At 36.9% G+C, this 72,089-nt stretch overlaps 2 protein-coding genes and 1 long non-coding RNA gene across 3 annotated transcripts; 1 reads left to right on the top strand and 2 right to left on the bottom strand.

Annotated features, from left to right (window-relative positions):
• Window positions 1–31,814: 31,814 nt before the first annotated feature.
• On the bottom strand, window positions 31,815–40,076 carry LOC117297078 (sodium/calcium exchanger 3-like). The gene is made up of 2 exons (XM_033780212.1): window positions 39,945–40,076; window positions 31,815–33,954 (listed from the first exon to the last, which is right to left on the bottom strand). The coding sequence occupies exon 2, from the start codon at window positions 33,618–33,620 to the stop codon at window positions 31,830–31,832; it is 1,791 nt and encodes a 596-aa protein (XP_033636103.1). The 5' UTR covers window positions 33,621–33,954; window positions 39,945–40,076; the 3' UTR covers window positions 31,815–31,829.
• Window positions 40,077–48,839: 8,763 nt separating this feature from the next.
• On the bottom strand, window positions 48,840–59,496 carry LOC117297086. Its single transcript, XR_004519854.1, has 3 exons — window positions 59,361–59,496; window positions 49,470–49,512; window positions 48,840–48,915 (listed from the first exon to the last, which is right to left on the bottom strand). It is a non-coding gene; the product is annotated as an uncharacterized LOC117297086 (long non-coding RNA).
• Window positions 59,497–63,844: 4,348 nt separating this feature from the next.
• Window positions 63,845–64,894, top strand: LOC117297601 (5-hydroxytryptamine receptor 4-like). Its single transcript, XM_033780718.1, has one exon. It carries the CDS (start codon window positions 63,845–63,847, stop codon window positions 64,892–64,894), a length of 1,050 nt encoding a protein of 349 aa, XP_033636609.1.
• Window positions 64,895–72,089: the final 7,195 nt, after the last annotated feature.

The raw sequence follows: 72,089 nt of genomic DNA, 5'->3' as shown, positions 1-72,089 counted from the left end.
TTATTTGAGATGAGAGATATGTAAAACAATCCCACTGTGATAAAGATCTTTCTACTCATAGTCATATCCGTAAAAGATTATTTTAATTGAAGAAGCCAAAAGGCAGAGATGGATAAGGTTTAGAAGAGCTGGTGACAGCTAGACAGTTACACACCTACAATCCAACACCTCTATGTTCCATCGCCTCTATGTCCGACACCCGCAATGCATTTTTCCAATCCTAATTCTAACCCTTATCACGTAGATCACGAGGGGATATTGGGAATATACGGTTGTCAGAACATACTCTCTCTAAATGTAAAAGAGTGAATAACACCACTCTTTACATTTTGAGCTGTCCTCCATACGGCTCTTCAAAAAGAGTGGTGGTTATTTCACTCGTTTAGAGGGGTCTCACTGCAAGACAGAGTGAAAAATCACTCAAAAAGATGCAAACTTCAATCTAAAAGAGTGGAAGACCACTCGAAAAAAGAGTTGTCCTTCATATAGCTCTGCAAAGAATGCTTTTTCACTCTTTTACATTAAGAGAGTAGAACAGTCCAGCAGTCCAAGCCTGGAATCACATGCAGGCCACATGCCCTCTGTTGCCCCTGGTGTTGGCCTTAGTGCCCTTCAAAAGTGTCCCATTAACTTTAAGATTCTCCAATGGAAGTGCCCTTTACAAAATAAAAATGACCTTGCCCTTTCAATATGTTCCAAAAAATGAAATTTCAGGCCTGCAGTCATCGGTGAGACAATGAATGTTGAAATAATTTAACTTTTTCTCTTTGAAAATATAGAATGAATCTGCAATGTAAGTAGCTGAATCGCACGTGTGGACATTTAGCAGCAATCCATTCAGACAGCTTAAGGCTGACACGCTGTATTTCTAGCGAGAGAGGCACGATCAAATTCAATCCCTTCGTTTTGGCACTGACATTAAAGAAGGTGCACAATCGAGCATTGATAAATTGCTATGCTCAATTGCATCCATCCTAAATCATTGGTGTTGCCCGACTCTGAGCAAAGAAACTTGTGCTTCCAAAGCTGTAGTCTTAACATTCAGTGGAATACATCATCCCAGAAGTGAATGACGGATTTCCATCCTGCCCCCCCTATATTGTTATAACACAGGGTTACTAAAGTTGAGTGCAGGGTGCAGCGTACACCATTTACATGTAAATCTCAACAGCCATAGACCACTCATGGCTTTCCTCATAATTAATCAACAGAGATATCGCCTTAACAGAGCTAATAACCAGTTAACAAAGATGTCTGAATTTAAAAAGAGTGGTACGACAGTCAAATCCATTACATTGAAAGCCAGGTGCAGTCTGTCCAACCCAAAATGGAAACTGGTTAAAAAAAAAAAGACAGGTGTACCTGATGAATTTTAGACAACATGTTTTCTGCAATTTTTAACTGGCCTTTCCCCAATTCACCATAATCTTTGTTATACGCCACACAAAGATCTTTGTCATTTGACTGCTTAAACATGCATCATATATGCCTCTACTTGGTTCCTGATTTAGACTATCTTGATACAAGTTTATTATCTACTTACGGACCAATTTCATAGCCACAAATTGTACTAGTGACATGGTAGTTTGGCTAATACCATACTTCAGATGGAGCTTTTTCTCACAATGTTTTATACTATCCCCAACCTCTCCCTATTACTCATTATCGAGTAAGGTTTTATGCTAATAATTTCTTTCTTGAGTAATTACCAATAGTGGACACTATTGGTAATTACTCAAAATAATTATCATCATAAAACCTTTCTTGATTATGATTGGGGAGAGGTTGATAGTATAAAACATTGTGACCCTCTGAATTGACGTAGTTTTTTAGAAAGAAGTAATTTTCCACGAACTTGATTTAGAGACCTCAAGTATAGAATTTGGGGTCTCGAAATCAAGCATCAGAAAGCACACAACTTCGTGTGACAAGGGTGTTTTTTCTTCCATTATCATCTCGCAACTTCGACGACCGATTGAGCTCAATTTTCACAAGTTTGTTATTTTATGCATATGTTGAGATACACCAACTGTGAAGAATAGTCTTTGACAATTACCAATAGTGTCCACTGTCTTTAAAACTCTCAAGATATTTTGGGTAAACCATATTTTGTATTACACATTCTGCTCATTAAAAAACCATCACTTCTGTACCCTCATGACAAGTAGCTGAAAGGTAACTGTTTAGGTCAGTGCAAATTTTCCCATTGAACACGATGGAATTCTAACAAATGGACTTATCTAAATTCATGAATTTCACAAGGATCAATGGATTTTACAGATAAGTGAGACCAGCGTGTTGGAAACGACATTTAAAAATATGGACTTAAATTTGAATAAAATTTCAGGCTTGGCAAGTTTTTCTCAATCCGTGAGAGGAGTTAGAGAAGAGTTACCAGGGGTGAAAATGTTGATAACAAATGCTGAATATTGGATAGCAGTTCCCCCTTGGTTTAAAGATGATTACCATTGAATTTTGTCATGTTATATTTTAGAAGTTCTCTCAGCATTATTTCAAATATTGTGAAAAGGTGGGGGGGGGGCAGAGAGAGGAAAGAGTTATCGGGGCTGAAAATTTTGATAACAAATGCTAATTCTAGGATGACAGTTCCCTCTAGATTTAAAGATGAAGCCCACTGAATTTTAGGATTTTATATTTTAGAAGTTCCAAAAATATTATTTCAAATACCTTGAAATGGGGGGGGGGGGTGGACAAATTTTACCTGGTTTTCCAATATATTTATTATAAACACTATTTTGAGAAATAATGTAAAAATTTGTAAATGGACCTACAGTAGTGTACATGAAAAAGTAAATTCTATAGGTTGAGTCCAAAGTCAACCACAGTCCAAAAGTCATCCCTGTTTCTGGTTGGATATTTGAAAGTTTGGTCATAACACAGAACATCATCTCAGTGAGGGAAATTTGGCCTTTTTACAAGAAAATCTGGGAGATAAGTGCAGAAATCCTCAAATCACGAAAAAAAAAAAATCCAATTTTATACCTTTTAAGTCATTTGTCTTTGCTTTATATGACAAATTCTCAGATGATTATTGTTTTTTTAAAACACTTACCATAGAAAACTGAAAAATATTTTCCATGAATAGTTTAGCCATGCCATTCCAAGCTTTCACAATGAATCCCAAATTGTGATTGGTCAGGAAGTTTCTGATGATTGATTATGATTATTTCTAAGAGACTAAATTATGAATGTCATTGACCTACTCTGTATAATAGGAATATAAATATTTGGAATGATCGATCACAAATACTGATTGGTTGTCATCATTCCATGCAAAGCTTCATTAAATATTTAAAAGGTTTTCACCTTTCAGGTCAATTGGACATTGGTTCACATAATTATGGTAATTTTCTGCTAAGCAAAAATAAGGCAGGGACCAGTCACAAAATAACAAGGGCCAAGTTTCATAAAGCCTGTTTAAAGGGTCTATGTAACTTTTGTAGGACAAAAAACACAATGTTCACAGATTTACACTAAACTGACACAGTTTGAAGATAATGATAATAGAAAGCTTCCCTGAAAATATTATGTGCTGAGGTGCTGTAGTTTTGGGGAAATGAGTAAAACAATGTCATGAAAATAATTTTTCGTCTCATGAGACGAAAATTATTTTAATATTTTACAAACGTATTTTCATGACATTATTTCACTCATTTCTCAAAAACTACAGCACCTCGGTAAGTAATATTTGAAGGGAAGCTTTCCACTATCATTATCTTCAAACCCTGTATGTTTGATGTCAATCTATGGACATTTTGAAAAAGTATCCAAATCCTTTAAGCACAAAAACTTACTAAGCACAGAATAGTATTGCTTAGCAGAAACAGGTTACCAGCCAAAATTACACTAAGTTTGCATTTTTGTGGCTGGTTCCCCGCTCAATTCTTGCTTGTTTAGGCATGAATTTAGGCCAAGATATTTTGGCAAGTGGTTTTTCAAGCATATATTCTCTTTGAAATGTGGCCCTTGCTCAATTTAAGCTGAGCACTTTTCAGCAGAAAATTTTGCTTAACACTTTTTGGCCGAGCAAAAATAAGCAGAATAACAGTCACACATTATACGTGTGATATGGTAGTTTGGATCTTATTCTGATCAGTGTTACAAGCTCAGCTTACTGTTTAGTGCTTACGCATTTCTATGAAATTGGGCCCATGGTCCTGATGGAAACACAGTCTGAATTTTCATCTGAAATCTTCCCAGCATGAAATAATGGATTACATAAATCCACGTGCTCAATTTTTTATCCAGTGTGATCTTGGCATGAGCAAAAACTTACTCTCTCCTACTGTGGACAAGTCTAATATTACAGGTACAATATCCGCCACATTTAAACATTCATTTCAAAAGATCAAGCGCTCAAAAGATATCCTGTTTGTAACGATTTAGAAATTGTGAAAACCACATTCTAGTCCAAGTCACCTTAAAATGTGATTTAACAAACAAAATTTAAATATGGAAGTATAGTTTGTGCCCTCACTTTCTCAGCTGCTGTACCTGCATGAGGTTCAATTTACTGATTGACCGAGTTAAATAAATACAGGGTTAAATTATAATCTGAAAGCTTGTTTGTTTAAAAAAAAAATGCACGGGTACCAATTGTCATGTGATATACTGACCAGCTGCTAAAAGTTCTTTATTTTGTTTCCCTTTTTCTTTTTTCATTTAAATTGGTGTTTAAGGAATTTATATTAATTTTTGCTATTGATGTGTTTAAAAAAAACCAATGTGGATTTGAGTGGTAGAATTTGCTATGAAATTATCTTTCATATATTCCATAATTCTATTTTTATTTGTACGTCTGTGACTGCAGAGACAAAATGATAGCAAATGGTCATAAAACTGAACTGTCAAACTAAACACCACCGCAACAAACTGACCGAGAACTTTAATTTTGTCATTACAAATACAATCTGTGCAGGTGCTTACCCCTAATAACTTTAAAATGACTGAATATTCAACCACTATTATGGGTAATTACCCAAACACCTGATTGTGTCGATCATTCATGAGATATAATCACCTACGAGAAGCACTCATTTATAGAAACACAATCTCAATTGTGTAAAAATGGCAGGGATTGAATACATCAGTACTATAGACTCTCATGAATACCTAATTCAATACGACCAGCTACATATTCCATTCCAGATCTAACTGGAATGCAATGGTGCAATAATTAACGTATATCTTGCCAGGTAAAGAGACATGGCAGTCAAATGAATCAATCTCAATTTGCGTGTAAATTACTCATTACACCAGGACTTAACCAGAATGCGTGTCTTGAATGACATTATTTAGTGGACTGCATGATGTAATGGACGTCATAGTGCCACAAACAGCTATCCTCTGAAAACATCAGGGAACAAACCGAGCAAGCAAATACTGTGACTCAACCCCAGTCTCATTATTCATAAATTCATGTGGACACGGACATTCACAATCTGAATCTATCTCACTAACTTCAGACTCTCTCGCATATTTAAATTTACATTTACCAGCATTTTGTCAGCACCATTTCTTTTGGTTTGGGATTGAACAAAGAAAAAGTTACTAAAGCGGGATTTGAACCATTGACCTCTGGATTAACGTGCCGGCGCTCTACCATCTGAGCTATCTAGCCCTAATGTATGGTGTCTCCCTTGTGGTTTATTGATTGACTTTTGTTGGAATAAAACAAGATTGAGCATTGATTCACATCATGAGTCATTCTCTACTCCAAATATACTTATCTGTGTTGCTGGCCAATCCCTACTGGGACGCAGACTACTTTTCCCACTGAATTCTGTGGTCAAAGATTAGCCTTCTATTCATTGCACCTTCGCTATTAAACGTCTTATCTCTTCATATTCACCAAGCTGGCTCTCTTCAGAAGTTCAAGAATTCATTGTTTGAATATTGTATATCAAACCTTTATAACTTCATTTCAGTGTTGTTTTGTAACGCATACAGGCTAATGCATTATGAGCAATCACATGTATAGTTTTATTATTTATGTTCTACTAAAGAGCTAAGTCACAAAAGAATTGTTGGTCGACATAGTTTTACTTGAGAAATAAAAGTGAAATACTTCATATTTAGACTCTTCTGTCACTGGAAAAGGAGAAACTTTCAGCAACAGATTTAAAGAGAAGTAATGTTTAAAGAGTAACTTAAAAACAAGTACGTTTTTTGTTCACCCAAAAACATTCATCTAAACATGTGATCTGCACGTACACTTATCACATCAGGTGAACATTCATGTGCTGTTATAGAACAGTTAAATATTCAATGAATATGTTCCTCATTTAAAATGTGACATTTCAAATTCACTAATCCCTCGAGACAAGAATAAATGTTTTTAAGTTCTAGCAAGTGGTGTGAGCTGACCTACTAACTGTACATTGATGTGCAGACTGGCATCCCGTCCACCCATTCATCCTTGGGTCTGAGTGATTTTGCGTTCCTATGGGGATGCACGTATCGGCATATCTAACTTAATTATATCATATTCATAGAGAAGCAGTTTAGAGCATCTATAAATAAAAGCGGTTTATTATACTCATCAGTATTTTGCCCATACCTTGGCTGATGGAAATAGAGTTTGATTGGTTCGATCAGAAAGCCTAATACTCTTCTGGACTCTGTAAGGGGTTCTCACCACAAAAAAAGCAAATTGCACTGTTTTGGCAACAACATTCCTGATAATAGTCACTTTCTAAAAACAAAAACATTACATAACAAACTACTCAAGAGAAATTATACAAACACAGCTTAAAAGCTCTTAAAATATTGCATACCTGTTTTTAAGTCAGGTAAAAATATATATTTTTTTAAAAACTAACTATTTTAATTAATTGGCTGGTCTTTAATTTGCAGAACTGCTGCGCTTACTAACGTCATCTGTTAGATTTTTTTTTTTTTTTTTTTTTTTTTCCCTTGTCTTTTTATCGTTTATTTTGTTTATAATTTAATGTAGGCTTTTGCTTTTAAAATTTATTTTAAATATATTTTCACAGTCGTTCATGGTGGTCTGTTTCTGTTCCCTATTTTATTTTACTTAATCTTCAATGTATGCTTTAATTTTCTTTCCTAAGACGATTCTATTTTAATTGTTAACTTTGTACATATCAGATTGTTTTTATATAGGCTATATGAATATTTCTTATTGGTTTTTTTTTGTATCCTTTCCTGTAATTGGCGGCTCGTCCGCTGTTGGTTTGGTCAATAAATATAATAATATAATAATAATAGCCTGACATTATGACACTTTCGAGACAGACTATGCTAGGGTCAATACATCTGGCCGTTAACTCGTTTTTGCATTTAAATCATACCAATAGGTCCTCTTTGGATGGTGAGCATTTTGCAACAACAACATCTGTAAGATTCATAACAATCCATAAAAAGACAGCAAAAAGCATGGACCTTATGCAGCATGTGCAAAAAATAGTCAACTGGCCTGACGTTTAGACCCGAGCAGAATCTTTCTCAAAAGGGTAGTTTAAAAAATCTTCTCTCCAAATAGAATACCTGTATTAGGAATGAGTATATCAGAACAACAAACTATCCACATGTAAAGGAAACTAAATTTGCTTTGATTTGTTTCTAGGGGTTGAACAAAACTAGTGCAGTAGCTGAGATCCCATACACTGACATTTAAAACAAATTCCTGAAATGATGTGCCTTAACATGTGCGGAATTGCTGATTGGTACCTTTCAATAATGGTCAACAACAGTTGACTACCATGATTGCAAATCGACCATAGAACCTTAATATTCCCAAACCGAGATGATCAAAAGTATGTCAATTCTGGTTTATGAAGATAAAAAATATAAAATCGCGCTCCATCTGCTTAATCCGGCTCCCGACGCATCATGTTACGAGAGCTTCCACATAAAATGTCAGCTGTCTTCTTGGCCAATATTTCAGCATGTGTTTGTGAGCGCTGTCTGACTGATATTCCTCCCAGGGTAAATAGCCAAGATGACAGGTGCTATCTTTCATATCAATGCTCCGACGTGTTCCCCACTAGTCCGCCAATAACTTATTAAGTCGTTTCCAATTTTAGTAAGACAATCTGAATTTTGAAACTGGTAATGTTCGGTCTTTATTTCATTCAGGTATGATATTTTTTCGAGCTACTTGTTGATATGGTGCAGAGTTAAATGGACATTTCAGGCTATTTAATCCTAATAATTGGAAAATCAGACTAGCAGACTTAAAGGCAGTGGACACTATTGGTAATTACTCAACATATTTGTTCGCATAAAAACTTACTTGGTAACGAGTAATGGGGAGAGGTTGATAGTATAAAACATTGTGAGAAACAGCTCCCTCTGAAGTAATGTAATTTTCGAGATACAAGTAATTTTCCACGAATTTGATTTTGAGACCTCAGATTTAGAACTTGAGGTCTCAAAATCAAGCATAGAAAGCACACAACTTCTTGTGACAAGGGTGTTTTTTTCCATTATTATCTCGCAACTGCGATGACCGATTGAGCTGAAATGTTCACAGGTTTGTTATCTTATGCAATTACCAAACGTGTTCAGTGTCTTTAAGGTATAGGAAGAATATGAATGCTTGTTGTTTCTTTAACAGCATCAACTCTTTCTCAGAACTCATGATACAGTCAGGCCTTCTTCATGTGCATCAATAGATTTGAGCATCAATCCATCACAACAACACAATAACAAGTTGGATTGTTGGATTTGTCTTGGCCAGCTCAATGAAAAAGAAACAAAAGGGAGATGAAGTTTCAGTTCTTTAATTGAGCTGTCCAAATTTGACTGATGCACAATGAAAGTCATGTCACATATAATATCATCAGTAAATTCAGTGGCGACTGGTTTTGATCATCTTGTTCCCAGATGAATCTCCACTTTGAGAGTTCCCATAGATGAATCTCTGACAAAAGACTAGCTATAACTACTCCAGAGAATTTGCAGAAACCAAATGACTGTCATTTAAAAAAGATCATTTCAAATTGGAACCAATTATTATGTTGTAACTACACTGGTCCTGATATATAGTATAGCAAAGACCAACACAGCATTTTAACTACTCAACATAAGAAATAAAAATTTACTATCTCAGGCTAGATAGTTAATGTCAGTGTGATCGATGAGAGTACATGTGCGTCAATTTCAGGAAAGCATAACCTCCACCTTTCTAGCGCTCAGAAGTGTTTGGCAAAAATAAATAAAGGTACATCATACAAGAGGAGTGATGCAAATATAAAGGACAAGATATTGTGGCCAATTTAAAAAAGCATAACCCTAACACTCCATAGAGCCAAAAGGAGGTGTCAGGCCATCACAAATCCTGAACTTCAAAAGAGAACTGACGCCATAAAATAGCAACAGAATATGGGATGATGGGGAGAGACATTGATTTTTGCCAAGTGGACATTTCATAAGGTTCACATTAGACAGAGATTTATATTAAATTTGGCATACAGAGAAAAGAGAGAAAAAAACAGCACTGAGACAAACAACCTTATACTAGTGTCAGGTCGTGATAAATATTGACAATAGGCAATTGATTTTTAACACGTTGTTTAGTTTGACTAATAACTGGACAAAAACAATTTGTTGTTATTCTAAAGTTTCAAAGCTCACACATCATACAAAGTGGATCATCCTTATGACATTTTGTATGAAATATTGTGTTCTGTTGTCCTCTTTCTTTCAATGAGTGACACGTTGAAAATATACGGTGTTCCCTCTAACGTCATGAAACAAACAAAAATTAATTTATGTCAAATCAAAATTAGCCACCCTTCAAATCCTTATTAAATATTGTTTATGCCCAATTAAAGCAATGCATCTTTAATAATTGCACTGTGGATAACGAACAATGTAAATTTATTTGGTTTTACCCTTGTGCGTAGGAATGAAATTGTTTAGTCTAGTGATTTTTTAAAGGCATAAGAAACTGCTCTAGGATGCGTGGGAGGCAATTGTGCATTCAAATCCCACCTAAGGTGTGGTGCTGGGGGATTTTGTCTCTCGCTTTCTCAGCAGTACTTGGAAACCACTGAGTACAGAGTGCTTATCACACATTCATGTCTAAAATTGGGGAGGGGGGATCCCCAAGACTATACAGTTTTTTTCTTCTTGTAACCTAGCTCGATCCTTTGACAAGAATCCGTAAAAAAAGAACATTTCTTTTTTTATTTATTTTAAGTATGAAGACAATATTTATCTCACTTATTAACCGGTCATATTGTGATTCTTAACGGGCATTTTTTGAAAGATTCTTGACAAATATTTATCAGAATCAAAATGTGAACATCACTTTTTTAGATAATAAAGTTAGTACACAGATGGTACACAGTGAGGTATAATTATTGAACTGAAAAGACTGACTGTAACGTGTTCAGTTGTGAATTTACTAGCCCACTAGTAACATTTCTGGCCCCTCAGGCCTGTGGGAAATCAGACTTGGAAAAAATATCATGCCTGTTTATGAAATATTTATTTATTGACTTTTTCTTTAAAAAAATGAAAAAATACCTAAAGGGTTATTATGGTATGCAAGTGATTGCAAAAACAAACAAATATTATTAATACATAATATAAGTGATTATAAAATTAATACTAAAGATTTTTCGGGCTACAAACATCACAAACACGATGTATCTGTGTACTCTGTGTTCAAATTTTCAATACAGATACAGCCTCACCGCTTAATAATTAGATTTCCTACGCTCAATTTCGAGATGTAACAATGGTTTCAGTTGTCTAGAGATGGCAATTTTGTTTGACAGACTCTGGGGCCTAACAATGTCTAAAAGGGATCTTGAACATCACTAACAATGAAACGGAGATGGGAGATAACAGCTTCTTAGAAAAGTCTGAAAGGAAGTAGTTGATTTATCAAATTTGTGTTCTGGTGCAGGATCACTTTGACTAATTATGCCTTTACGTTCTTCATCTCGACTAGTTGTTCGAGAGACGGGAATAATATGGACAATAAACTCCACTTGCCTAATCACACACACACTATGTCGGATGCAAACTACATGTGTGAAGACTATGGGAATGCTGAATAGTAATCAAGTTATTATGGTTAAATCTTGAGAACAAGCGTTGCTTGAAAATCTTCACCTAAGACCAGAAAATGGGGAATTCTTGTAATTTTATCACATACCATTCTTTTCAGTGAAAATGTCTCAGAAGAAATCCCAGAGAGCAGATATGTTGTGACAAAATATTTATGCGCATAAATAGAATGCTAACATGGCTTCCATGAGACTTGAAAAGTAGAAAAACAACTCTATAACAAACACTTTTTCAAGTCACTGTTTCAAATTATATGAAAAAGATTGACAGCAGCACATGAAAAAGTGTGTGTCAAATGTTGATGACTTTGATTCATCTTCGACTGGTCAACTGAGTTAGGAATTTATCTCATGAATCGTTATAATTAACAGTAAATACCCTTGAACAGACCACAGGGGCCGATTCACTAAGAGCCAAGATTGACCGTAACTGAAAATCAATCGTAATTGCTAAGTAAAGTGTGATGTCACAATACAAATTACTGCGGTAATACTGACAAATTGTCTTACGATGAATTTTATTGCTTTGTGACAAAGAGCTAAGATTGATCTTAGCTTGAAATCAATCGTAGTTGCTTAAAAGTAAAGTGTGATTTCACAATCACTTTGTAAATAGTGACAATTAGTCTTGTAACGAATTTGATTGCTTTCGTGAAATCAGCCCCTGGGCCTGGGACAAATTTCATCATAGAGCTGCTTATAAATGCACAAAAAGTACCCAAGCACATTGTGTTTGGTAAAATAAGTCAGCTCGCCAAAACATCTTTTTTACACAGGCACACAATATTTTCTGCTTTAAATAAAACATCTGTGTGAACCTGGGCCCAGCTTTTCAACTTCCCTGCATTCAAGAGCATAACATCATACTTATTAATTTTACCCCCCAAAAGAGGCCAGAGTGTATTTGCCCATACAGCCTTGGTTTGTTGTTTAGATTGTTTTGACGAGATAGACTGCGCTGGAAGTACCTCATGGACAAGGTCTCTGCTGCTGATGCAAGAAGTCAGATTATTTACTCTGTAAGTTTCCCCCATTTTTTAGGTCAATGCAAAAATAGCCTGCAGCTGATATAGTCCAGCCAGATGGACTCCATGAAGTTTCACAAACTCTATCTATAACTGTATTAACAGTAAATGTAGACCTTTAATTAACAAAATGTATAAATTGCAGTCAACACACACATGTGCTGGGGCGACTACAGTAAAACCCCACAAGGCCAAAAATGACGTACAATCATCTACAGATACAAACTCACTACAACCATGCTACCACACTAGGCTACCAACCTCATAGGATTTCAGTACCAAGACAAGTTTGGATCAATGACAGAATGTAGCACGCCTTGCCCACTGTTATTGTTTCATTTTTATTGTGTGTGAGTGCACTGTTGTTTGTACACGATTGGGTCCAACCACTCTGCTTTATGAAACACTTTTTTTTTCCAAGAGTAGGCCTATTTTATAAAAAATGGATTTATACATGTAGTTATAGCTCAACACACCCCTGTAGGCATTATGTCCCCTTAAAATATTTAATTACTATTTATTACCTTCATAATTACAATTTTTGTTGTATATATTCATTACTATTTATTAGCTTAATAATTACAATTTTTGTTGTATTCATACCATTGTATGAATCAAACAGTCCTCGTTTAATGACCTCATAGATATTGGAAATGATGTGTCTTTTTGGCTGGTATGTGATATGCTGTAGGCAACAGCAGATACAGTTAGTTTGTTTCCCTGTTAAATTAATACAGTCAAGGTATCTTAAATACATTTGTAATTAATATGAGCGAGTTTTTTATGACTGGCACTAAAACCTGCATATGATTATGCAGGCACTATGTTGAGCTGGGTAAGCTTTTTTTCTGCAAAACAGATGTGTTGAAAATGTGTTCCCACATTGAAAGTGAATAACACACCATTAAAGGAACACATTGCCTTGGATCGGTCGAGTTGGTCTTTGAAAAGCTGTTGAAACCGTTTGTTACAAAATGCATATGATTAGAAAGATAACCTTAAAGTAGTATATAATGATCCACACAAACATGCCTCAGAATTCCATGGTTTTCCTTTTACGTTGCGAAGAAACACGGTCGGCCATTTATGGGAGTCAAAAATTTGACTCCCATAAATGGCCGACCGTGTTAGTCGACGAGGTAAAAGGAAAACCACGCAATTTCGAGGCATATTTGTGTAGATCATTGTATTCTACTTTTACATCTTTCTAACCATATGCATTTAATAACAAACGGTTACAAATGCTTTTTATAGACCAACTCGTCCGATCCAAGGCAACGTGTGCCTTTAAGTAACAAGGAAATACTCTCACTAACCAGCCTCTAGGACGTGCACACTCAGTCATGTCAGTTATCAAAATAATGGTCTAGGCCTATAGAACACTTAACTTCATTTCATTAAGCTGTTCAATGGCAACTCCCAAAGAAAAAGATAGGGAATGCATCTACATGGTTTAATACCAGCATCGGGAATTTTTTCTCCAATATAAATGACAACTGATCATATTGTCTATGTTTTTTAATGATTTTTTGGGGTCATGTAGGCCTACCAAGTGCATTCCACAATTTTGTGATACGCTGAGTAAATGCTCTGTTACATCTAACGATACATGTTCTTAATCCGTTTCTCATTAACTGTAGTCATTAGGGACACCAAAGCCAAGACCATTTAAAAATGCCATCACAGTTTTCAAGAGACATACTGAGCTGAGAAAATCTTGTGAAAGAGGTGAAAGAACAACACTTTGCATATATTGCATTTTGTCTCTAAGAGCATGCCTGACTCCGTTTTTTAATTGGCATTATCCGCCATTGAACTTGCCAGCTTGGCAGTAAGATCTGCATTCTGCCTCCACTTAACAAATATAATGGTGACATGGAGAAGAGATAAATTGTGAGTGTGATTTCCATCCTAGCAACCAGTGTTGTTATGGTAACAATGGTCATTAGCTCAAGGAGAAACCGATGGTAGAAAACTGAGCATTTAGTGAGCTCTGCAGTGCTTGTTTGTGCGGTGGTTAACAGCTGCGTGTAATGGTAAAAAAAAAACAATATTTCATCATCGTGCAAACCCTGTTGACAGAATATTATACAGAAACATATTGCACTTTACAGCATGTTGCAACAGAATTTGTTTCTAATAAACTTGTTAACCAACTAGAATAAAAGACTGTCCTGAACTTCATCAAATCCTCTCTACTAACCACCTTTCCCCCTCAAAATAGATAAATAATTAAAATAAAACAAAATAAATAAACATATGAACATACGAGCAAATAGAAATAAAGTACAAAACAACAACTTAAATATATTCTATGAATAAATAATATAAAATAAAATAAAAAACAAATAAAATATAAATAAAATGTTTAATATGTATACATAATATAAACGAACTCAGAGTAGCTTACGTGCCACGCATAAAAAGGAACCTCACCATGTTTCTATTGCACATTTCAACATGCATCGATTTCCTCTCAACCAAAATGGATACATTAATGTATTTATGGATGTAATTTCAAATGGGCCAAAAGTGATTTCTTTGTTCTCATAATTAAAATGTTCAATGGACTATCGTATAATCAGCCGCAGTTTGTACCAATATGCTTCAGTAACCAATAACAAGAAGACAGTATTGTACTAAAGTATAATATTTTATGATTCATGTATAATACAAAGCTATCCACTGTACTCTTCTTTTTATGGATAAGTAAGCAAAAACAGTACAACAAACTAATTGGCCAACAACAAATCACATGCAAACGGCATTATATCAATTCTATTTACATGACTTAAATTTTTCGCACAATTTTGTTTTGCTTCCTGAAATAAGTACACACAACTGGAAACAGTATACCTGTACATCAGTTGCATAACACTTCACAATTGCTAGTGTCAGGTGTATTGATTAGCGAATAGTGTCCAACGTCACGTCATTTACACCCGCTGTGTATAGCACAATAGAGCAGGCGCTACCTTGACATGACAATATTACAATGGCACCCATAATTTTTTGATTATAATAAATTTGCAGTACGGATAAAATCCAAACAAAGAGACCGCGATGTTTGTTTTTGAAGAGCATGGTCTCATGTAGAAGTGATTTCATTTCATTGAATACCTTGATTAATATCTTTGAATGGCTCTCGATGCTGTGTTGTAAAGTGCTGCATGTGTTTTTCTTATGGTTTCATCTTCGTGTGGTTATTGAATTTTGTTCCCGCCTGTGAAAAACTGTACCCTGCAAAGCATTTTATTTACTTATAAATAAAATATTTCTTGGGAATAGCAATCTAATTAAAATCTATACGGATGGAACAACTATTTAATCACAAATCATCAAATTTCTGTAGTATTTTTTTTTTTCGCTCTCCAATAAACAGCTAATTCCATGAACTACAATTAAAACATGTGCTACGGTACGTGATATAAGTATGGAATATGTCACGATTCCATAATTTCCAGACACGCCATCCCAGTGTTTTTTTTTAATCGCCCACACACAACATTAATGTAAACATAATTCTGTAATCTTTTTTTCAGCCCTAGCAGATGTAGAATACTAGAATCATGTTTAGCACAGTACAATACATAGCACTGGATTATGTAGATATCCCTAATTTGTCCTTAAAAAAAAGATTTCAACCCATATTCTCTGAAATTTTTTTGATTGTTTCAAAATGAAAAACCATACAAAAATGTTCACATATGCCTACGGTCAACGCCTCAGGTACATTGTTTGTACACAGCTGATGGACAGGCGATAATATTCAAATCCAGTTTAAATATCAGTTATCATTTACACATCTTTTTTTAATGCAAAACCTTAAATAAAAATGAATAACTTTCTTGAAGTTATCAAAATAGCTTCAGTCTAATCTGCCACAAAATCAGACCTACAATTGTAGCAACTTTGAGTTCAAGCCAAAGGGCAGGTAGGCCTTATAATCATCGCTTTCTTCTGAAGAAAACACGCAATGAGTTGAGACCTTTCCTGACCTGACATTTCCATGTCGCTCCTAAATCAAGGCTAGCTTTGCCAATATACATTCCCCTGACTGCATGGATGACGCATACATTATGCAGGAATACATACGTACAAGAAATGTGAGATATACTCTTAGCATGAAAACTGCTATTATATGACGATCTTCTTTATTTCTAGAGATGAGATTTTACTGATTCCTGAGAAAAATGGTTTACAAGCAGGCCTATGGTTTCCCCAATCAGAACCTCCCATTGTTACAATTCATGAGGTTTACACATATTATGGCCTACAATGTGTGTATCACAAAAAATACAAAAGGTTTGGACACATGGACTATTTCTTTCTCCCATTTGGTGACTGCTGAACACCCAGTTCAGACCAGGGCCTATAATTTCACAAAGCCTGTAAAGTAAGCACAACAAATTGCTTACATTGAAATTAATTTCTTGATAAAAACAGGACTACCAACCAAATTTCTCTTTGTTGCATATTGCTTGATACTAGTATTCAGCTGTTGTTTGCTTATCCTGAAAATCCTGTGGCAATTTGGTTGGTAATCCTGTTTTTGTCAAGGAAGAAGTTTCATGCTAAGCAAATTTGTGTGCTTATAGGCTTTATGCAATTGGGCCCAGGCATTGTGACTAAATTAGGAGTGACTCCAGGTAGACACAAATAAATTTGTGTTTCAGACAGGCAAATGAATGTTAGGTGTAAGTTGGCTGGAGAGAATGTTACAAACAAACGTGGGCTGCTAAACATAGTTTTATTATAATTGAATAAACTTGCTTAGTCGCAAAGGTATTATAGAGTATTCCATCCAATATTGTGCATTTTGTAAACAACAAAATTAACAAGAGACTTCCGTTTTGCCATGTATTATTTTAATTCAAAAGTTTAATCAATTTGGTTTGCGGTAACACCATGTGTGTATTATGTATCTACTTGCCAGGTAGAGTTTGTTCTTAGAGAACTGTCTTTCTTCATTCTACTACAGCGGAGTAGATTTATCGGATGTTCGGGAGACTACTCAGTACTGAAAAAAACTGTCCTGCTTTTTAACAACAACCCGGGCGGAGGGTATAGAAAATTGGCTGGGACTACTACTTTAGCTTCAGAAGGATCGTAATTAACTGCACTAGGACCACAGAGTCAGTTCTTGAATTGCTCTCAACGTTTCGACTAGCTTGCTCTAGTCATCGTCAAGAGTCTCCTCCTGAGTATCACGCATAAAAACAGAAGAGAAATCTCCTCTTGGGTGTTCATTTTTAAAGTAAAACCATTTAGATGATAAAATTGTGTTCTCATTTTGATTTGGGTCTCTTCTCATTTTAACTCTGGTCTTGTAAACATAATTCCGATCCAGTAAAGATTCTGAACTGCGGCCTCCACAAAGTTCAAGACCTGTTTTACAATCTCAATTCTTTTTAGAAAGCAAAACGTGATGCTGGATAGAATATTTATTGAACTGCATTTGAAGGTGTTAAAAATACTGCGGGTAAACTTGTCCGAAATTTCAAGTGTGAATTTTGGATGGCCTTCTGGCATGCCTGACAGCTTCACACGTTAAACTTGCTCATATACTCACAGTGCATGTAATTACAACCATATCACCTTCATACCGTTCAAGGAGTTGGCCGGAAAAAAACAGGTCCCTTCCAGGGCGCCATTCCGACACACTCTTCTTCTTTTTTAATCAATATTTCTGTTTGAAAAATAAGTAAATGTGTCCCAAGGTTTTTTTTTTTGAGGAAGCGGTGAAAGGACACTTTAAACGCTCAAAAAGTAAATTTATCTGTTTAATTAAGAAGAACCTGAAACAAAATTTGAAGATGTCACTATAAGAGATAATTTGATTTTGCTGAAGAAGAAAAAAATTAAAATTGCAAAGAGTAGAGAGACACTTTAAACTATTTCAGAAAAATTAACAGTACTTCATGTTCACTTTTTGGACAAAGTACAGGAACTACACAGTAGTTCATTCTTAAAAGCTTATTGATTATGAAGCAAGATCGATCCAGCACCAATCAATCCTCAAGAGAAATAGTTGGTTTAGAAATACTTTCAAAGCAGAGGGAATACCAGTAGTAGATTCTTCAAATCACTGCTTTAGTTTGATTGTCACAATCAAAACTAGAAAGCACGGTAGCTGTATTTGAGCAAATACGGGTATCTCTGCCCGGCGGGGGGTGGAGCATAATATTCTGCATGATTTATGTTGCACTTGGAGAAATGAAAATTGTGTGTGTTTTGGGGGTGATACAGAACAATCTGTAACATGAAGCTTATAACTCCGGCAGGCACAGCGTGTAACAATAGCAATATATTTATATGAAAGTACACACAACCATCAATAGAATAACTACATGAAAATAAGTCAAGAGTTCGGAAAATAGTAACTTTATTACATGTTTTTTTCAAGTTCACACATTTTCTTGAGATAGATTCTTTGAATTCGAGGTAGGTCCTTGCCACAGATGGATGAAACAAAATCATGTTAATTCTTGTCTTATCAGGGAAAAGTTTTATTTAAAATTGAGATACATATTAAAATATACCAGTATACAATTTTTGGGGTTTGTTTAGTGGGTACATAAGGTATTTGTTATGAGGGCGACGTGTTTTAACAGAGCTAGTTTTTGTCTTCAAATATCGGTTGTGTGTTTAAGTATAAACGTATTGTTGTCAGATAAGGCAGTTTAGGTTTTGAACAAATCATCATGGGGGTATGAGGTGAAGTAAACAGTTTGTTTCTTCAACACTTAGTTGTACATAAATCAAAGAAAAACTCAGATACGACTAGACTCATAAGGGAAATGTACTTGTGAACAAACAGGCAGATACATGTCTGGTTCTGAATAAATGGAGAGTATTTTCTTCTAAAATCTGTTGCTCATAAACTAAGAAAATAAAATACACATGCTTATTGTTAGCAAGGGAGGAAGCTTTTGTTTTCAAAAAATGAATACATGTAAATAAATAAATAAAATAAACATATTCGCATACGTTACTCGCGAATACGAAATCCGACCATACGCAAGCGCATACGTAAGCATGCGCACATATTCCCAAATATTTTCACGACATACATGTACGTATGCCGACAAGTTTACAGTTATGCGATGTGCTTTTGGGCCACCGTACCTTTTTGATTGCATACGTTTGCGATGTCACAAATTTATTCACAAATGTTTGCGCATACGTATGCGGTGTCAAGAAATTATTCGCGAATAAGTATGATGTCGCGATCAGACTGGATGCTAAAAATCCACAGATATATATTAGAAATTTTAATTAAACATATGCGACAAAGTATAATAAAATTTTCGACAACTCAAACATATTCGCATACGTTACTCGCGAATATCTTAACGAAATCCCACCATACGCAAGCGCATACGTAAGCATGCGCACATATTCCCAAATATTTTCACGGCATACGTATGCCGACAAGTTTACAGTTACCGTACCTTTTTGATTAGGTAAAAGTCAGCTGCCTATTATTACATGGACAAGTGATAACACTATTAATATCAAGTGTCCAACTTTTACTAAGAAACACTTAAGTTTGGTACTGTTACCAACAGTATCATGCAGTTGTTTTACAACATATTTCATTGCAAAGACATTTGGCAAGGTAATGAATCTCACATAAATTCCAAAAACATTCAAAACCTTTTCTTAAGATGCACTGTGAAAAGAATAATCTGTAAAAAAAAGCTAATAAGCTAATTTAAAACAATTTTTCTATAAAAATGCTCCGTTATTGAATGACTATTGACTTACGGATTAACGGTGACGATTGCGAAGTTTCCTCACTCAAACTAAAGCTCATGTAACTAACAACCATACACGGTTAGCACGGTTAACATCCGTTGGCTCTCCGGGTTTTCACCGAACCCGTATGCCGTGAATAAGCTCCAGACCACGGCAGAGTGTTTTTAACGTTCACGGTGCAGGTCACACTGCGACCGGAAAATTCCCCATTGCAATAACGTGGGGAAAAGCTTCGGTGGTGATCGTCTCGCAGCGCAGCGTAGAGGATTCACTCATCACGTAAATAAAACAACCTCGTTATATTTTTACGTTGCAATTCTGATCGGCTTACAAGCTTTAGGTACGAGGTTGGAATTTTTGGTTCCGTTTTTTACGAAACCGCGGCTTTAGCTTGGGATGTCACTTGGGCTTCGGCTTGGGCTTCGTCTGCCTGTTTGAAGCCCCGTTAGAAAAGCACATGTTTTCTAAATAACTGACGGAGCCTAAGCCCAAGCCCAATATGTGGCCACGGTTTTGCAAATGCAAGCTGAAGAAGAAGGAGAAGAAGAAGAAGAATATCCACCACAAGGACAACTAGAAAGCACGGTAGCTGTATTTGAGCAAATACGGGTATCTCTGCCCGGCGGGGGGTGGAGCATAATATTCTGCATGGTTTATGTTGCACTTGGAGAAATGAAAATTGTGTGTGTTTTGGGGGTGATACAGAACAATCTGTAACATGAAGCTTATAACTCCGGCAGGCATGGGGGCCCTGAAGGGACATATCGCTAACAGGTGCGCATACAATTGCGATGTCACAAATTTATTTGCAAATGTTTGCGCATACGTATGCGGTGTCGTGAAATTATTCGCGAATAAGTACGATGTCGCGATCAGACTGGATGCTAAAAATCCACAGATATATATTAGAAATTTTATTTAAACGTATGCGACAAAGTATGCAATAAAATTTTCGACAACTCAAACATATTCGCATACGTTACTCGCGAATACGAAATCCGACCATACGAAAGCGCATACGTAAGCATGCGCACATATTCCCAAATATTTTCACGACATACATGTACGTATGCCGACAAGTTTACAGTTATGCGATGTGCTTTTGGGCCACCGTACCTTTTTGATTGCATACGTTTGCGATGTCACAAATTTATTCGCAAATGTTTGCGCATACGTATGCGGTGTCAAGAAATTATTCGCGAATAAGTATGATGTCGCGATCAGACTGGATGCTAAAAATCCACAGATATATATTAGAAATTTTAATTAAACATATGCGACAAAGTATAATAAAATTTTCGACAACTCAAACATATTCGCATACGTTACTCGCGAATATCTTAACGAAATCCCACCATACGCAAGCGCATACGTAAGCATGCGCACATATTCCCAAATATTTTCACGGCATACGTATGCCGACAAGTTTACAGTTATGCGATGTCCTTTTGGGCCACCGTACCTTTTTGATTAGGTAAAAGTCAGCTGCCTATTATTACATGGACAAGTGATAACACTATTAATATCAAGTGTCCAACTTTTACTAAGAAACACTTAAGTTTGGTACTGTTACCAACAGTATCATGCAGTTGTTTTACAACATATTTCATTGCAAAGACATTTGGCAAGGTAATGAATCTCACATAAATTCCAAAAACATTCAAAACCTTTTCTTAAGATGCACTGTGAAAAGAATAATTTGTAAAAGCTAATAAGCTAATTTAAAACAATTTTTCTATAAAAATGCTCCGTTATTGAATGACTATTGACTTATGGATTAACGGTGACGATTGCGAAGTTTCCTCACTCAAACTAAAGCTCATGTAACTAACAACCATACACGGTTAGCACGGTTAACATCCGTTGGCTCTCCGGGTTTTCACCGAACCCGTATGCCGTGAATAAGCTCCAGACCACGGCAGAGTGTTTTTAACGTTCACGGTGCAGGTCACACTGCGACCGGAAAATCCCCCATTGCAATAACGTGGGGAAAAGCTTCGGTGGTGATCGTCTCGCAGCGCAGCGTAGAGGAGTCACTCATCACGTAAATAAAACAACCTCGTTATATTTTTACGTTGCAATTCTGATCGGCTTACAAGCTTTAGGTACGAGGTTGGAATTTTTGGTTCCGTTTTTTACGAAACCGCGGCTTTAGCTTGGGATGTCACTTGGGCTTCGGCTTGGGCTTCGTCTGCCTGTTTGAAGCCCCGTTAGAAAAGCACATGTTTTCTAAATAACTGACGGAGCCTAAGCCCAAGCCCAATATGTGGCCACGGTTTTGCAAATGCAAGCTGAAGAAGAAGGAGAAGGAGAAGAAGAAGAAGAAGAAGAAGAACTAGAAAGCACGGTAGCTGTATTTGAGCAAATACGGGTATCTCTGCCCGGCGGGGGGTGGAGCATAATATTCTGCATGGTTTATGTTGCACTTGGAGAAATGAAAATTGTGTGTGTTTTGGGGGTGATACAGAACAATCTGTAACATGAAGCTTATAACTCCGGCAGGCATGGGGGCCCTGAAGGGACATATCGCTAACAGGTGCGCATACAATTGCGATGTCACAAATTTATTTGCAAATGTTTGCGCATACGTATGCGGTGTCGTGAAATTATTCGCGAATAAGTACGATGTCGCGATCAGACTGGATGCTAAAAATCCACAGATATATATTAGAAATTTTATTTAAACGTATGCGACAAAGTATGCAATAAAATTTTGGACAACTCAAACATATTCGCATACGTTACTCGCGAATACGAAATCCGACCATACGCAAGCGCATACGTAAGCATGCGCACATATTCCCAAATATTTTCACGACATACATGTACGTATGCCGACAAGTTTACAGTTATGCGATGTGCTTTTGGGCCACCGTACCTTTTTGATTGCATACGTTTGCGATGTCACAAATTTATTCGCAAATGTTTGCGCATACGTATGCGGTGTCAAGAAATTATTCGCGAATAAGTATGATGTCGCGATCAGACTGGATGCTAAAAATCCACAGATATATATTAGAAATTTTAATTAAACATATGCGACAAAGTATAATAAAATTTTCGACAACTCAAACATATTCGCATACGTTACTCGCGAATATCTTAACGAAATCCCACCATACGCAAGCGCATACGTAAGCATGCGCACATATTCCCAAATATTTTCACGGCATACGTATGCCGACAAGTTTACAGTTACCGTACCTTTTGATTAGGTAAAAGTCAGCTGCCTATTATTACATGGACAAGTGATAACACTATTAATATCAAGTGTCCAACTTTTACTAAGAAACACTTAAGTTTGGTACTGTTACCAACAGTATCATGCAGTTGTTTTACAACATATTTCATTGCAAAGACATTTGGCAAGGTAATGAATCTCACATAAATTCCAAAAACATTCAAAACCTTTTCTTAAGATGCACTGTGAAAAGAATAATTTGTAAAAGCTAATAAGCTAATTTAAAACAATTTTTCTATAAAAATGCTCCGTTATTGAATGACTATTGACTTATGGATTAACGGTGACGATTGCGAAGTTTCCTCACTCAAACTAAAGCTCATGTAACTAACAACCATACACGGTTAGCACGGTTAACATCCGTTGGCTCTCCGGGTTTTCACCGAACCCGTATGCCGTGAATAAGCTCCAGACCACGGCAGAGTGTTTTTAACGTTCACGGTGCAGGTCACACTGCGACCGGAAAATCCCCCATTGCAATAACGTGGGGAAAAGCTTCGGTGGTGATCGTCTCGCAGCGCAGCGTAGAGGATTCACTCATCACGTAAATAAAACAACCTCGTTATATTTTTACGTTGCAATTCTGATCGGCTTACAAGCTTTAGGTACGAGGTTGGAATTTTTGGTTCCGTTTTTTACGAAACCGCGGCTTTAGCTTGGGATGTCACTTGGGCTTCGACTTGGGCTTCGTCTGCCTGTTTGAAGCCCCGTTAGAAAAGCACATGTTTTCTAAATAACTGACGGAGCCTAAGCCCAAGCCCAATATGTGGCCACGGTTTTGCAAATGCAAGCTGAAGAAGAAGGAGAAGGAGAAGAAGAAGAAGAAGAAGAAGAAGAAGAATATCCACCACAAGGACAATATCTCTGCCGTTGCACGGGCAGAGATAAGAAGAATATCCACCACAAGGACAATATCTCTGCCGTTGCACGGGCAGAGATAATATCTCTGCCGTTGCACGGGCAGAGATAATGTCCCTGGGCCACATTTCATAAAGCCTGTAAGCACAAAAACCTGCTTAGCACAGGAAAATCTTGCTTAGCAAAAACAGGTTACCGGCCAACATTCCATAAGGTTTAAATGTTTGCGATGGTGCCCCACTCCATTTGTGCTTAGCAGAGAAATTTGTCAAGCAGTATTTTCTGCTAAACAGCTTTATGAAATTGGGCCCTGTGCATGTATTACACACATTTCTCTCAAAACAAACTTTCACTTTCACTTAAATATGACGAGTAGTTTTATTAAATTTTCACAGGTCTGTTGGATGTTGTGTTTACTGAATACTAGAGTATTAGATTGAAATACTGTTCCATAAAACAATGTTAAAAGTCCCATTCAAAGTATGCTCTTATATACATTATCATAATACAGGTGTGGCTCTGGGAAATTTCCCCCATACTTTAACCTTTTTAGGTAACACACACAATACGCAGAGACAGGAGAGAAACAAATGTGGCTTGTAAAGCACAGTCAGAGAGATAACAACGTCAACCCGTTACTCCTACAGGCATGTTTTAGTATTATAAGCCCATGGCTTCAGCCCAAAATGTGTGGGACTGTCACCCCTTAGGGAAAACGTTCTACACACCCGTCTGTCTGTGCGACTCCCAAATCGCTTGATTTAATTGCAGATGCTTAAAGCTGCACAAACAAGCTGCTGTGTTGACGCTGTGGTTGCTGGATGTGGCACCATTAGCAGTCATGTGAATGCCCCTGACATATCCAAACCCCCTCCCCTTCTGACCAATCCTCAAAATCAAAAAAGAGAGGGTGGGTGTCCCACGATATGGTAAATTAAATTTGTATTTGTATATGTCCAAAAAGCGCATGTTTTGTACATCATTCAAGTCTCATATTATTTTTGAGCATTTTTTAATCTTTTACTTCAGTTTTAATTGAATCCATTAGCTTCTACAATCTAGACCACGCAGTTAGTGTAAATACTCTAAAATACATGTAGATTTTAAAAAGAATTAGCCTGAGTATATATATACTGTATACTAATAATGTAACTTTGCCCAGGCTTGCCCTTTAATACTGTGTACATCAGACCATGGAGGTAGAACTCTACCACCATGATCAGACTGAGTCTGCAGAGATACATTGATAGAGGTCCAAACAATAAGACTGATGAGGGAGATGCACGACCAAACTCTCAATGTTTGGGTCTATCAACATTTTAAGAGGACATTCTTAGGCTCTACGATATAGTGGTGGTAAAACAATTATACCTGTGTTGCTATACAATCCATCCTGTCTGACCATGTGACGTACATGTACCCTTTTTCAATTACCTTGAAATTTATTAATTACATCTTGCTATTATTTTAGGGTAAGAACAATCAATAACAGCACTACTATGACCTGGTAAACGCTGAGACAATCATGTTTTGCTTATAACTCACTCTCCCCTCACGCCTACATGAAAAGGTATCAGCTGTGCACTTATAGTGTGTAGATACCATGTATATATGTACACGATCCACTCCATAAAGAATGCACTGGTGTCATGAAGCTACCACATCATTGAGTATTAAATTGCTTATTATGTGACCATGTTCACATTATGTGACCAAGTTTACAGAGAGCAACATGATACAGCATACAGGCAGACATGTTTTGTGGAACAACCATGTATTTAGGTTTCTTAACTACATAAACTCCATAAGAGGAAACTGACGGAAGGAGATATCAAGTCACACAAAAGAGACTGCACTAGTCTTGTGTGCAGGTAATATGTGGCCTCCTCATAACTTATTAACTATCAAGTGACTATGTTTGGACAAAACTGCAACATAGAACCATACTCTGGGGCTATATCTCTTGCAGTACAATCAATGTACAGTACACCCTTACAGCAAGTATTTCTTGTACAGCACACAAAGGTCCACCGTACAGGATAATATTGATGAAGGAGTTACCATCATATGATACTTTGGTCCTTATAAGGCACTTATAATCGAGTCTAGGGGTTGACCTATGGCAACTGGTGTAGTAGACAATAGACTTTTCAGGCTATTCAAATTTACAATGATTCTGTTTTTCCAAAATGCAAAAAAAACAACAGAACTCTTAGTAAAGTAGGAAGAATAACATACACGTCTGCATCACGGGCGTGTTCACAGTTTTTTTTATATTGTTGTCAAAACATACTTCACTATACATGATTGATGTTGACATAAAGACACTAGACACTAAAATGTCAAAGACCAGTCTTCTCACTTGGTGTATCTCACATTATATGCATAAAATAACAAACCTGTGAAAATTTTAATTCAATTGGTCGTCGAAGTTGCGAGATAATAATGAAAGAAAAAACACCATTGTCACACGAAGTTGTGAATATCAATAGTTTTTGAATTACAGTTTTTGCAAATTATCAATAGTGTCCACTGCCTTTAACACTATACCTAAGGCACAACTGTACTTTTTTGTTTTAAATTGCATATGTTAATAAATTACCATTTGGTTTTAGTCCTTTACAACTGCAATCCTTTTTTTTACTGGAATTTAATTAAACCAGAGGATTTTATATAGGAACCATGCAGAGTGTACTGGTTCCAGCTATTCACCTTGCTTAATTTTTCTTTTTTATTATATTTGTTTTTAACCAACTGGAGTGTAAATTCTGCAAACTTGTACCATTAATACGATGCAAACCAATCATTTGACCTCTTTCTATACATTACAGTTCTGCGTTTGTAGGAAAAAAATCTTCAGCGTTGAACATAATTTTTGTAGACCGCGTCCCCCCCGTACATATTATTGTGATCGATGGAGCAGCTCAGAATTTAGCATTACATTTTACCACGCTGGAAATAAACCCCATGCCTGTCTGTGCTCATAGAGTCTGTTCTGCCGCGTCTCCCGGCCGTGATGAGATGGATGAAACGTATATTAGCAGTCTTCTGTATCAGACACGTGTCATTTGATAACGTCCTTTGGTAAGAATTCATCTCATCTAGCTGCACTGCCCCGGTATCAGTCTCATTAATTAAAGATCTAATAATCACCTCATGCGTGAAAGTGACCCGTGCAGTTTAATTAGTTTGCCGAAGAGGGTTAGGTTAAATAAACAGCCAACAGGAGACTACACGGTACATCTATGTTACCTCATTACAGGTACTTGTACACGTACATGTGAAGGGCTACTACATGTATTTTGAAAGCTGGCAGGCAGAATTTACAAACTGTTACTTTTTCTACTGTTGCACAAAATGTACACAAATCGGGTTGGGTGCAGAAAAGCACTTGTGGTAAAAACACCACCTGGCATTTAAAGGTTATAAAGTATTTATTCAAACTCTCTGGTTTACATAATGTGTTAGCATGCATGTGTTTTATGCAAGTGGCTTCCACAATATAGTGCATCAAAGCATTTTAAAATTAGCCCAAAGCTCCAGGGGGACCTGGACGTGAAGCAACGTCTCTGCTCAAGGTACACAAAGTCCTTACAAGCGTGTTAAAATGTTCAACACCCTAGGGTGAATTTCTGTTCTAGAGGTTCTGTAAGTATATCTCGTGTAAAAGCTTCAACTCAGGTAAGCTGTCCTATGCCGCAGAGCCCCGGCCTTTCCAGAACGTCACAACCCAGACGGAGAAACGATTCATCAGGTATGACTAAGACTACTATATGACCAGTTCTCCGTGTATAAACCCCGTCTTATTAAAACACACACCGATGATGTCAATACCAAAAGGGCAAAGGCAAAGACCTTTCAAGTTATGATCTTTCCTGATTGCGGTTTACCAGTCTGACATTTTGGAGGAGAGGGGGGGGGGGGGGCTTCAATGAGTTCCCCAAACTCTGATCAATTACTTCCTGCATTGGTACTATAGGGTTTCTGAAACAAAGCTATTAGCCAGTTCCTGTGAACAATCAACGTCACTTTGTTTCACCGTCTGCAGACATTAATTGATGAATCACAAATGTCACTCGAAATCCAGAAACCTCAAAGGAATCACTAATAGGCATACGTATATTCATCACTTATAACATAACTCATATTATCATGGTGTGATGTGGTTACCTTTCCCTGAATGCAGAGCCACGGGCAACTTAATGTAAAAGATCCCACCTTACATAATGTGCAACAACTTTCTGTAACTGACAGTACATGACGACGATACAAGACAACCATTTTGTCTGCATATCAATCATGGCATCATGAGTCGACCCTCCAAGCACACTCTTTCTTCATGACTAAATTTTTACAGAATTCTTTTTTAGATTTGTAAACTTAAAGCCAGTGGACACTATTGGTAATTGTCAAAGACCAGTCTTCTCACTTGGTGTATCTCAACATATGCATAAAATGACAAACCTGTGAAAATTTGAGCGCGATCGGTCGTCGGAGTTGCGAGATAACTATGAAAGAAAAAACACTCGTCACACGAAGTTGTGTGCTTTCAGATGCTTGATTTCGAGACCTCAAGTTCTAAACTTGATGTCTCGAAATCAAATTCATGGAAAATTACTTCTTTCTCCAAAACTACGTCACTTCAGAGGGAGCCGTTTCTCACAATGTTTTTTACTATCAACCTCTCCACATTACTCTTTACCAAGTAAGGTTTTATGCCAATAATTATTTTGAGTAATTACCATTAGTGTCCACTGCCTTTAATGAGATATAGGAACTGAGGTATTTATTAGTTTTATCGCTGTTCATTCCATTATAAAGACCTTTTTGAATGTCTTGCTATGGAACAAATTTCAGTCAAGGTTATAAAATCAGTTCAACCATACTTTATTCGGGTCACAAATAACTTGAACTTTTGCACAAAGGTAATTTTTAGATCACATGGTATTTTTTAACCAGATAAAAGCGTGTTATAAATAGGGCCAATTTAATTGTATAATATTGACAAATAGGCCTATCTAACCATTTTATTTTAGCCTGAGAAAAAGATTTTTTTTGCAAATGATATTTGGTATGTAACAAGTATCAGATCTTAAAAATGTATGTACTTTGACCTTCAACATTTGATGTATTATTTGTACAATGTGCAATGTGATAAAATCCCACCATGTAGCCTCAAATCCAGAAATGGATCCGTCCCAAGGAAGAAAGAAAGGAAAAGAGCATCTTTACAACCCATAACACTAGTCCAGCACAGCTGCACCCTAGCAGCGGGAGGGACGTCCAACATCACTTGCAATTGATAAGCCTGTACTTTTGACGGTTGTGCAACTGGAACATTCCAGGGTTCATCCGATAATTATCGAAGAGTCAAAAAACCAAGCTGTCTGCTCAGAGTTATAATGACAACTTAAAGATGAGGTCTTGAAATTAAAACCATCAACTGGAAAGACCAATTAGCGCAACGCACCTTTTGTGTTGTGAAATAAAAAAAAAAAATTGTATAATATTTCCATAGAGCTTTGAAGATCGAAGCAGACTACAAAGCAGACTTTTAAGTTTATGTTCAAAGAGTTCCTTGCCCAATTTCAACAGGGTGGGTTAAAACAGGACACGTCATCATATGGTGTATTTATATCGTAAGAATCATGTTTCTTTAACATCCAGAGCATGATAGCTTTTCAAGATACAGTGCATTTTATTCACTTTTTGTATTATAAAGCTGTTTGTTTAACTATAAGACAAAAGTCTGACAGTCATTTTCTTTAGAACAATTTCTCAACTTTTGGAAGCAATGACATGCATTGTCGCACAATATCAAGTGAAGTCAGTCCTGCAAAACGAAATTCTGGAACATAAGCCCCAAACCAAAGAATGTAACTTATACTACTCTAATGTACCTTCACTTTAACTATGGCAGTTGCAACAGCATGTAACAAGAATGTCTAATTTGACAGAGCATGAGCTTGAACAGTGAAGGCTTTGTAGATTGACACAAGTCAGGCCAGGTATTTACACTAATCATCAAGGCCTACACAAAATATACTGAGGTCAGTAAACCTTGAAATTAAAATATCAAAGAAATGATGTTAAACTATGATGATGAGTTTTTTAAACACAACAAAACCTTGATACATACATAAACATTATAGTCAACTATATGCAATACTATGGAGAGCATTAGCTCTTCGGAATTCAGACAGTGATCACCTGGCCTGGTGAAGGTGAAAACATGTACATTGCATTGAAAACTGCTTAAAATTGTATCCCACAAAAAGTAGGTCCTATTGCTGCTCCGCATTTTGCCAATGTGTTTCATATTATGTGGTGTGTGTATAATAAAAACAATAACAACGCTTACCATTTTTGACCAGCTGCAAAAAAAATATACTTTTCACACAGACTGATTTGGAGAGATTTGGTTTTGGAGCACTTTTCTTTGTTGCACAGTGCTTTATAGTACCGGGTAACAGAGTTTCCAGTCCTATCCTAGGGTGGCCAGTTCCATGAGGGCAACAAATGTACAATAGAATGTCCAGCAGAGTACAGTAGTCCCAAACTCTTTCTTCAACTGAAATTTTTATTTTTCACACCTCACTCTGATTTTGAAATACTGTTTGTGCACGTTGGGTTATGTATACCCATGTGTACTTGTTGCGAACATGAGCCTGCGCACCAAACATGCGAAGCCAGCTGGTCTTATAAACAGCTCCAGCTATGTCTTTATCAGCCATTTAAACACACCCATGTGACGCTCTCTACCAATAAGAATAGCAAAACTGTCTTGGGTATTACAAAAAGTGGTAAATACTTCCATCTATATATGGATCCCTTGTGCACAACTGCTGCCCAAGACAGTGCAGGGAATGATTTCATCCAGCACTTTTGTATAGCAAAATATTTCAACTTTATAGCAGATTTTGTGCACACAATGGTTATATTGAGTAGCAAATGGTAATCTTTGAGTAGCAAGCTAACCATTTTGCTTAGCATTTTGCTCTGCTATACAAGGGAAATCATTCACTGGAGTGACAAAGTACATGGAATGTCTCTAACATTGAAATGAAAAAGTGGACAGCCATCGATCTCACCAAACTCATCCTAACTAAGGATTAATCTTAGGACTTAGGACCAGTTTAGGATTAGTCCTAGCGTTTCGTGAAATCGGCCGCAGGTTAGATAAGATGCTCAACGAATAACCAAGAGGGGCTCTAGTAAATGTACATCATATAGTACATTAGAGACAAACCTTGGGTCTGAATTGGAATGTACAACATATAGTACATTAGAGAAAAACCTTGGGTCTGAATTGGAATGTACAACATGTGGGTAATGATAGCTATGTACTATGTAGCAGCAACTTGTGCTTCCCACTAATGTTATCTACTAATGACAACATGCTCACCATTGCTCATTAACTATTACATATTGACCGAGTGATGAACAAACAAGGCTTCCTCTGCAGTGATGTGTAATCAGATGGTCACAAATAAAAACAAAATCAAGCACTCCCACTACATCTTATGAATTGGCCAATAAATAAAATGGTATTTGCACTGCTCTATAGGTGTATGCCTATCAACTTTGATTCTGAAAAAACTGCTGGCTCCTTTAAAGAATATTTTTTGTGATTTTATTACTGTATCGTTCATAAGCAAATCCACTAAAACGGAAATGCTGTATCGAGGCATATCACTTTTAAACTTCCAATTGAAAAACCATACAAATAAGGTTTTAAGACTACCAGAAATTTGAAGATGTTTAGTTCAGAAGCAAAGAAAGTAGCACAGCAAGCCACATATCACAGATCAAAACTTTGAAACCATAGCCGCTGATCCAATCAACATAAAGGATAAGAAATTAATTAAGTGTTAAGACTTACCAGGTTTCGTCGTTCTCAAACTCCACCTCTCCTTCTACATCAATATAGTCGACGCCATTTCCTCTTGCACTGCCCTCGTGGGTGCGGTAGGGAATACGCACTGTACCTCTTGCACCAGCTGACCGCACCACCTTCAGTTGAGAATTGCCAACCGACTCTGAGATCTTCACTTCCTTCTCCTCGAACTGAAAAATCCCCGCATGGTCATCGTCTAAGATGGTGATCTGAGCCATGTAGGGTTCCACGAGCTTGGCTTGTGGCTCTTCTTGGTTGCTCTGGAACATCCCGTCCGGTCCGCCAACACGAACGTTGCTGAGCCTCACAAGGAAGTGCTCGTCCTCCTCGAAGATATCATCGTCGATGATGGTCAGGGAGATGTCCTTCTGCATTTCTCCCGGCTTGAAAATAAGAGTGCCCTCAGCGTAATGGTAGTCAGATCCTGCATTTGCTGTTGCATCTTCCGTGCGATAATCAACATAGATGGTGCTGCTCATGTCACCACCATGGCGAGTTACAGTGATGTTAAAACTCCCGACGTTTTCCATCACTGTGTACTGGGCTGGCTCGAAGAAGATATGAGCAAAGGAATCCTCTTGAGGAACCTCAATCTTAACCTCAGCTATGCTGGCCCGATTCTTCTCTAGTGTTTTCTTGAGGATATTGCCAGCTCCACACAGTCTACGTGTGGCCTGGATGCGATAGAAAGCTCTGCTCTTCTGCTGTTGATTCAGCGCTTCATAATTAGCCATCTGCTCAAGGGCCTGCAGATCTGCATCTGGATGTTTGGCTCTCAGCTCCCTCAACAAGCGCACTGTTTCCTTTCGCGTCTCCTCCAAATCCTTAACGTCGTTTTCAGTCGTGTCATGGAACTTCTTCCCACGGAAATCCACATTGTCATGGTCATGATTAAAGTGATTGGCATTTGTCTCACCGGGAATGCCCAGTTCGACAGCACCTGCATGTATACTTGAGTCCCGACGGACTACTTTCTCCGCTTTGTACTTTTTGCGGAGAAACCGGTAAAAGAAGATACGCTTATCGGCAGCATAAGCCCACAATACAAGCAAAGGAAACATACAAAGTGTTACTAAACCCTCCCAGATTTCAATTACTCCAGGGCTTATGGTTGCTATTATCAAGTACAGCCACACATATGCGAGCAAACTCACAGAGGCAGTCACCATAAAGACACGTAGGTGCTTAATGCGTCGGATGTCGCCTGCTGGAATAACGCTCACACAAACAGCGATAATAATAAACAAGTTGAAGGCTGCGCTGCCAACAATAGTACTAGGTCCAAGTTTCCCAGCTTCAAATTTATTTCCACATATTTCAATGATAGATAGCATGATCTCAGGTGCTGAAGACCCAAGGGCCATCAGGGTCAAGTTAGAGACAGTTTCGTTCCAGACTCTGACACTCACAGTTAGTACTTCTCCATTGGGTCTCTTAACCTTTACCATTTTTTCCTTGGATGTAATCACCTCTATGGCAGACATGAAGCGGTCCGCAATGATAGACACGCCCAAGAAAATGAAGCATAATGCCGCAAAATACACGATAGCGCGAGCAACTTTGTCTCCAAGCCCAGGCTCTTCAGGTTTCCACAAGGGCAGAATAAAGCCTGGCTCACATGTGCCCGCCTTTTTTTTGGTGGTAGGTGCTGTTTCTTCACCTTGTTCCATGGTCTCCATGGCTTGCATGAGGATGATCATCACTATTAGAGGCAAGACGGGACCTCTACTTCCCCTCGACAGTAAGCGGTTAACCCAGCCAAACGCGCCCATGGCTGTCAAAATCACTTTACAATCACAGTGAAAATCTGAAGGTCGTTGATACTTGCAACAGTCTCTCTGGCATTCTGGTTGGTATCACATCACTACCTGTATCTCAGTGAGCAGATGTTTCCATTGCCTTCTTGAACTCCTTAAAGATGTCAGTCAGCTATTCAAGAACCTCCATGGGTCGAGCATAATTCTGCTCTAAAGTTGTCTTTGTAGCACAAATTGTTTCCAGATAGTCACTAAAATGAAGAATAACTCAGTACTTGCTTATCCTCAGTTACAGTAGTCCACACTCAATAGGATGTTGAGCAAAAATCAACAATCTACAAGAAGAGGGCTGTAAAGAAAGAATCATGAATAAGTTAGTTTTCCATTAAGAATAGGGACATTCAAAAACACAACTATTTAACCACTTGACCATCATACTTCCATTAATCTTTCAAATCTTTATGTCAATACTGTCCAATTAGAATGTACTGCACTTCTATGACTGATTGGGGTCGGCTCTCAATTTTGTGGTAATTTGACAAGTCATTTTAAATGTTTTTTACCACTGCAACCCATCATCGAAATGGAAATAAAAAGTGAAAGATTGTGTAAAAACAAAAAACATTGACATCTTATTAACAAAATTTGAGAAATAGTGTATGGTTGATGAACTCAGTATGTGATATTATGATGCTAGTAAAATAACACAAACTTCCTTTTGGAAATTTCAGAGAGTGCATATAATAATTTAGCGATTGTTATACTAGGTTTTGAACAGATGATATATTTTGTATTTCATTAGTATGAGGACAGTTAGTGTTTGCCAAAGCTGAACTGAGTTAAGATTACTAATTGCCAAATCTACATTTTGGAAGGCGGCAGCTTGAGGAAAGTGCCACCGCATGAAATGAACAAATATATAAGTTTTATTGTTTTTTGTTAAAAATTAAACTTCGTAGCCAAAAGCCTGAATTGCGTTTAAGTTACAATATAAAAATACATTCAAACATCAAAGAGTAGAATCCGAGAGCAAATACACAATAAGAGATAATAAAAAATAGAGATTAATGTATATATGTATTTGTTCTTAAAAGACCTCATGCATGTATGACATCATTTGAGTGGGGAGCCCTCGGGTAGAGGTCAAAAGAAGGTTGCTCATTGGCCAATGCCTTTGCACCACGTATATATGCTGTGCATTTTTGCAATGCAATTCCATAATCCTTTTACCACTAAGATGGGGATGTAATGTCATTTCATATGGTACAATATCTTGATGGCAAATCTTCATGGTGAGACAACAGCCTTTATCATGCCCTGACCATCTCTTTCTGTGTGCAATAGCAACGATGCATAAAGAGATACATATGATTACATACTCATTTAAATATTATTATCAGGTCAGACCATATATCCAGCTTTTATTTTGTTACACTGATTTAATTACAAATGCAGGTAAACAAAATAGCATGATAGAGGTTTACTTATTAAGTACGAGAAGGGCAGTCGAAGACCGAGTATTCAATAAAATCTTCACATGTTTAGTTATACACACAACGGAAACATGGATGGGGCTTAAATAACGATGCCTTTTTGTACAAAATAAACAAATACAGGTAGCATGTGTAACACACACGTCTTTAGATCCACAGTCCCAGACACTATTAAGCTCTTTTCTCAACCTCCCATAAACATGATCACAGCACTTTCAAACGTCCTCGGGTATTCTTTAAACAAATTAGGAAAAATTCTGTTGCCATTCCTGTGCAGCGCATTGTAGCTACAACTAAAGGGTACAAGGCAGTGACCGAAAACCGATACTGCTAGTTGACAATGACGATTCGGACCCATTGGATTCAACAGAAACCGACACTCGTGTTGCCGGCCGGTCTTTTCAATTATGCAAAGATGAAGTCGTCTTCGCTGAAACCGTAGAAATATCCTTCGAGACCGTTTCACTGATGGATGAAAAGTGTCAACTTAATTTTCAGAATAAAGGGAGAAGTCCCAGTGGTGATTCGACTACACATACAAATTACATGTATCATTGGGCAGGTGCGATGAACTGTACTTGGTTTAAACTGACCATTTCTTAATTTGAAGATACGTAGATTATTCTTGTTTTTCCATCTTATTTAAAATTAAAAAAACATGTACACTTAGTTGATTGGTTGGGGGTTTTTCATTAGGAAGGAAATGTTGATTTTTTAATCTGGGTTCATTCTACTGAATTTTCAAATATCAAGTTATGATTGAACCTCAAGGTAAACTGACTGGGAAAACTAATGATAACTTGGGGTTGAACAAAGTTTTTTTTTACAAGAGCGGGATTTGAACCAGTGACCTCCAGAATAATTGTGTCTAACTGAACTTTCTATAACCCTATAACGGTTGTGTGGCTTCTAACTGGTACCCTTAACACAAACAAATCCCGTTTTCTATTTTTTTTTTTTTTTTAACAAAACCCTCTTTCAGAAAACTTTTTGATGAATGTTTGATACATGAAAGATGCCCAGGTTTTTGATGCTTTTTTAGTCTGTAAACAGAATGTGTTGTCGTTCTCACTAAACAAAATGCATCATTGTTGATTTGTGTTGCTTCTTCTGTACAACTATGGAGGACCGAAAGTGGACAACCCATTTTTCCAACACCCTTGGAGAGTAAAAACAGAATTTATGTCCAAATACAGTCCCTTTTCAAAATTTTCTGCTATAAGAAATTTGAATTTTTACATTTCATCATACACCGGCGGTCTGAAAGTGAACAACACAAATTCAAAATTTCTACTAGCAGAAAATTGGAACAAATATTTCCGACCAAACCAAATTTAAAAATTTCTACTAGTAGAAAATTGGAATGAACATTTTGAGTTGTCCACATTTGGGTCCATAGTACAACGTAAAGTCAATCTTGACTACTAATGCCTTCTTGTGATAATATTCATACTATGTATGCTTTAGCCTATGATACCATTTTAGTAGAAAAAAAAATCATACATGTCTAATAAAACAGTGTTTTCGGAATACATAAAATAGATCTGTATGACCTTGGCACTGAAAGAGTAGACTATTAAGCTATGACAGTTTACATGTAGCTCCATGCTACTCTTCATCATTAGCAGCTAATAATAATAATAATAATAATAATAATAATAATAATGCATTTATAATGCGCCATCTATCTAGTGTACAAGACCCTATTCCGAGGCGCAGAACAACAAAAACAATACATACAACAAAAAAGAAATGTAGAACATAGTACAAAATTATACAATGAATAATCTACTGTCAAGACAGGTAACGAGCTAAGTGTAAGAGGATTTAAATAAATGAGTTTTAAGCAAGTTTTTAAACAATGGAAGAGAACTACAGCGCCTGATGTTATTAGGTAAAGCGTTCCAAAGTTTAGGAGCACAAGCGGAAAAGGAACGATCGCCATATGATGAGGAAGTTCTAGGAATAGTTAAAACGGACTTAGCAGAAGAACGAAGAGTGCGAGAGGGGGCATAAGGTACAAGGAGATTTGCAATATAAGACGGAGTCAAGCCAAACTGGGATTTAAATGCAATAAGTAGAATTTTGAATTGAATTCGTTGTCGAATGGGTAGCCAGTGAAGTTCCTGCAATATAGGTGTAATATGATCATGTTTTTTAGATTTTGTTAAAACACGAGCGGCAGCATTTTGTAAAAGTTGTAGTTTGTGGAGCTGGTGTTCGGTAACTCCATATAATAGGGAATTACCATTGTCAAGGCGAGAAGTGACCAAAGAATGAATGATAGTAGCAGCAGTTTTATGTGATAAGGTTTTTCGAATGGTATTAACAGTTCTTAAGTCATAGTATGTCGATTGACAGATTCTGCTGACATGTTTATCCATGGATAGTGTGTTATCAAAAATAACTCCCAAATTACGCGCACAAGGTGAGGCGTGAATAGAGGCACTGTCAACATGGATGTTATGATTAATGATTTTATAGCTAAATTAGTTCTAGTGCAAGTCTAAAAATTTAAAGAATTTAAATTATTGAACCGTGCACAGACAGAACAATATAAGACTGGAACACAATTGGGAACATACGTGCACAAGTTTAATGGAGAAGGTGCTCTCTTCAAAATTATTTATGATATAGGCCTACACTGGAGTTTTAAATACATATTTCATATCAATTCAACTCTAAAATATAAAAACAAGAACTATATCAAAACTTAACAATCACCTTATTTAAACATTACTACCTACAAAGTCAATCTTGTTGTTTTAGGAGGGATGATTTTGTAAGTGAAGTAGAACATTGTTTTCTAATTTCTATGATTAAAGATTTGATAAAACCTAGAGAGTATCTGATAACTTACTTAAAGGTTAAAGGGTCACACTTTAATAAGGATGGTGGTAGAGGCATCCCATGACATTACTTCATCTGAAGTGGCCTTGTTAATCAGAAGAAAAAGGTCTGTCAAAAAATAGAATCTCCAAAGATTCAAATTTCGGTGGTGTACACTTGTGAATGCTGCAGCCTGCAGTTGGTACATGTACCTGCTGGACATGTCACCTCATTTAATTTTTAAAAAGTGGGTGTATTCTATGTTTTGTATGAAAATACAGTGACAGTTTTTCCTCAAAAACAAAATATTCAGCTGAAACTAAAACATGTGACTTTTGTTGTGGCTTTAAAATTATAATAAATCAACTTTATGTTGACAAAAATAAGTCAACGGCCCTACCAATACTGTAATCAATAGTACAATCCCACATTTTCTATTTGCATCCCTGTGGAGACGTCTTTTGTTCTTTCCTTTGTCCCTGTAGTTTAAGAACCTCCTATAGAATTACTATTGGAGCACCCCAGTCTTTAGAATTCCCCTCTGGAGAACCTTTGTTTTCCCTTTTCTGTTCAGTCCTTTGTCTTCACAAGGAAGTGAATATTGAATCACTTGTAACAATCTGACTCAAAGAATCAATGTAAATTGAAAAGTCCTCATTGATGAGGAAAATCTCATCCAAATTTCAAGAGCTGCTTCTGAAGCACATCTTGAAATTAAAACATAAAGATAATACACAATCCAAGTACTGCACAACTCTTATTCAATTTAGGAAGTCAGTATTTAACCACACAAAATAATTGAACATTAACGTGAGTGTTTTTCTTAAAGACACTGGACACTATTGGTAATTGTCAAAGACTAGTCTTCTCACTTGGTGTATCTCACATCATGCATAAAATAACAAACCTGTGAAGTTTGAGCTCAACTGGCCGTCGAAGTTGCGAGATAATAAAGAAGGAAAAAATACCCTGTCACACGAAGTTGTGTGCTTTCAGATGCTTGATTTTGAGACCTCAAAATCTAATTATGAAGTCTCAAAATCAAGTTCGTTTCTCACATTGTTTAATACTATCAACAGCTCTCCATTGCGGCTCATTACCAAGTAAGGTTTTATACAAATAATTATTTTGAGTAATTACCATCAGTGTCCAGTGCCTTTAATTGGTCAACGCTATATGTATTTGGATTCCTATAATTTAATATTCAAACACAAAAACACACCATGTTGAAGTGCCTGTTTGTAATATTTAACACTTAGTAGGATTTGAAACTTTGCATGGTGGAAATACCATATAGAAAGGTTTGCGGTAACACCATGTAATGACTATCTTTAATGAGTTGGGGTGGTTCTGAAAAGAACCGTTGGTTTCAATTCGACGTTTCGATCAATATGCTCTGATCGTCTTCTGGATCGTCTTCTGCTTTTCTCTAGAAGACGATCAGAGCATTCTGATCGAAACGCCGAGTTGAAACCAGCAGGTCTTTTCAGAACCACCCCAACTCATTAGAGATAGTCATTACATGGTGTTACCGCAAACCTTTCTATATAATATTTAACACTGTACATTTTCTGAAATTAAATATATTAAAATATAATACAAAGCACCCCAAAAAGACAAATTATGTAAAGCGTATGTACACAAATTAATTAGTCTAGATATTAATAATAACATATCAGAATAGTGAATAAAAATTTAATAAATTCACTCTATAAATACGAGTACCGATGAGTATAGTACACTGCGCAATAGAATGCACATGTACATATATGGTATACTCAGATTAAAAGCCAATCATGTGAAATATTCCAATGGCAGTTAACACACAGAAAAATGCAACCACACAATTGCCGCTATTCACAATGTCCTTGCTGTACAACCCAGTACTGTTGATATATGCTACACATAAGTAGTCTCAAAATACCATGGTAGATTTCACACTGGATACCATAGAAACACTGCCGTTACATTTGCTCACAGCAACACAGAAATAAAGGCATATAAAATTGAAACTTACATAAAGCTGCTGAATAAAATGCCTGCTTAGTTCCCACAGAATAAAACTCCACAAAGGAGACGGATCCTATGAATTCATGCACAGTTATAGCTCTACCTATACGGCTGCCTACTAACATTCGGCAGAGGTGATGTGCGTATATACAATAAGCATTCTGATGACCACTACAAGCTGCCATCATCATCAGCATCGTCGGCCAAGATCTAATCGATGACATCATCATCACCACGGCGACAGACAGTCAGTTCCAACAGATGCTGAGGGAGGGTGGGTTGGGCATATATATAGGCAGTGGTGTGTAATATTTCATGGTAATGCTTAATGCACGGGTTACCCATTAGAGCTGTGGACAAGATGTGGGTCTCTCTCCATGGTTATAGGACGTGTCAAATGTTCCCAGAGCACCCCCTAGGAAAACGCATTCATAATATGCCTCATTGTAATAACATTAAAGGCCTTTAAAATAATGCAAGGGTGAGGGATAGCTGGATAAATACAAATTTAATATTAAAAACAATCGGGAAGAGTACAGCTTGATACGGTATTTATCACCAAAATGGTTGTGTTCAAATCTGTGGCTTGACAATCAACCATTGTTATTTTAGACAAGTCATAAATGAAACCCTAATCATAAAAAAATGAATAGGTTAAAGATGCTACATAATAGGTCTGATTTTTGGCCGATCCAACCTGAAAATATACATATGAATTCAACAGATTTTATAGATTTGAGAAAGTTAACAGTTTTAAATACAAGTATTGCAAGTTGAAATCCGCCACTGATACCGGGTAGCTAATTAAAAACTCAACTTAATTACTGTTCGAACCTGACATTGTCTTATGTCGTCCATCAGCAATGTACAATACTGCATGATTTTTGTACATTTTCTATATGAACAATTTTTTTATTATTTTTGAACCATCATCTTTCAAAATTCATTATACGAAAAGAAATTTCTATTGGCAAGATTTCAACCGAGGTTCAATTTCATTGAGCTGCTTTACAGCAGGAAAATGTCCTTCAAAGGCACTGGACACTATTGGTAATTACTCAAAGTAATTATTAGCATAAAAACTTCCTTGGTAACGAGCAATAATGGAAAGCTGTTGATAGTATAAAACATTTATTGAGAAACGGCTCCCTCTGAATGAAAGTAGTTTTTGAGAAAGAAGTAATTGCTCACAAAAATATTTGAAATGAATTTGAGACCTCAGCTGAGGTCTCAAATGCAAGCATACTGAAAGCACACAACTTTGTGTGACAAGGGTGTTTTTTCTTCCATTATTCTCTCGCAATTTTGATGACCACTTGACTTTAAATTTTCACAGGTTTGTTATTTTATGCAATGAATGCCGAGATACATTGTACGCCAACTGGATAGACTGGTCTTGGACAATTACAAAAGTTGTCCAGTGCCTTGGACACTATTGGTAATTACTCAAAATAATTATTAGCCTAAAACCATAAAACCTTTCTTGGTTACAAGTAATGGGGAGAGGTTGATAGTATAAAACATTGTGAGAAACAGCTCACTCTGGAGTAATGTAGTTTCCGAGAAAGAAGTAATTTTCCAAGAATTTGATTAGGAGACCTCAGATTTAGAATTTGAAGTCACGAAAATCAAGCATCTGAAAGCAGACAACTTCGTGTGACAAGGGTGTTTTTTCTTTCATTATTACCTCGCAACTTCGACGACCGATTGAGCTCAAATTTTCACATGTTTGTTATTTTATGCATATGTTGAGATACACCAACTGTGAAGACTAGTCTTTGACAATTACAAAAAGTGCCTTTAATACATTGCTAAACAAGTAAAGCTAAGCAGGACACCAGTCACCGATGTTATTCTAGGAAGCGTTATTTTGTTGTGCTTTAGCTACTTTTTGTGCCTCAGCGCCTGGATGGAATTGGGTCACAGGTCTGAAGGTCTCCAGGGGAGAACACATTGCAATAGTTTGAGGACCAACTTGCTGTAATTATTGTGCAATTCTATAGCCTTGTTTGTGTGTGCCATATTGGTTCAATATTTACTTTGACTCAACTCAGCTCATCAGCTGGTCAGGGCAAACATTAACATAAATGTATCATAAAGCAGAATATTGCAATAGTTCTACATGTAATAAGCCCACATCTCGCTTAATTTGAAATAAATAAAAAACAATTAAAAACAAAAGAACAAATTGTTCATACTTAGTTCTTTACAAATTGCCATTAATTTTTCAGCAAGTATCTGTCTGATTGGCTTCTTTGCACATACCTCAGTGAAATATAGGTCAAAGGTGACACCCCTGGAGCCCATGGTTGCTGATATTCATAGAAGATCCGCCTTTTCATGAACATTAGCATAACACAGGAAATACACATTCTCACAATTACAGCACAGGTGCCATTAAGTGGGCTTTTGCCTCCCAGCACAATTAGCCAACGACGAATTATGAATTAGCAATTATGCGCATAAAGATCATGCGTAGCACGCTCCCGGGTGCTTCTACCGTCTTGTTTTTTGTTGGTGCGCTCAAAGTTGGAATGCTAACTACTGTTTAAATCTACAATGTATGCTTCATTAAAGGATGGTTGACACTTTGGTAAAAATTAAAAAGCTACCTTTTCATAGAATAATTACTTGAAGTATTTCACAGACAAAGTACAGGATTTGTATTTTTGTTTTTTGAGGGAAAAAAAAAAGTTCATGCCAGCACCAGTCCTCTTTATAAATATTTCTGTCTGAAATACTGTGGTAGTATTGAAAATAGCACAAGAAGACCCACAAATCACTGGTAGATCACTGCAATCACAATAAGCCCGATATGAGGGGATAATGTACGAATTCCCAGACGAACAGTTTTTTAACTATGTGTTGAAATTTTCATAGATTGATTGTATGGTATCTTATAAAATCATACACGATATTTGGAGTACCCCATATTCAAAGTGAGCCTTTCACACCTATGGTTTATACAACTAGAGAAGTGAGGATCATAAATTATTCAAACACGATTTCTTGTACGTAGGTGACAGCAATTCATGGGGAACCATTTCTCAATCCATCAATCAAAAGTCATTGAAACCATTATTTATATTTATTTCATTTCGCGAGAATAAAAATGGAAACCAATGCTATTAAGTGTAAGTTTTTTTAAGGGTCATGCAGGTGTGAAAGATGGGGGGCGGCGGAATCCAATTACATTTTGCAACTTTGATGTACTATGAAGACTATTTACAAAAATGATATTAAAAAAATCTGCAATACCCCCCCTGGAAAATAATGGTACCTCCTAAAAATGAGCCCAAAATCATGTACAAGAAAGAGCTTAAAAACAGTTTTACGTCAAATTTACAGAAGGTACTTTAGAAAAACTAAGCAACCCATTGATCTCAAACAAAAATAATTTTAATGTGCATACCTTTGTGCTTGCATACACAACAGTACACATGGTTACTACTTTAGCAACATTTTTTTTATGTTACACCAAATTACTCCATTTTGCAAAATTTCTAAAAAGGGAAAACATTGATTTTTTGCCCTTTTTTGAATTCAAATATTTTCTATATTCAGGCTAATTTCCAAATGTCCTTGATAAAAACATATTGCACACCCTTCAGCAACAGCTCTATGCTTTCAAAAGTGTGGGTTTTTATTTATTCCTTGAGTGAGAGGTCTTGAAGTATTTGCCATTTTGTGTTTTGTCAAGTTTGCAACAAGTTAGACTTTCCTTTAAAAAAAGCATGATTTTAAGTTGAACAATTAGGATCAGATCAAATTAATTTTATTAGGATAAAGTAAAATACAAAAATGGACCTTGACCATGACATGTTTAATGGTGCTTTAAAGCTATATCTATGGGTAAACAATTGCTTTATAATTACTAGTACCGCGGGGTAGGCCATTGAAGTTTGTTGCTATAACCATTACTGTCTATTTCTTCTTCTATTTTATCCTTTTTTTTATCACCTCAACTGAAATTAATCACAGTTAATATTCAGTTTAATTTATTTTTTGGAGAAACACTAGAATTGTGTTTGTGATAGATGTCAAGGCTTGCAAACCACTATTAATGATATCAAGCGTAAAGCTCAAGCCTACACAATGCCTGAAGTATAGATAGATTCCGAGTTCTTCATGAATTTTCACTACTTGAGTCGGACATACTTTCTTGGAAAAGATACCTTTTGAGAACAGTGAACCAAGAACTTGGGAAACAAAATGTTCTCAGTCAACTTGGAAATGATGGTGCCTTGATTATTATGGACTGGGCCATGAAATACCTGCCACAGAGATATAGGGGGAAAATGACAGATTTTTATTAGACGCGTGGCATTAGCTGGCACGTCAGCTGCGTCATCACAAAGAAGGAGGATGGTTCTGATTTTGATGTCAATTGTTATGTTCACATCTTTGAAAGGTGCCATTCAGGATTGGTATACAGTGGCAAACATAATTGAAAATCTGCTAAAGACATCAAAGAAAGATAACACCAACATCGAAAAAGTATTTCTCCGCAGTGATAACGCAGGGTGTTATGATAATGCTCACTTACTGCTAGCATTGCCCAGTATTTCTGAGAGTGTTGGCCTAAAGCATAGAGGAAGGACAGAGATATGCCGCTTTGACTTTTCAGATGCACAATCTGGTAAAGACATTTTTGACCAGAAGATATCACCTATGAAATCACATATGAAATTCTGGGTAAATGACAAGCATGACATTACAAATGCAGAACAGATGAAGGAAGCTCCAGACTCCCATGGTGGCATCAAAGGATGCCAAACTGCTGTTTGTCAAACCAACTAACAGAGACAAGAGGGGAGTGCCAAGTGGGAAAGAATAAGTCTGCTGAATAACTTTGAATTCCGCGATAAGGAAATTCGTGTATGGAAGGCATATGAAATAGGAACTGGTAAAGACTTCGAAATAGAAGCAATGGGAAAAAATTCCGAGGGAACACATCCCTTCAGATTTTGAGCCACCACGAGAGTTGGGAACCATGCCAAGGACATCGATGCCAGGCAGGACAGGTAGATCAAACCTGTTTTCTTGTTAAGAACCAGGTTGCTACCTATGCTTTCGAACACCTCAAGAAGTAAATATCCACATGGATACTGGAGTTCATGTAAAAAAATTTGAGCAGGAATCAACGTACGATCGCATAAGAAAGCAGTGGGCGGACAAAGATTCAGTGCCTCTGATACCAGCAGCTGAGAAAGAGTCTAGCACCAGCTCAGGAACTGCAGCTTGATCAGCTGGGAAAATGATAATACAGAACATGGGATGGGCATTGAAAGGTCCAAGAAAGGGATCAGCTTTGTCTGAAAATGTCAAATCTTTTCTGACTGATCAGTTCAACGCAGGTACGTATAAGAACTGGGCACAAAGCCGATGTCATGCACGTTGCAAAAGTCATGAAAACCTTGAAAAATATTAATGGTCAGTTTGTTTTCCTTCCCGCAGAATGGCGGACTGCAAAACAAATTTCAAGTTTTTTAGTAGGCTTGCAGCTGCTCAGATAAAGCATCAAGCAGGCCAGGGTCACCATGATATGGACGTAGATGCCAGTGAAGAAGACTTTCGTACTTGGAAAGTTCAGAGAACGAAGAAAGACTTCGCAAATCAGTTTATGCTGAAATAGACACATCCCATCCAATCATATTTGGTGATAGCAATGTTTGTACTCTAATTACACAGGGCAAAGGTAAATCGAAACGCATAAGTGAATTGAAAGATGTGTGAAAACTTTGGATTGAAAGTTGAAGGACCCGAATCGCGCAAAGACAGTTTCATCAAAGTACCAAACAGTCTTGTTGGTCAATGTAAATGTACTTGTACCAACAAAGGTGGCTCCGAAGACGAGACATAATCATCACATCGTAATCCCTTTCACTTTGCAGAAAACCAACAATGTAACTAAATATTACAACAAACTGAAAAGTGTTTATGACGATTAGCAAGGTCCAAAATACAAAAGGCTTATAATTAACAGAGTACATTGTATTATCAAAAGTAACTGTTTTTATATTTTTTTCCAATGTAAATGAATCAGAAATATAAAAAGGTATAACAGGTCAAACTGATTGATTTATGTCATATGTCTCAAAAGTGTTATAGATCAGAAGTTTGAAATGCTATTACAACTGCAACTGTTTCTGTTTCTATACCATTGCATGCATTCACCGACTTGTGAATGTGATAGTAGAATAGGTTCTCCCTTGAGTAAAAAAAAACCCACTAATATTTATAATGTACATTTGTCATTACAATAATTTGTTAACTTAAAAAATGGTCCTGAACGTTTTTCTTGAACATACAATTAAATTGCTTAACATATTTTGTTGTTGCTGTACAGGGTGGCCCAATCTTAAGCTAATATTATTAACAAAAACAAATAAAGATTGTCTAACGCTCACAGACTCGCTTTGACACTTAACATATGACGTCAGCATAAATATTAATGAGGGCGTATTGTGCACAATTAGATAAACCACGTGGTTGGGAGGGTTAAAATCCCCTATCAAGGAGTGGAATGTTCCAAATTCGTAAAAATGTATTTCTCTGTCAAAGAACAATGATGCTTTGTATCTATTTAGTTATTAGAACTCAAAAGTGTCAATAAAAAGGAAGCGGTAACTCAATTTTAACTGGAAAACACGATTTGTTGCTTCCAAATAAGGGTAAATATGACCCATATACAAAATTCCCTACCTCAACAATTTTGAAAAAACCCAAATGTTCAACTTGATATCCTTCAAGTACACAACATAACCTCTTACAAATGTGAGTTTCAATGTTGAACTAGCCTGAATAAAGAAAGTACATTGAATTCAAATTTCAGTAATTTCGGACGTTTTGCGTAATATAGAAAACGTAATTTTGATGCCATTTTTAAAATTCACTAGCAAAATTCCTAAACCAAACAAGCAAATTCACGAAATGCTATGTTATTACATATAAAACACTACAGACATGACCCCAAAATTGTAAAAATCGGTTGGGTTTAGAGCACTTTTCTGTAAAGATAGAATTTAGGGTAATTTCAGTAAAAAACAGTATTTTCTTTGCATTGGAGGTGTCCAAATTCAGGGGGGTCTCACCCAAGCTAACAGAGGGGTGCCATGAATTTTTTAACAATGCCAATGGGGAACCATTCACCCCCCTTGATGATCCCCAAAATATAATTGAAATTCGCCGACCTTCATCTTTCAACTTTTTCAACAGCCTGCATGAACCTTAAAAAATCTGACACTTAATATCTCTCAACTTATTGTTAGTTTAGGCTGACCTTCACTATTGTACTATTTTTGAAAAAGAAATACAGTCTGTGTTTTTACATGTACACCTAGTCTTAAAAAAATAAAAATCTACAAGAATCAAATGGAAATTGGTTCACTGGCCTTCAACTCTACAGACTACAGTGCAATGGGTAACATGCATGCAGGGCTGTATGCTTCGTTTTTGAAAGGGCAAGGGCACCAAGGCATTTTCTCTTTGGCAAAGGGCACCCTATGAGGAAATTGTAAATTTCTACTGGAGCATTTCAAGGGCACCAAGGCAATGACAAGGGGCGTTGCCTCCGTGAAGTATCAGGCCTGTGCGTGTTTGTTGTAATAATGTTTACACATCAGAATGAACAGAGCGGCTGATGAGCGGTTTAGAGCACCAGACTCAAGCTCTGTTTCTAATCAATGTGGGTTCGAGTCCAGTTTGTGGCATTGTGCAGGCCGGGAATTACACGCAGACCATGTAGGCCATTCAAAAATTTCCCATTAGGCATATCTTTAAGATTTTCCATTGGAAGTTCTCTTTGCAACATGAAAATGGCCTGCCCTTTCCAACATGTTCAAAGATGAAATTCCAGGCCTGATTGGGAACTTGAGCAAGAAACCATTGCTTTAGGATTGGTAGTGCAGGTAAAGGAGACAAGGAAAACACTTGTCTTGGAAGAGTAAGGGTTTACCCCTCAACTGCATTTCTGATTTGCATAGCAAGCATCCTTGTTTACAAGTTTTCTCAGGCTTCCAAACTACAGTGAAAAGCTCACTTAAAAACAAAAATGAGGCATCCTTTGTTTAATCATCAGAGATACGAAACAATAGTATTCATAACTGAAATACAATCATGATAATGGTATAACCAATGATTCTCAATCAACATTCCGACCATCCCAAAATGAGCTTTGTTGCAGGCATAGAGTTATATATAAGAACTAGAGGGCGCACTGGCCTATATACGCGCTCCGGCATGCGCGCAGGCGGCCATTTTCTAAGTTGACAAAACTGGCATCTCACAGCGTGTGTTTGTGCGGCCATTTTGTAAGTTGAACAAACAGCATCGCGTGAGCGTTCAATAAAACAAAACTCAAACGTGTATTTCATATTCAACGCGCGTTCAGAATGACGCGTTTGTCATCTTGCGGTCCCGTGGCGTTTGTGCACGAAGCATCACTCGTGCGCCCTCTAGTTCTTATATATAACTCTATGGTTGCAGGCCATCCCACTCCTTCTTCACAGCATTGCCTAAGAAGGCACTAGACACTACTGCTAATTACTTAAAAATAATTGTTAGCATAAAAACTCATTTGGTAATGAGCAATGAAGTTAATATAAATCATTGTTAGAAATGGCTTCCTCTTTAAAGAAACATACTTTTTGAAAAATAGGTAATTTCTCACTCAAATATTAAAAGACTTTAGACCTGAAGCCTTTTCCAGGCACACAAGGCAATGCAACAAGGGAGTTTTTTCTTTCTTTATTCTCTTGCAACTTTGATGACCATTTGAGTCCAAATGTTCACAGATTTGTTAACTTATGCATGTTGGGATACACGAAGTGATTCTTGGATGATTAAAAAAAAAAGTGTTCAGTGCCTTTAAAAAGAGCTATACCTCATTTCTGCATTTTCTTAGTCTGATCGCTTTCCTGACGACGTTTGTTAGAACTGTTATTATTGCAACTAATCTCTAAAGCCAGACTCCAGTCCTGTAATACACAAGTTGATTGTTTTGTGAACAAACAAACAAATCTCAGAGCGTCTGTCCCAAACGTAAACACATTTACTCAAGTAGAATATTATGACTGTGTAAATTTGTTTTAGTTTCCTCATTAATTGTAGCTGGTTCCAGAATTTTTGTGTTCAATTCTTTTCATTTCTATCAAATAAAACAAAAACCGCGTTCCTGATATCACTTTTGTTTTGATATTTTCATTTTTAACAAGGAAACTTACATTGTGCAAATGGAAACTATCAAACCTTTTATTTTGTTTCAGGGGGCCCCGGAGGTGGGAGTAGGACTGTAAAAAAAAAAAAAAGTAAGACTATCGAAAATTTAATACATAAACTTACATCCAACATTTAAATCCAAGAACACAAACCACAAATTGGTACTGTCCAGCAGGTGCTATAAATTGATTTTTCCCCCTGGTTTTGCTTTAAAGAGGAGGCCTCATTTTAACTTTGCCTTTGCTAGGATGCCCTTTGCAAATTTCTTAGATACAAATTTAACAATTTCCTCATATATAGGAGTTTCCCTTACCTGAGTCAAGTTGACGTGCCCCTTCCAGAGCGAAGTTCAAGGCCTGAAAAACAATCAAGAAAGATGGAAGATGCTCATAATTTGATTCTTTTCTCCTTGTGTATAACAGACTTTTTAAATATAAATATTGTGTTTTCCAGTACACAAGGCTATGTGATAGCACTGTATATATTCAGTACTTTCCGGGAAAAAAATCCCCCCCCCCTACCCGAAAAAAAAATTAAAATAAATAAAATCACACGCATATTAGAGCAGTTACTGCAATCGATTTATGATGATGTCATAGTTGATAGTGCCCTCTAGCATTAAAGTTACAATTTATTTGTCAAACTCCACTTATTATGCAGTATTTCTAATGGTTTACATATAAGAAGAACATTGCTAAATTGGAAAACAAAAGACCATATAAATGAAGTTACAGTAAAATGGCCTTAATTCATTTTGGCTTTACCCACATTATATACCCCGATGTGTGTTAGCACTGCGTACATGTACTCAGTACTTACCCAAGCTCTTTGAAAAAAATCACAGGCATATTACTGGGGTGGGATTCAAACCCAAGACCTTTACAATTCTAGACAGAGTCTTACCAACTAGACCACCGAGATTGCCCGATAGCTAGAGGCAGTTCGAATCTTATATTTCAGCAGTGGGTACAGCATTGGTTTAATGGAAATTTGCATCGCGATAAAGTATACTAATTTTTGTTAAAAGGCCCTCACAAAGCTACAGTGTCCCCGAAGTAGCAACATTCACAGCCAATTATACCTTTGTAATGATATTTTAGAGGAACACGTTGCCTTGGATCGGTCGAGTTGGTCTTTGAAAAGTGCTTTTAACCGTTTTTTTTATCAAATGCATACATGGTTAGAAAGATGTTTTAAAAGTAGAATACAATGATCCACACAAATATGCCTCGAAATTGCGTGGTTTTCTTTTCTAACACGGTCGGCCATTTATGGGAGTCAAAAATTTTACTCCCATAAATGGCCGACAGTGTTTGTCGATGAGGTAAAAGGAAAACCACGCAATTTCGAGTGATACTTGTGTGGATAATTATATTCTACTTTTAAAATATCTTTCTAATCATATGCATTTTATAACAAACGGTTGAAAATGCCTTTCAAAGACCAACTCGACCGATCCAAGGCAACATGTTCCTTTAAATCAATTAAATAAAACTGAATTGAAATTAAAACCGAGAATTGAAAGTGAAACCGAGCCTTGAAACCCAACAGACATGTCAACCACAACGTAAAAACAAAGCATCATCGAGTGACGTCATGAATACATAGGCCTACATCAAGCATGTCAAGCAATATTTGTTCAGGTAACTGTAGACTATAATAAATTTGGGGTGGGAGTCATTACTAACAAAAAAGTCTGAAACTTGGATACAAAGTCAAAAGTATGTTGAAATTATGCCATCTCTATTGTCGGTAACCCCCTGGGGTTGTAGATTCCCAGGAGCTTTTGGAAACAGCATCCAAAGCACTAGAAAAATAGACCAATGAGCAGGATTTCTTTATTTGTGGAAATAAATATTGTCTGATTTTCTTCACCAGGCCGACATAAAAAGTCTGAATTCAGCTAAAAGTCTGAACAATCTCATCCCTTAAAAGAGAAGAAACATTTTTTTTTGCAATAGATTGTTTTAACCTACATACATGATTGTAATGCAACACACTGACAGGAATGCAATATATTGATAACAATAATAACCACATTTGTATAGCGGTTAATCCTGCAGTTTTCACCTGCACACAAAATATTACCCCCTTAAAAATAAAGCTACCGAACTATCTAGCTTGGTGGTCTAGTGGTAAGAGTCTACCCTTTTTTTGTGAAATGGGGTTGCCTGTTTTCCTACATTTATCGAATAGGATTTATCGAATAGGCCCTATAATGCATATTTTTATTCCATTTTTTTGTGCAGCAATGTTTGCCTTTTATTAGCTGAAGACCCCTTCATGACAATATAAATTAGCTCCCAGAACTTCGTCATTTCTACTATTTAATTACCGCTAAAAAAAATCAATGGCCTCTTGCAGCCATCTGTACCAGGTAGTTACATTTCAAACTGAATGCTCTTATGTAGAAGGAGACCACGCAAATAATAAGTCAATATCAACAAAGGCGCATCCAGAAAAAATACCATCACAAGAGGCATATCATTCTCAGTGAAAAAAAATGCACCACATACATACATGTAGGAGTTGGCCAGCATAATATATTTGTTGTTATTATTAAAGGCTTATGATGTAACAATTTTAATGATGGATGTACATGTAGTGGCGCTTATTTGTTAATTGAGCAACCATTTGTTTACATTTCTGTAAGAGTGAACCCTTGGCATCAATTCGATTAGAGCCCATTTTCTTAGCATCCTCATTAGTTGACATGGTTACCATTTACAGTAAAGCGATTCCTGACGCTGGGTACGTTGCCATAGAAACAAGGTTATTTTGGACCTTAATGCATTGATTCTATTACGGATTCCGAATACCTCCATGGAAAGTGCTCCAAAAGCAGAAACGCCCACAGCTAGTGTTTGCTTCCACTGATGATTCATGGGGTTTTTAATCAAAGAAGGTGTCTGGGTGTCTTTCGAACATCATGATCAAAAAGTGATCATGAAGTATGTATTAGTTGTACATCTTGGGTGGGCACTAACATTACTGGTGGGCGAACTCAGGGAACAGCGCCAGTTTTTGTATGGGGGTTGATGGTAGGTTGACACATACGCATTTGTGCATCTTCCTAGTGCACACCTCTATGGGGTTTACCCAGCAAGTGCCACGCAAGCGTGAATGTAATTAGCATAATTTATGGAAGGGCTAATTGCTAAATCTTGTTCTGCACCTTAAAGGTAAATTAAACAACACCCATTTAAAACCATTACAGATCTATACAAAAAAGAAATTAGGTAAAAAGAGAACTGAAAAAGAGCAAAATAATTAGGTGTGTAAAATGTCAGATGTAAATTGTTAATAATTAAAACCTACTCGGTACCAGCGCACAATATTTAGATCATAAAAATAATACATAAAGTTATTTAAAAATTGTACAAGGTGAAACAGGTGGTGGCAAGTTGTGTTGGACTTGTCCAATTTTGCCAAACCTGTTGAAAAAATAGATGATGGAGCAGGAGGGTATACTGTCTAATTCAAATTTGCTTTAGCACTCCTAAAGGTAAGGTCATAGATTGGTTTTTGGCAATATATTGCTGATTTATAGGCCAATCTGTCATCAAAAAAGTCACCGGTGAATATTTTAACTGTACAGTGTCTATTTATTGAGCAGCAAAAAAACTATCGTGGTAGTTCTATCAAAAACATCGAACCCTTCCATGACGTTAGTGACGTGGTTGCAAACAGAATGTTAGTGACGTGGTTGCGAACAGAATCTCTGGCCACAGCGTTCACAAACAGACACAATGGAGATTCAAATTTGTCACCACACTTGGATTGATTTCTAATCTACTAGGCGTTCAGACCAAGTTGTTTTTTTGGCTACTAAACACCATGACCATCTTATAACAACTACCTTTTGCTTTTGGATAAAAGTATAACTTTAACTTTATTATCAACACCAATTATTTTACTAGAGGACTTATTTTACTAGTGATTAAATGTCAAATTAGGCAGAATTCCAGGTCTGTAATTATACACAGGCCACAAAGGTCTTGACCTTGGTGCCCTTTAAAAGTTTCCCATTGACTTTGAGATTTTCCAATGGAAGTGCCCTCTGCAAAATGAAAGTGGCCTTGCCCTTTCAACATGTTCAAAGATGAAATTCTGGGCCTTGAATTCACAACAGTTCGTCCACCTAGCAATGCTATTCCAACATTCTGGGTAAAATTATGAGCTTGAATGACATTATCAGTGGATAACAAAAAGAGGATAATTAAATTGTGACTGTAATATTTGCCAGATTTCCTTGGTGACTGGGACATTTATTTGTGAGTTTTATTGCAAACACGTACTCTGAGTGTATGTTTAAACTTTGAACCGATCTTCAAATTTCACTGGGAACTCGGCAACTTGATGATCAAGGGAAGTACACTCTGAGCTGTACAAACAGTTGTTTTACGTCTGTGTTCTATTATTATTATTAACTTTAAAATTGAATCAAATATTGTCCAGTTAAAAGAAAATTGTTAAGGCTGTGTTTGGAAACTGATGAGCTTTAAATCTAGGTAATTTGGCTGAATACCTGCATTACTACATAGTGTACAACCCAAAAAATACTTTCAGACACTGAGTTGTGATAACCTGCTATTGTTGTTCTATTTTTCTCTTTTCTAAAAAATTCCAGTGACCCAGTTCATCAAAGAAAAACACTGTGGGGACTTAGTTCCGGATTTAAAGTTCCCACAGCTTAGTGTATGCCAGAACATACCTCCCTTTGAACTTTAATAACTCTGACTACATTGCTTCTAGCTGTGCTTTTATTTAACATCACCTCCATCTACAAGTCGCCCAATTCTTCACAAATTAATCACCAGGCTTTTTGACCCTGATTTAACCCCAGATCTCCTGCTTAAACATGCAGCCCTTTACCATTTACTGTTCAAGCTGAGAGCTTTAGTATAACGGACTGGTCATTTAAAACATGATTCTACTAATACTATCTGAAAGTCTGCAAATTAAAGTGCTGGGACCCACAGTCTGTTGAAATGATTTAGAAAAACCACTCAATTTCACAGTCTGCTTTCACAGTGCAGAACTGGTTAACCCAGGCTACCAACGTTATAATACGTACAGTATATTTCATTGTGTCCTAAATTTACTATGTATGATGATTTGGTGCACTTGTACTTATGATGTGTCTTAGTTTTAAAATTGGAGAAAGCAAAAAATTGTGATTTAGGTTTGCTGATGAGCAATCATTTGCATCATCATTGTATGTTTAAACTAGTCCTCGATTATATGGCAATGCTTGCTTGTAGTTTGCACACTATCAACTGCTAATTCCAAAGCAATATGTTTCTTCGGCCTAACAGCCCTTTTTTAAGTTGGCACCCTTATTATTAAAAAAATCATTTTAAAATGTTGCTAATGGCTTCAGAGGAAGATTGTCTTTATACACATTTATCAATCACCCCCCCCCCCCCCAACAAAAAAAAAAAAAAAATAAAAAAAAAAAAATTATTATTTTATTTTGGAACAAAAGTCAGTCATGAACTAAAAGTTATATGATCTTACATTTACATCATACATGTAGGATATTGTTTTAAAATATGTAATTTTTGTTAAGATACATTGAAGTAAATATTCAACACTAACCAACACTAAAACAAATATTCCACACACCCGAAGCATTCAATCCTATCTCAACACCAACCTATGAACTTACTTTTATTAAAGTAATGCAGGAAAGATTCATAATTTAATTTGGCACACATTCTTTGACCCGAAACAGTAGCACACATTGATTCAATTTCAAATGAACTTGAATTTATAGATCCATGTAGCCGTAGTATATAACATACATCGATTTGCAGCCCCCTCCCTTAAACCCCCCTCCAGCATTTTATTAAAAATGTAGTGGCAACAACTCACATCACAGTATGTGTTTTTCCATTCCAGTTTGAAGATAATGATGAGAAGGCTTCCCTAAAAATATATTTTGCTGAGGTGATGTATTTTTTGAAAATTTATTAATACAATGTCACAAAAAATAACATTTGTCTCAGTTTTAGCATACACAGAAATGGTATAACTTAACCGTAAACAGGTTAATACATTTTACATGCTAAACTAATTTTTGTCACACTGAGACAAAAATAGTTTTCGTGACTTGTTTTACTCATTTCTCAAAAACTACAGCAGCTCATCAGTAGGTAATATCTTAAGGGAAGCTTACCACCATGTACCATTGGAAGTTTAATGTAAATCTGTGGACATTGTCTTATAATGTGTCTCACAAAAAGTATACAGACCCCTTCAAAGCATCCCCCTAAAAGCGGTCCACTTGCAAAAAATGCTTGTAAAACACCTATGGGAACAAGCCTTGAAAAGTGGTCTGTCCTTTGCTATCCCAAAGCTACTATTACCACTGATTACACAAACATTATGCTGATAATAAAATTCCGTACAAATGAAAATCTTGAATAAAATTAAAGGAAACACTAACATATGGACCTGTGAAACAGCTTGCAGACTCGGGAAATGACAAACTGACTAGTCCTGCTGGTTATATTATGCACAGACAAAATAATTTGTCTAATTTTGAGTAGAACAAGCTAAAACAAAGAATAAGTTCAAAGAGCAGGATTTGAACCTGCCACCTCCGGATTAAAGAAACATGTTGCCTTGGATCGGACGAGTTGGTCTCTAAAAACTGTTACACCCGTTTGTTATAAAATTCATATGGTTGGAAAGATGTTTTTAAAGTAGAATACAATGATCCACACAAATTTGCCTCAAAATTACGTGGTTTTCATTTTACTTTACGAACTAAGACGGTCGGCCACTTATGGGAGTCAAAAATTTGACTACCATAAATGGCCGACCGTGTTCGTCGAAGACGTAAAAGGAAAACCGTGCAATTTTGTGGTGTGTTTGTGTGGATCATTGTATTCTACTTTTAAAACATCTTTCCAACCATTATGCATTTTATAACAAACGGTTACAAATGCTTTCAAAGACCAACTCGACCGATCCAAGGCAACATTATCCTGTAATGTGCAAGAGCTATACCAACTGAGCAACAACAAATTGAGAAGATTGTTGTTAACCGACAGGGCCCATGTAACCAAAAATGAAGTTATAGACAAAACTGCCACAGAATTCTTTGTTTTGAAGGAAATTATCGTCAAGTCACCAGTTATATTAGTTTCATGTGAACAACTTCTGCAACTTTAGACAGAGGTTACTTGTGTTTCCATACTAGCTAAAAACATCATCAACACCCAATTTAATAAAGTTGTTAAGCAGAAAACCTAAGAGTATATGCTTACGAACAATAAAACAATTTTTTTAGTAATTGTTTGTCACGATTTATACGTTAAAAAAATATATAAAGTTGTTTGGGGGGCTGACTCCGCCTACCCCTTTTGTGGCGTCAATCGAGGCAGACTTTGCCTGCAATGCGTACATGTACTTTGTTAAACACACGTGCAAAGTACATGTACGTCCAAGTTGTGAGTTGGTACGTTTCAAAAAGTGTTTTTCTGCATTCAGCAGCAATACACCTGGACGGCATTGTTGGAAAAACCCCAACAATCTTTTTTTGAAACGTACAAACTCACGACTTGGTCCGTACATGTACTTTGCAATGGTTTTACTCTACGCATTACAGGCAAAGTCTGCCTCGATTGACGTCACGAACAGCGCCCTCTCGGGTCGGGGTCTACTCTTAAATTTGTAAATAACATAAGAACTGGTTTTTTAAAGCCTTAGTTAACTGTTTATTCACATTCCACTCATCAAAACACATATATTAGTGACAAAAGCTTTATTTTGAAAAAATACCACTTCCAGGTGACTTTAATGTCTGAATAGAGTGTCCTTCATTAGTGCTTGTATACTGTATACGGTGTTCTTTAAATGATGGTCAACCACCAGCTGTTATATTTTCCTTACAGACCACAGACCCTTGAAGAAGACTCTTTTTATATCGCATAATGACTTTCCTTTTTTCCCTGTAATAGCAATATTAACAAAATTCAAAAGTAACAAAACCAATTCTACACACATGTTTGTCCTTGTCGCGTTGCACTAATTACTGAACACAGTACATAATCTTCTTCACAATGCCATTAGGTATTGTTATTGCGCTTCATGAATAAAACAACATGGTTGACAGGTTAATGACTGCCAGCAGGTTGCATCCAGACTGAGCAGTGTGTGGTAGGCTTGCGTACGATCACGAGAAAAGGCTGAAATCGTTTCATTTTGAAAAATGTGAAACATGTTAAAGGTAGTGGACACTATTGGTAATTGTCAAAGATTCGCCTTCACAGTTGGTGTATCTTAACATATGCATAATATAACAAACCTGTGAAAATTTGAGCTCAATCGGTCATCCAACTTGTGATATAATAGTGAAAGAAAAACCACCATTGTCAAAAGAAGTTGTGTGCGTTTAGATGGTTGATTTCGAGACTTCAAGTTCTAATTATCTGAGGTCTTGAAATCAAATTCGTGGAAAATTAGTTCTTTCTCGAAAACTATGGCACTTCAGAGGGAGCCGTTTCTCACAAAGTTTTATACCATCAATCTCTCCCCATTACTCGTCACCAAGAAAGGTTTTATGCTAATAATTATTTTGAGTAATAGTGTCCACTGCCTTTAAGACAGATTTGATGGTAATGTAGTGTGTAGCGCACGGTGTTAAAGGCAGTGGACACTATATGCAATTACTCAAAATAAGTATTAGCAAAAACTTACTTGGTAACAAGTAATGGGGAGAGGTTGAAAGTATAAAACATTATGAGAAACGGCTCCCTCTTAAAGCCATTAAACACTTTCGGGACAGAAAAAAAATAAAAGTTCACAGATTTACAAATAACTTCAGGGTTTACAGAAGGTAATGTTGAAAGACTTCTCTTTAAATGTTATTCCACGAAATGCTTTACTTTGTGAGAAAACATTAAAACAATTATCAATTCTCGATATCGAGAATTACAAATTTATTTTAAACACATGTCATGACACGACGAAACATGCGGAAACAAGGGTGGACTTTCCTGTTATTTTCTCCCGACTCAGATGACCCATTTATGGGAGTCAAAAATTTGACACCCATAAATGGCCGACCGTGTTAGTCGACGAGGTTAAAGGAACACACTAACAAAAAGAGGAGTAAAGTAATAATTAATAATGCTTTTTAATTTTTATGTTTTCTTTAGGATTTGCACCTCATACAAGTTAAACATTTGTTTGTCTTTTGAAAAATGCACTATTCAAAATAAGGAAATAAAAGGGTAGCGACGAGTTCTTAAACGGCTGTTTATAACCGGAAGGGGCGTGGGCCGAGTGATAAAGGCCCGATTGAAGGCGAGGGCTTTTATCGCATGACCCTGCAAGCTTTTAAACAACAATTTAAGAACGAGTCAATACTCTTTTATTCCCATTCCAGAAACTCTGTAAAACTTATCCGTTTTCCGACGTCTTTGAGCTCCGTCCGGGTGTTGCATTTTTATGACTGAGACAGTTTTCGGAAATGCATTCGTGTGCGTAGTTAGTCTTGGTGCAAGACGTTCCTTGTTTTCCTTTCAGTCACTCACAGCGCGGCCAACTCACCAACAGCGCCTGCATCGCCCTTAACGAGAAATGTCTTGCACCAAGACTAGCGCGTAGTATACATCTAAAGGTATTCAAAAACAACCGGTTATAAACAGCTCCACCTGGTCTTTATCAACCGTTTAAACACCCCCACAGAGCGCGCTCTCAACCAATCAATAGGAATAGCGAAACTGTCTGAGGTAGTTTAGCCTTCTGGTATATTTGATACTGACTGTACAAACATAAATAAGGACAGAAACATTATGTCAGGTGTGAATCATATAAAAATATAGTCAGAAGTCCATTTTCTGTCCTTTTTCTAAGTTTTACCTAGAAAAGTTTGAGTTTGATTTGACACAATTAAATATCCCCAAATCAACCGAAAACATCTCTTGTGTACCCCAGATGAGTTCTGATTAATTATTGCTGTCTTAGGTTTGGTAGATTTTGGTACACAGCACTGTTCCGCAGGGCAACTGATTGCAAATCTCGAACATAATCATCATATCATCATATTCATAATATAAGGCATCCTGCCTAGCCTGTGATCTTGTGCATGGAGCCGGGTGGGTTGACCGGTAAATGTTATTGTTAATGTTAACACGATCATGATCCATTCACAATTTTTCTTGGTTTCGACCTCCACGCTCTAACTTACCAATTCTGTAATACCAAAAACAGCTGGTCCTCTTCCAGTTAAATGTTCGGTGACTTTGAAGCAGATAGTCATGGAAATGTATGCTTAATTTTTTTAAACAGCGCATAGACCTAGGGCTAACTGCGAGGCCAGGATCGAGCAGACGGCATAAATTCATGAATTTATCAGCACATTATTTTTTGACAGCTGGTCAAATCTGTGAGCGCCCTCTGTTGTTTGTGCATTTTAGCTAGGCGCACAACCAACAGAGGGTGGAAACCAAAGTTCGGTTTCTGTTTCCAGAAAACAGGCATGATATTTTGGTCCCTGAAAAAAAAGTTCGACAATTTCATTTTTTTAGTCGAGTACAAGGAAGACTATCTGGTCGGAAATTAATACACTTTATTTTTTTGTTCTTACCATCATAAAAAGAGCAAAATGGTTTTCAACGATTTTGTACGGGGTTTAATTGTTGTACGTTATAGTTTGAAACAATGATGAAGTGTATTTTTCCAACGCAACACCACATGTTGGACTCCTCCGGTGCATGTGACGGCTGAGCTACTTTTCAAAAAAGTGTTCTGCAGCCGATTTTACGAACCGCTAAACTTGATCCCAACTCTAGTTATGAGTAACTCGTACTAACTTTATAGGATGGGTTCAATGCGATATTACGTTTATGGTTACTGAACATAACTCGTGATTAATCCTAAGTTAGAAAGAGTTTGGTGGTCACTGAAATCGACGGCTGGGTTCTTTAAAGGCTGTGGACACTATTGGTAATTGTCAAATACTAGCCTTCATAGTTGGTGTATCTCAACACATGTATAAAATCACAAACCTGTGAAAATTTGAGCTCAATCGGTCATCGAACTTGCGAGATATGAATGAAAGAAAAAAACACCCTTGTCACACGAAGGTGTGTGCGTTTAGATGGTTGATTTCGAGACCTCAAGTTCTAAATCTGAGGTCTCAAAATCAAATTCGTGGAAAATTACTTCTTTCTCGGAAACTATGGCACTGCAGAGGGTGCCGTTTCTCACAATGTTTTATACCATCAGCCTCTCCCTATTACTTGTCACAAAGAAAGGTTTTATGCTAATAATTATTTTGAGTAATTACCAATAGTGTCCACTGCCTTTAAGTGCCACGACGTCGGGAACTCGAACCAAAACGGTGATCAGAATTATCGAGACGCTTGATGAGTCCAGCGCTCTTAACCGCTCAGTGGACACTATTGGTAATATTACTCAAAATAATTATTAGCATAACAACTTACTTGGTAACGAGTATAGTGGGGAGAGGTTGCTAGTATAAAACATTGTGAGAAACGGCTCCCTCTGAAGTGACGTAGTTTCGAGAAAAAAAAGTAATCTTCCATGAATTTGATTTCGAGACCTCAGATTTATAATTTAAGGTTCCGAGAAAACATTGGAAGGAAAAACACACTTGTTGCATAAAGTTGTGTCCTTTCAGATGCATATCAACAAATGCATAAAATAACAAACCTGTACAAATTTGAGCTCGATTGGTCTTCGGATTGCGAGAATAACTATGAAAGAAAAAACCACCATTGTCACACAAAGTTGTATACTTTCAGATGCTTCATTTTGAGACCTCAAATTCTAAACTCGAGGTCGCGAAATCAAATTCGTGTAAAATTACTTCTTTCTCGATAACTACGTCACTTCAGAGGGAGCCGTTTCTCACAATGTTTTATACTATCAACCTCTCCCCATTACTCGTTATTGGTATTTCACTATTCTCTCGTGACCCAGATAGCCGATCGATTTTAAACTTCTACATGTTTGTCAGTGTATGTGTATAATTTATGGTGGATTACATAAAGTGTTTACACCGCAACTGTTTTGTTAGCAAAAACCAATTCTGCAATGTTCCTTTAAGTCTCGAATTCAATTCAGATATAAATTGATTGAGCAATTACTTCTTTTTAAAAAAAGCGTCACTTTAAAGAGAGCCGTTGTCAAGAGAATTCGGTCCCCAATGGGAAATTTACAAGGGCTGAAGAGGATGATTCAAACGAGGGCGCTATCAGACGAACAAATCCTCCGTTTTTTTGACCTGATTGAAAAATGTTGGTGCTGCATGCTGTCAAATAGTTCAATACACTATTGACTCGAAATACACAACAATTAAACAAAAATTGTATGTTTTATGGCTATTTGCAGCTAATAGTTGAACAGCTTCTGACCGGCACACGAACAAAAAGGTTGACAATTTTTAAGAAAGACCGCCAGCATAAGGTTACATAACTCACTTGGTAGAATGCCGGTGTCGCAGGATATTCTTTCTCCCCGTGAGATTCTGTCCCCCATAAGGCGAACTGTGTACAATATAGCGCCCTCTTTAGAATCATCCTCGATCCCCGGCCCCCAGCCCATTCCCTATAATTAGAGACCGAATCAGTCCGATGCGGCAAGAGATTTTGTCAAACTTTTTGGAAGTACAAACTTCTTCTGATAGCGCCCTCTTTTGAATCATTAGCCAATGGAGGACCGAATCTCCGAATTCCCTTAATCACCTGTCAGATGCAATTGTGTCCGCCATGCAATACTGTCCGTTCCGGACACTTTTTGCATATGCAATCGTGTCCATGCAAAAAACGGCCAGTGGACATGTACATGACTGTACATGTACATGTCTTGTATGTGCGCGCGTAAAGCGAGCGTGCGTGCACTGAACCTACGTATATGCACCATGAATATTCACTTATTTTATGATTGCAGCGAATACCCGACGGCCGAACATTTCCCATGTCATTCATGACATGCACTTAGCTTGTAAAAACAATGGCGAACGTGTTCCGTCGACCAAGGGCGTTTAATTTACTGCAAGTACGGTTTTGCACGGGGGCGGACACAACTGCATATGCGGTGTCCGGGCGGACACAATTGCATATGCAAAACCGTCCGGCGGACATTACTGCATATGCAATAATGTCCTCCGGATAGTATTGCATAGAGGACATAATTGCATGCGACACCGGCAGACAGAATCTACTGCCACACCGGCACTTTAATCCGGAGGTCGTTGGTTCAGATCCCACTCTAGTAAGTCTATGGGTGCGTTCGTTTAGCTTCCCTGGGTCGACCCCGGTGTGTGGCGTTTTTTTTTCTGACAGGACAAACGTGTGCAGATAATTACCCACGTTCGTCCTGAAAAAAAAACCCGCCACACACCGGGGTCGACCCAGTGCAGCTCAACGAACGCACCCTATGTTCCACCCCAACTCATTTCAAATTTAAACCCCGAGTCAGGTTCTCTTGAGGGTTTTTATAAAAGCAATGCTTGCATCGGCACATCCGCTTGCTCTATAGCAAGGGACAACCGCAAAATAACAAAGATTCTCCAGTGGCATTTACAGTTACTGCATAAGTAAGGACAGTACTGTCAACATGGTTGGAAAGATGCAATTTCACGTGGCGATCGGTTTCATGTCTTTCCTAGGGATCTGGATCCACACAGAGATAACTGCTTTACTTTCCGATGTCCTCGAGTGAGAGTGATGTCTGCTCGAAAAAAAGGTTGATAACTATCTAAAGAAATTAACAATTTCAAGTATCAAAACGTGATGCCACTTATCTAATAAGCTTATGGAGGTGCTCTGGGCTCTCAGCAACCATCCAGACTATGACAGATTAGTCCCGCGTGGGGGGGGGGGGTGCCGAATGAATATTGTAGAGGAAGAGAGTTACTGGTTGACAATACGGGATAATTTGTTTTGTCGTGTCTCTTTTCTTCCTTTTAAATTGCTATTGGATCACTGTGAGGGCCAATTGCATTGATTGCCGAGAGGCTTTGTGATAAGCAGCATAATGAAGTAAAATGTGCACGTAACCTTGACACACACACACACACATGGGAAGACCTGTTAGGCTTGTGTGCTCCTGAGTTTGATAATTTTTGCTGTTTAATCAGCCGTGGTCCAGTTAATAACGCGTAGGCTGACAAGTACAGTATGCAGAGTCACACTGGTTCCACACAATAAAACAATGTAGACTTGATTACAAGTCTGATTGTCTGTACCAGCCATAACCAACGCGCTAATCGGAACCCGCTAAGTAACCATAACAGACTTTACTCTCATTCTTAATCGGATCACGTTTTCATAACCGAAACTTACCTAACAAACACTGTCACCACAGAGATCCAATCAAAATGCTACAAAGACCATGCAGATTACGTCATGATGAAGCGGTTTGGAATCTAGCATCTCCGGTAGCTGGCATTGTTGATTCATATAAAAGCACGTTACACAACTCATCGGCGCGAGCAGAGAAGCTCGTGACGGAATGATGATCTCATGCGAAATACTCGGACAGGAGTGCTTTTGGGAATAACTGAGTGACAGTCATTCATACAGATTGGACGGGACGAAGGTACACGTATAATCGACACTCCTCTGGGAAAAAAACTACCACTGTATTTACGCTGAGCTTATAGTTTCAGGATTTCTCAAGGAACTTTCATCAAAATCTGTTGGAATGGATCTTTACAATTCCACCCCGCAATTGTCTACGGTGCTGCCGCCTATGGACTCATCAGGTGATATCGTCTTCGCCGTGTGCCTTGGTTTACTGTCAATCTTCGGAGCGGTGGGGAACTGTTTGACCATTCTAGCCGTAATCATCGATCGTAAACTACGCTCCCACACTGCAAACTATTTTATAGTAAATTTAGCGGTGGCAGATCTGATGGTCTTCACCGCCATTGAACCGTTCCTCTCTTTCAGTACAGCCATGTCGAGATGGCCTTTCTCGGATACCCTCTGCGTTACCCTGGCAGCGTTGGTCATCAAACATTTGGTCGTTTCTGATTTCATAATGGCGTCCATTGCAATCAATCGATACGTCAGCATCGTCAGACACCGAATATATCACAAATTGTTCACACCGGGCCGCACCCTCCTGGTTTGCTTGGCGTGTTGGATACCGGGAATAATCACGATCATCGTTCAGGTTGTCCCTCCATATTACGCCCAGTTCATTCCTTACTACGGCACTTGCGTCATCGTCTCGCTGCACAGCCCCGTCACCACAAGAGCTGTGTCCATTCTCTCCGGAATTGTTATATTGTTTAGTATTTTATTAAGTTCCTTGTGCTACGCTCTTATATATTGGACCATCAGGCAAAGTAAGCGACGTGTTCGTTCCAATGGGCCGACCGGGAGCGGGAGCGCCAACACACCGACCGACCCAACGAGTGATTCCGCCGGCTCTGCTGCAACGACTCAACCGGTGGTAAATCGAAACAACTGTGCCTCAAAGGCTGATGTCGCACTTTCCCTGAATCTCTTCATCGTGTTCGCCGTCTTCTGCATCTGTTGGACCCCACTGGCCGTCGTCATCATCCTGGAGAACGCCATCGTCGGGGGGATCACCTTACAAAGTGAAAGACCCCTCCCATATTGGGTCTGGCCTGCCGCCTACAGATTGGTATTGTTTAATTCCACCTTTAATATCTTCATCTACGCGTGGAAGAATCGTAACTTTAGGTCTGCTTATTTTAGGATCCTTCGGTGTCGCAAGTGTTGAAGTACAAAGGAATGATGTGAGACTGCATTCAAGAACACCAGTAAGCCCGTAAACTTTAAGACAAAAAAACAACAGTCTATAACGTTTTGATTCGGGAAAACGTAATAAATGCAGGACAAGTTAGTCCAAGGTTTGTGGCTTTGAAAAAAAGGCTAGTCCAGAAAGTAATGTTCATTACTATCTTGGTATTTTTGTAGAGATACATTAAAGGCAGTGGACACTATTGGTAATTGTCAAAGACATAGCCTTCACAGTTGGTTTATCTCAACATATGCATAAAATAACAAACCTGTGAAAATTTGAGCTCAATCCGTCATCGAAGTTGCCGGAAAATAATGAAAGAAAAATAACCCTTGTCACACGAAGTTGTGTGCGTGTAGATGGTTGATTTCGAGACCTCAAGTTCTAAATCTGAGGTCTCGAAATCAAATTCGTGGAAGATTACCTCTTTCTCGAAAACTATTGCACTTCAGAGGGAGCCGTTTCCCACAATGTTTTATACCATCAACCTCTCCCTATTACGCGTAATCAAGAAAGGTTTTATGGCAATAATTATTTTGAGTAATTACCAATAGTGTCCACTGCCTTTAAAGTATAACATCAATCTTGTTTTTATGCGTTTGTCTCTGAAAGCGCACTGATACGGTTATTGGAAAGTGCCCTGTATAACAGTATTGTATAATCTCGCCGACAATGACCGACAATCACTATAAATGTTTAAAAACACGGTTGTGTATTATGGTAATAAACGTTCACTATACTCAAGTCCTCACCATTATCATAAGTTAAGTATTCAAATTAAAATAACCAAAGCACACGTTTGTCAAACCTATGTAAACACAGTATGGTGCTATTTATGTTTGAATCTTACGTAAATTATTGAGCTTGTGGTTTAGTCTATAACTTGGTATCTTGGTATCTATAAAAATGAATATTTTGTTATAATAAATAATTGTTAGCATAAAAACTTACTTTGTCACGAGCAATGAAGAGATGTTGATAATTTGAAACATTGTGAGAAACGGCTCCCTCTGAAGTAACGTAGCTTTTTAGATGGAAGAAAATTTCCACGAATTTGATTTCAAGACCTCAGATTTAGAATTTGGAGGTCTCAAAATCAAGGATCTGAAAGTAGCTTTTAGAAAGTGATAATGTCTCACAAAAATACTTCAGACTTGAAGCTTTTTTTAGGCATCTGAAAGCACACAATTAAACTCGTGCAACTAGGGTGGTGTTTTTCCCCTTATTTTTCTGACTTATTGAGCCAAAAGTTCCAAATGTTTGTTATTTTATGCATGAAAAATATATCGGGACCAAGTGAGAATGCTGGTCATAGACAATTACCAAACGCGTCCAGCGCCTTTAAAAAAACAACAACAAAACAGAAGTAAAAGCAGTCAATGTTGGTTTAGCACCCCACACATAAATAAGCATTTTACAATGGATATAGTTGAGTTGATTTGTTGATTACGGTATAACATTCGCAATTTTTATTACAACTGTACATGTAGCGATCCTTTTTTTGACATGTGCCAATTTGTCCCAGACACAGTACAGCAGTTCATTATTGTGTCACTGTGTTATTGGTGTTTGGAAAATTTACACACACATAAACAAATGCACGATCCGATTGCCTCGATGCAGCGGCAGTGCTCATGAGCCTTGAGGGTCTAAGACGGTTTTACATAACCACATTTTTCGAAAGGAAAAGTTTTTTAAAATGCTTTATGAAATCTAAAGCTGCTAATGCTTCCCGAATAAAATACAAACTAATAAGGAACTCTCTATACATGTGTAGTGCTGCAAATATTGCTTCAGATGCGGGAGTAAGGCTTCTTGCTAGAACGTTTCTCAGATTCAAGTTTTCTGATTACAAAAAAAAAAAACTTTCAGTTTCTGTTTTGCCACATCAACATCTATCCAGTGTTTTTTTACCGAATATAGGTTTTATGGCCATAATGTTTTGGGGAATTACCAAAGGCCTGCCTTTAAAAAGAAGAAGGTCTGCAGGCAGTGGACACTATTGGTTATTACTCAAAATTATTAGCATAAAACCTTACTTGGAAATGAGTAATGGGGAGCTCTTGGTAGTACAACACATTGTGAGAAACGGCTCCCTCTGAAGTAACGTAGTTTTCGAGAAAAAAGTAATTTTTTACGATTTTGATTTCGAGACCTCAGAATTACAATTTGAGGTCTCGAAATCAAGCATCTGAAAGCACACAACTTGGTGCGACAAGGGGGTTTTGTTTTTCATTATTATCTCGCAACTTCCACGACCATTGAGCTCAAATGTTCACAGGTTTGTTATTTTATGCATATGTTGAGATACACCAAGTGAGTACACCAATTGAGAAGATTAAAGACTGGTCCTTGACATTAACCAATAGTATCCAGTGTCTTTAAAATGAAAACATAATAATATCCATATGTATGTGCTATTTATATAGGATTTGAGGCATTGCATGGTGAGGTATCAATGTATATTTGGTTTGCGGTAACACCATGTGTGTATCTACTTGCCAGGTAGAGTTGTTCTTAGGGAACTGTCTTGCTTTATTCTACTGCCGTGGAGCAGATAATCGGAGGTTCGGGAAACTTCTCAGTTCTGAAAAGAACTGTCCTGCTTTTTAACTATTACAAGGGCTATTTGATCAGAATAAACATCCGTAATAATGATGTACACGTACAAGTATACATGTATCATTATTGTTTCAACAAACACCTTTCAACTGCCTACTCCCAAAGTCTTTATTTAATTTAAGATGGGCAAGGTTTCCAACAAAAAATGTATTTGACGGCAAACATTGTCGGACTTTAAAAGGAACATTACAGAATTGGTAAGAAAAACAATTGTGAAGATCACCTCTTTAAATAAAACTTACACGTTGTACTTATTATGATAGTATCGTTCAATCATCCCATTAAAAACAGTTCTGAAATAGTCCTTTAAAATAGGCCTAAAGATATTTATGGTGACAAAACAACAGGTTCCAATTTGAAATTCACTATATACTTTGTTTTTGTATAACACAAGACAGTCATGGATAAGATAACATGTTTTGTTGTTTAAAGTAAACCTGAATAAAAATGATGTAATTTATAACCCGTAAACAAAATTATAGATTTTTTTTCTCCAAAAGCCGAAGTACATTGTATACATTTGCCTTTGGTTTTTGGGACCGTTCGATTGTGTTAATCCTATATAAATGTAGATGTATAATAAAACGAAAAATGTGAACAATTAATTTCAAAGGGAAGTCACGTTTTATGATATCACCAACAATCCGGAGCGAATAATGTCCTCGCAGGAAGAGTAATCGCTAAAAGGAAAAGAAATAAACGATAATTATGAGAAGCGTACTGCAGTTACGCTTCGCAGATTAATTTTTTTTGGGGGAAACGAATCAATTTTTTTTTTATACATAACCTCATTATCAAAATGCGTTACATACTTTCGGAAGCTGCTATGGTGATTCTATAACCAATAGCTTCTCATGGCAAACGTATATCCTTCCATTTTAAGATTACCCAAATTTAAGCAGAACATTCAGACACGGTTTTATTGTGTTGAAAGTTTTGTCAAGGTTACCATCGCTTTACCATCAAGCACTGTCAACTTTGTCTTTTGTAAATAGCTGCTGAGTGTTTTCTGTCATGGTGATGGACTGTTGTTTCATAATGCATCAAACAAAACAGTGCACCTAGAGGACTGTTTCTATACGTTACATGCTAAAGTAATGAGTTTTTGTTTAATAAAGTGTTTTGTTTTGTTATGTTGACATTGTCTTCACCGAAGCATCTGTGATTACATGCATATATTATGGAAAGTTGGTTGTTGGCTACTTGACTAATAACTCATGCATTTTGAAGTGGCGGTGTCTGGGGTTTTTTCTCAAACAAAAAATTACTTTAAAAAATAATTGCAGCTAAAGGCAGGGTACACTTTTGACAAATTGTCAAAGACCGATATCCGCACTTGGTGCGTTCCAACATTCTATGCACAAAAAAGCAAACTTGTTTGGACTCAGTTGGTCAACGAAGTTGCATGAAAATAGTGGGACAAAAAGAAAACATTGTTACACACCATATGTTTTCAGATGTACGAGAAAAGTTTCATGATTATTTCTCAGTTTCAAATTTTGGGGTGAATCGAGTACCTCCCTTTCCCGTCGCTGTTAGTAATGTTTTGACACTATCAACAGCTTTTCAGAGTAATCTAAACCAAGTTTGTATGGTCATTATAACTTGTGAAATCACACTGCCTTCGAAATGGTTATGATTCCTTTTGTAAGTTGAGTTTTTGGCCAACATATTACAATTATAAATCTCTATACCTCACTGCAAATGAATATGTATGTAATTTAATTAAACTGTAGAAGTTTCACTTGTCGTAATTTTTTTTTTTACGAAAACAGTGAACATCACATCAGAGCAATTTCTTTAGGATAGTCAATCCGTTGTACAACCAAAATAAACTTTCCTGACAATTGTTGTACTCAATTTCTTAAACAAAACAACACTTCAGCAAGTAATATTTTTCGGGAAGCTTGCTGTCATTATCTTTGAACCAGATCAAATTGATAAAACAAAACATATTATTGACCTCACAAATCACCGTTGCGTAGTTTTAGAGATGACTTTGCCACAACCAAAATAAGCCCGCTATAAACGTGAACTAAATGCCGACAAAAGAACTGCTTTTCGTCGTTTCGAAGCATTTGAAACCGTTTGTTATAAAATGCATAATGGTTAGAAAGATGTTTTAAAAGTAGAATACAATGATTCACACAAATATGCCTCGAAATTGCGTGGTGTTCATTTATACCTCGTCGACTATAACCACGGTCGGCCATTTATGTGAGTCAAATTAATATAAATTAATTAAAGGTACCAATCATACTTGCATAAGGCCTTAAACAACGATGGATACAACGATATGTAGTGAACTCTTGGGAGATCTTTCCGAGATATAAACCTACAAATTATATTCAGGGCCAATGACGTCGTCAAGGAAGGCCGGTGTTTTGTTCCGGTACACGATGTAGAAATATGTCATTGGTCATAATGGATCTGATGAACTGACATAACAAACAATTTTTTTTTCTCAAAGGCTATAATTTAGACAGGAGCTGAATTTGATGACAATTAATACCTTTGTTTTTTGGAACCGTTTGGCGTTCTTACCCGATAATCCATATATGAACGATCTAATAACGTTATTGTGCAGTAACACTTCTCAAGTTCGGGACATAAACACGTATATCTTTTTTTGTATAACCACAATACATAGAAGTGAAATGTTTCTCAAAATACTTTTATTTCATATTTCAAAAACTAATGTACTGGCTATTCAAAAGTTTTTGTTGCAATGTTAAGAGTGATTGACAAACTTAAACATTATACCTTTCCTCCAAATAGCTTTACACCGAATGACCTAAACACTACTTGTATCTGTAGTGGAAACTAAAGCAATCACCTACTTCCCTTGAGGATTTCTCGAGATTGCTCTTAACTTTGGCCTAAACTATACACCCGCATTTAAAGATGACAAATAAACACACTGTGTATATAGGATTTAAGGATTTCCGCTGTTGGAGATTGAAAAACATATTGAATTTAATCAAACGTATACAAATCAAAAGATAGGCTTAAAAAGGCTACAAGAACACACAATGGATACAGCGATATCAAGCGGAGGGAAACTCTACTGGAATCGTTACGAGATAAACCTACTTTTATGCGGACCATATTCAGAGCTGATGAAGTCTTCAAGATGGTCGATTTTATTTCCGGTTGATGAACCGTGAACCATTGGAAATATATTCCTTGGTCGTATTGATCTGAACTGACAAATGTTTTTTTTTCTTTTCTCAAAGGCTATAATATATAAATCAGACAGAAGCAAAGTTTGAAGGCAATTTATACAGTCACTTGTTTGTTTTTAACCTACGTGTATATAATATAACTATAACATAGAGAAATTTTAATTCCAAAAGGTGGTGACGTTTTTAAGATTTCGCCGTAAATCCGGAGTTAATATTTTTATGTCCACGTTCATCATAGGAAATCCTAGTCTGATAACACTGCAGTAGGCCTATAACACTCTCATATTATTCAATTTTTGGGCATGACAATTGATATCTTTTGACATGTCTTCGAAGTGATGTTTCTCTAAAATACTTTATAAAACGAAAGCTGCTGTCGGCTTCTTTCCAAAAGGTTTTAGTGCCAAAGTTACGTGTCCTTCAAATAGCTATAAACCGAATAACCTAAACAATGTACATTGTACTTGATTGAAAAACTATAGCAATGACATATTTTTCCTTAAAAATTTCTTCTGACTTCTCTTTACGTTGGCCACCGACAGACAAATAATAATATACTGTGTAAGATTTAAGGATTTCCATGTAGGAAATTAAAGTATGATTTAATTAAACATACAAATCAAAAATTAGGCGTGGCACACAATACGACAAATATGGTGTAGGATTTAAGGATTTCCATGTAGGAAATTATAGAATAATTTAATCAAACCTACACATCAAAATCATATAGGCCTGGCACACAATTTGACATAAGTAATACATTGTGTAGGATTTAAGGATTTCCATGTAAAAATGAAATTGAAGTCTAATTGAATCAAACCTACGCACATCAAAATCAGTAGGCCTGGCACACGATATGACAAATATGGTGCAGGATTTAAGGATTTCCATGAATAGAGGAAATTAAAGTTTAACTTAATCAAATGTACAAATCAAAATCAATAGACCTGGCACACAATATGACATAAATAATTGTGTAGGATTTAAGGATTTCCACGTATGAGATTGAAACAAAATATAATCAAACGTACAAGTAAAAATTGCACAGGCCTGACACCATATATAATACATGTGGGATTTAAGGATTTGATCAAACTTTCAATATAAAATCAATAGGCGTGGCACACGAGTGACATAAACAATAAATGGTGTGAATTTTAGGATTTCCACGTAGGAAATTAAAGTATAATTTAATCAAATTAATGTACAAATCAAAATTACACAGGCCTAAAACACAATATAAAAATAATTACTTATAGAATTTAAGGAGATCCATGGACGAGATTGAAATATGTTTCAATCAAACGTAGAAATTAAAATTACATTAAGCATAACACACAATGAATACAACGATGGTAGGCGAAGGA

The sequence above is a fragment of the Asterias rubens genome, chromosome 1, assembly GCF_902459465.1.
Source record: "Asterias rubens chromosome 1, eAstRub1.3, whole genome shotgun sequence".
NCBI classification, from domain to species: Eukaryota; Metazoa; Echinodermata; class Asteroidea; order Forcipulatida; family Asteriidae; genus Asterias; species Asterias rubens.
Note: the sequence above shows the minus strand (reverse complement) of the source record. Positions and strands in the feature narration are given on the sequence as shown.

Bases quoted from the DNA above. Each gene is read 5' to 3' on its own strand.
- LOC117297601 (XM_033780718.1), top strand. From the start codon at position 63,845: ATGGATCTTTACAATTCCACCCCGCAATTGTCTACGGTGCTGCCGCCT.
- LOC117297078 (XM_033780212.1), bottom strand. From the start codon at position 33,620: ATGGGCGCGTTTGGCTGGGTTAACCGCTTACTGTCGAGGGGAAGTAGA.